Source organism: Trachypithecus francoisi, unplaced genomic scaffold (assembly GCF_009764315.1).
Source record: "Trachypithecus francoisi isolate TF-2019V2 unplaced genomic scaffold, Tfra_2.0 Lachesis_group9, whole genome shotgun sequence".
In the NCBI taxonomy this organism is placed as follows: Eukaryota; Metazoa; Chordata; class Mammalia; order Primates; family Cercopithecidae; genus Trachypithecus; species Trachypithecus francoisi.
The window spans coordinates 31,553,726-31,625,814 of record NW_022681474.1 but is presented as its reverse complement, the minus strand read 5'-3'; the positions used below and the strand labels follow the sequence as shown (position 1 = coordinate 31,625,814).

Below are 72,089 nucleotides of genomic sequence, written 5' to 3'. Positions count from 1 at the left end.
TGTTTTTACAAGCTTCTCTGCCATCATCTGTATTCTAGGGTTCTTTGAAATACATTTCTGTGATAAAAATCTAAAAAGCTAAGCTGTAATCAAAGCTAGATATCTGTAAATAATCTGTAATGTAAAACCAGACACCACCACATTGTTTATAATTTTTTTTTCCCCAAATAAGAGCTGAGCTGAGGGGTGGCTTTTTGCCAGATTTTAGGAGAAATTTCCATTTGTTGAGTATTTTTCCCACAATATATTGGTGCAAATTAGATAGTGTATATGGTGTTATATACGCATACATATGTCTTGTTCTGTATTTTGTCTTTCAAAATTATATTCTTAAATTTCCAAGTGATAGAAATTATTTCTAACTTAATATCTTATACTTTCCCTTAGTTTTTGCCATAATGTACCCTCAGAGTTACTTGTCTAGGTTTGTTTATTCTTCTTTCTTTCCCAGTAAGCAAGACAGAATCTCAACACCGATGCATTCTGAACAGTGAAAACCTGCCTGTCACACTTTAGCAGCTACTTATCTGTGCTAATCAGAGCAAAGTAGAGCTATTGAAGAATCAAGGCAGCCAGAAGGTGGGAAAACAGACATGCCCATGAAGTTTTGGGATGTGTTTCTGATTCTGAGGCTTTTCGATTAGATGGAGAGGTCGCTTGAGCAGAACTGCCTCGAAGCCGGCCCTGCCCAGCTTCTCCACCGGGACTCCGCCTCCCTACCCCGTTGCTCCCTGCCTGCTGGGGCAGCCTAAGCAGTGTTTCCAGTCTCTTCAGCCTTCCTAGAATTAGGCACTTGGTAAAGGGCCTGGTTACAAAGAGCCTTCTCAGCATGTTAAGAAGTAATGGAATTGTGTCCTTGGCAAAACTTGGGATGAAATGAAGCAGGAAGAATGGGTAGGGCGCATGTTAAAACAGAATACAGTAGCCACCACTTATCCATGGAGGATGTGTTCCAAGCCTCCCAGTGGATGCCTGGAGCCATGGGCAGTACTGAACCCTGTATATACTATGTTTTTTCCTACGCACACATAGTCACAATAAAGCATAATTTATAAATTAGGTGCAGTAAGAGATTATAGCAATAATTAATAAGATACAACAATTATAATACACTGTAATAAAAGTGATATGTATGTGATCTCTCTCTCAAAATATATTATTATTCTGTACTCACCTATTTTTTGGAGCACAGTTGATTGTGGGTAACGGAAACAGTGTAAAGGGAAATTGCAAGGGGTACTCCTACATGCATTTTAGCCAGCTCGGGCCTGCTATAACAGATACCACAGCCTGGGTGGCTTAAGCAACAGAAACTTCTTTCTCATCGTTTTGGAAGCTGAAAGTCTGGGATGAGGGTGCCAGTATGGTCAAGTGTTTTGTTTTTGTTTTTGTTTTTGCTGATTTTGAGACAGGGTCTTGGTCTATCACCCAGGCTGGAGTGCAGTGACGCAATCTTGATTCACTGCAGCCTCGACCTCTGGGGTTCACGCAATCCTCCCATCCTGACATTTGAGTGAGATCCCACCTCAGCCTCCCAAGTAGCTGGGACTACAGGCATGTGCCATCACACCCAGTGAATTTTTGTATTTTTTGTAGCGATGGGGTCTCACTATGTTGCTCAGGCTGGCCTCAAACTCCCCCAACTCAAGCGATCCACCTACCTCAGCCTCCCAAAGTGCTGAGATTACAGGTGTGAGTCATCACACCCAACCGCGATCAGGTGCTTGATGAGGACACTCTTCTGGGTTATGTCCTCAAAAAGCCTTACCTTGGTGTGTACACAAAAAGAGGGAGTGAGATCTTGTGTTTATTTCTCTTTTCATAAGGGCATTCATCTTAATCTTGGAGGCTTCACCCTTATGACCTAATTTAACCCTAATTACTTCCCAAAAGTCCACCCTCCAAATACCATGATGTGAAGAAGTAAGCCTCCAACATATGAATTTTGGAGGGGACATCAACATTAGTACATAATAATAATCATATTACTTATAGTAATACTTACAGTAGTACTTAGTACATAAGTAAGTATATAGTAACACTTACAGTAGTACTTAGTATATAAGTAAGTATATAGTAATACTGAGTATATAAGTAATAATATATACTTAGTAATAGTTAGTACTTAAGTACTAAGTAGAGTGCTTATAGCACTAAGGCAAGCAAGTTCTAAGGCAAGCAAGACATGCAACTGAGAAGCCACTCTGTGGGGAGTCCACACTCTCAAATCAGAGGCTGCGTACGTCTCCCATGGTGGTGGGTACTGAAGGATTCAGCAAAGTTGCTCCCATCACTTTTGTAGGCTGACCTTTGAGTGAGATCTCACCTACTTCTCATCCATAAGACAAAGTTCTGTACCATGCCTAATATTTCCCTCCCTTTCATGATTTGTGTATTGCACACATGATTTTTGCTTTCTTTACATATCATCTGTATTATTACATTTTCGCATTTTTCAAATTATGAAAAAAGTATAGAAACAAGTATGCCAACATTAAAGCAGTTAATTCTGGGGACTTAGGATTTGAGGCAACTATTTTCTTTTCTACTTCATACCTTGTTTCTTTTTCTAAATGAATTGCTTTTCATGTTTTAAAAAATAAATTGCTTCCTCATAAACAAACTTTTAATATTGAATTTATTGACCCAAACACACCAGTAGCTATTTAGCCCTTACTCTGTACGGCTTCATTAACTAAAATTTGTACGTGAATTGGGAAGTTTGTTTTGACCTGAGGCACCTTCTAAATCCAAACGCTTGGAGCTGTCACTGTGTGACTTTGGGAAACCTTCTCAAATGCAGAGGAAGTCTGCTTTTCTTAATTTGGATGGTTTGACCTTGAATTCCATGTTAATAGCAACCACTTCTTGTATTGCACTCTACAGTCTGCATGCTTGATTTTATCCTCACAACAACTTTGAGATGGAAGTACTGATTTGGTTATCCGCACTTCAGAAAAGTCTAGTGATTTTTCTGAAGTCACACAGTGCGGAGGTGAACTCTAAATCAAGTTCTCATCATGGCAATACCCTGACTTTCAGGATCATTGGGAAACTTCGCATCCACTCACATCCTGTCCAGCATCTAAAGTCTGAGGACACAACTGTCCTTGGTCAGCCTGGAATATGCCCACGGCTTCAGGAGGGCCACCGTACAGCTGTGCTATGATGATCAACAAAGAGATAAGGAAAATTCTATCTATGTTTACCTTCTGTTTTATAAAGAACTGACCCTAGGTGTCAATTTGTCATTTCAAAAGAAAGTAACATTATTTTTACATCGTTCATTTTGTTAATGTTTAATTAGCAATTATTTAACTACCAAGTATCAATGAAATGACAGTTCAGTTGTTATTCCAGCATTATGCTAAGCGCTACGGGAAATTTACAAAAATTATAACACAGTCCTTACCAAAACAGAGCCTCCTATTTACTTATGATTTCTGAGTTGTGAAGATCTAGATTGAGATTTTGTTTTAAAAGTACTCAACATCAATAAGAAGGGGGAAAGTATGGTAGATTATCTAAATATTTACAAGTATTTTAATAACACAGCTAGATGTTTTCCATGGCTTTGCTTTCTGCTAGGAACATAGTGTCTGGATCACAATTTATAATTTCTCACTCTGGGGTCATCCTCTCCCAGTGGCCAGAATCTGATAGTCTGGGGTGGGATTCAGTGAAGAGCAGCCTTGGTAGAGTGGGAAGGAGAGTAAAGACAGGAATGGACACATCCAGGCACTAACCAAACAGTTTCTTCCTTCTGGAAAGGAGGGTTGTGCTACATACCCGGGGTGCTAAAGACCCTGCGGACAGCTCTTGGAGAAAGTGGCTGAGAAGGGAATAACCTTTCAGCTTGGTGGTGTGAGGATTTGGAAAGAAGCCTCTTTGCTTGGGAGGTCCTGGTCCTGAGCTTTTCCACTATTTGGCCGTGCATGGTGTTGATTTGCCATCTCACCTCTCTGGATCTTAATCTACTCCCTAGTAAAATGAGACAGTTGGGCAAAATGATCTTTGAGTTTCTTTTGAGCATTACGGCCCTGTTTTTCTAAGAAATCAATTAGGCAAGCAGTTAACCAATCCGGACATGGGGTTTGCAGAGGGTCTGCACTTCCGTGACCTTGGCTTCCATCAACTCCACATGAGAAGTGCTGGATAAATATGCACACATGCACAGACACACGTGTGCATGCACACAGAACTTATTTTCATGCCTGTTCTTATTTTGTCCTGTCCAATAACTGCAATCTCACCTTCAGTTTTTAAAAGTACCAGAGATCTCTAGTGTATAGAGGATGTGAAGATGACTACCCCAGTGTTTTGAGAATGATTTCTCTATGGGGAGTTAGGAGACTATTTGGTGACTATATCTGATGCTGAGCATATTCAAAATGAGACGGTTCAGCTACAGAAAGACGCTTGTCTGAGAATGCTGCCGCCGGACACCACAGGGTGCCAGAACTCTCTCCCCAGTGCCTGCACTGAATGCTCCATGTTCAGGCTGGAACATGGGTAGTTGGAACTGACTTTTATTTCGCCCTCCCAGATCCAGTGAGAAACATCAGGAGCATTTATTAGTCATAGGTGCAAGAGTCCTGGTGGGTCAGCCAGAAGTCGAAACCTGAAGGAGAGGGTGCAGGTAAAGCCTGTGTGGAACACTGGACCCAGGCATTAATTAGAAACACTAGTGCCCTTGACAGAGCCAGCTTGTATAAATTGGTGGGGCCTGTGTTCACTTCATAAAGATGTTTTATATGGTATTCCTGGCAAAAGCTGGACACTGTAAAAGAAAAATAAAAGAAACATTATTGGTAGCTTGTGGGGGGTGTCTTAGTCCATTTTCTGCTGCTATAACAGAATACCACAGACTAGGTGATTTATAAAGAAAAGAGATTTACTTGGCTCATTGTTCTGGAGGCTGGGAACTCCAAGAGCATGGTGACAACATCTGGTGAGGGCTTTCTTGCTGTCATAACATGGCATATGGTGTCACATGGTGAGAAAGCAAGTACATGAGACAGAGAGAGAAAAAGAGAAACAAACTCCAGCAAATAACTAGCCCACCCCTGTGATAACTAACCCACTTTCTTGATAACAGCATTAATTCATTCATGGAGGTAAAGCCTTCATGATGTAACCACTTCTTAAAGGTCCTACCTCTTAATAACATCACAATAGTACTTGAATTTCAACGTGAGTTTTGGAGGGGACAGTCAAACCATAACAGGGAGTTTTAAAAAAAGTGTCTTCTCTGTCAGTCAGCTGTCAAACCACCCTCCTTTCCCCTCTAAATGTGGGAGAATGAGAATTGTCAGAATAGCATGGTTTCTGCCATGATATGAGTTCCTAGGGAAGTCGGTTAGCCTTTCTGAGTAATGGTTTGCAGTTTGTAAAGTGAAGACAATAGTATCTCTCTTGCCTTGCCTCTTTGGGCTGTCTAAATATGTTCAAATAAAGCAGAGAAAGGGCTCTGAAAACTGTAAACTACTACGCAAATGCATGGGTGTCCTTGTGCTTCTAATTCTCAGGCCAGAAATCCAGGGTGACAATGTAGACAGAGATTAGAGTAGTGATTCTCTACTGGCAGAAAGTTTGTTCCCCAGGAGATACTGGCAATGTCTGGAGACCTTTTTGGCTGCCATTTTTTATGGACTGTAGGTAGTGAGAGAGGAGGTGTGCCACTGCTAGTACCTGGTGGGTAGAGGCCAGGGATACTGCTCAGCATCCCACAACACTACAGTGCACTGCACAGCCCCTCAACAACAAGGAATTATCTAGCCCAAAATGTCATTAGTGGACTAGATAATTGAAGTTGATGTTGAGAAATCCTGGGTTATAAGCATGCTGATAACCTACAAATAAGGCTCCCTGAAATCTTCTTTTCATTTTTCAGAGAGACAGGGTCTATTGCCCAGGCTGGAGTGCAGTGGCATAATCATAGCTCAATGCAGCCTCAAAATCCTGGGCTCAAGCAATCCTCAGCCTCCAGAGTAGCTGGTACCATTGGCATAAGCCACTGTGCTTTGCTAATTTGTTTGTTTGTAGAGATGGGTCTTGCTATGTTGCCCAGGCTGGTCTTGAACCCCTGGCCTCAAGCAACCCTCCTACTTCAGGCTTCCAAAGTGCTGGAATGACAGGTGTGAGCCCCCAACTCCTCTTCAGGTCTAAATTTAGTCATTGCAAGGAAACAAAAAGGGGTAGTCCCACAGTTTATAATGATGGATCAGGAAAAAGCATAAACTAGATTTACAGCAGTGAAGCAATGGAGAACTTATCCAAGTGTACTTGTTATTAAGTGATTTGTCTCTGCTTTTGATGCCAGAGCTGAGACCTGCAAATCACATTTCTTCTATGCCAGTTGCTTCCTGCTAGGTGCTGCTAACAAAGGACACTGGGGAGAGCCTTGAGAAGAGTCTATACTCCTGCCGCATTTTTTTCACTCCTGCACTTCCTGTTCCCATCAGGATCCCCCTGGCAATGTTGCTTTGCCCTGGCCATGACTGGCTGTCCCAGTAGCAGCAGCTGAGTCCCCTTTGCAGTTCTTTCAACACCCACAGAAACTGCCTCTTTGCATCCCCCGAGAGGCAGCTTTCACAGCAGGACATGGTCCCCTTTGCAGAAGTCAGAGTTTCAGTCCAAGGACTCCTCCTCCAAACTTTAAGATGTAATAATGCCAACCTCTTCCTTTGTGTCCTCAGTCTGAGGGCAAAGTAGCTGCTTCCTTCACTTTTCATCTCCTTGATACCCTTGTGTTTCATGGTTGCCTTTTCAGTTCTTTAATATAGTTAATTCTATTTTTTGAGACAGGGTCTCACTTTGTCACACACGTTAGAGTGCAGTGACACATTCATGGCTCTCTGCAGCCTCGACCTCCTGGGCTCAAGCGATCCTTCCACCTCAGCCTCCCAAGTAGGTGGGACCACAAGCATACACATCACACCCTGCTAATTTTTGTATTTCTTGCAGAGACGGGGGGCGGGTCTCACTATGTTGCCCAGGTTGATTTTGAACTCCTGAACTCAAAGTATCTTCCTGCCTCAGCCCCGCAAAGTGCTGGGATTACAGGCTTGAGCCACCAAACCCAGCCAAGGATTCTTTACAGCAAATTCCCTCTTACACTAACTAGTGTGCTTCCTGGGTCCTGGATGACTGCTGGCTGATACAGGAATGAGACATACTCTCCTTGCCACAGTGAGGGGACTCAGAGAGGTACATGTCCCACCTCGCTCTAACTGCCTCACATGGCAGTTTTCTCGGTGGGAGGGGGGTACTTTGGTCTTTTCTTCTGAGTTTTGCAAACAGCATCATGGTGAGGTGCCATCATTAAAGGTGACAATATATTTCACCCCATCAAAACAGATTTGTGAGGCTGAGGTGCTGCAGACAAGGAAACAAGAAGCTTGTGAGTTCTTGGATCTCAACATGGTTTCCCTGGACTCTTCTGGCCAGTGATCTCATTTGGACTTCACCAAATCCACAAGACAAGGCAACCCAAAGCTGTCTCCCAGTGGAAATATCCATCTTCCACCATCTTATCAACAGCTGTTTGTATCTTCTCTGTCTGAGTCACATATACAGGATAGCAACTTTGTGTAGAACATGAAAGCTTCTCTCCATAAAAACAAAGTTAAAAGAAAAAAAAGAATATATGGTAGAAAATCATTCATTTGCCACATCTATAAAGAAATAAGAAATGTCCCAGCTTGGGAACACATATCACTTGGTTTATGGGAAGAAACGATGAGATACCTATCTTTATTTTCAATAAGTAAATATTTAAAAGAATATACTGCTTGTGTATATTGCTGTGTCCCAGCTGGAAAGTGTAATTGCAAAATAGTCCATGAGCAGCCACCAAGGAATGGAGAGGAAATGAAAACAAAGCCACAGGGCTCCGTTGTGGTGCGGCCAATGTCCTCAAGTTATTCCTTTCCAGGAGGACAAAAGGAGAAGAAAGAACACCCTTGAGGGATGCGAACATGCAAGTGTGTCATTCCTCAAAGCCTGGAGTCACCGGGGCTGGGAAGCTGTGTCTCCAGAGGCTGTCACCCGTCCGACATCTCCCCTCTGACTGCAACAAGTCGAGTCCGTCAGGGACCACATCACTGAGGGTCCTGGGCTAGAAAGACCAGAGACCACCTCGGGTTATAGAATGTGGGGACTGGTGTTTTTCTTCCCTGGACAACTCCCTCCCCATGATAATTTTCAGAGTTTCAAGGAGGAGGAAACCTTGTGCCAAGCAATCTGGCAGCTCCTAGAGAATCCACTTTCAGCTGGTAGAGACATCCATATGGCAAGACCTCATCTAAACACAAAATCACCCCTCAGTAGATGCATCCATATGGAACGACCACATCCAAACACGAAAGCACCCCTCAGTAGACACCTCCATATGGTGGGAGCTCTTCTAAATACAAAAGCGCTCCTCAGTAGCTCAAGGACTGAGCCTGTGGTCAGTCCTTCTGGGTTTCTCAGAAAAAGAAAGAGAATGTGTTTGTGTATGTGCCTGTGTATGTGTGTCTGCATGTATGTGTGTGCATCCACACGTGCATTTGAGTTACAGAGAGACAAACAGCTCTGTCAGAATGCCAGACTAGTTTCCTTCTTATTATTATTGTGATCGTAATGCTTCTCTAAGACTAGAAAAGGAAATAAAAGGCATATGGATTGGAAAGGAAACGGTAAAACGGCCCCTATTTGCAGATGTCATGAAGATCCACCTAGAAATCCCAAGAAATCTACAACAAAACTAAGCAACAAACATGGTCCCTCTTATTATTCCTGTTTCCCTGAGGTCTGTTCCTCAAGCTCTCTGAGAATTCCCAGAGTGACCCTGTCTGTACCTACATCTTCACTTTTAATTTGAGGCCCTTCTTACTGTTTTCTCTGGCACTTTTAAGGGGAGACACTCTCCTGGAGCACTGAGGGCTCCTCTCCCTTCTCTCTGAGCAGAAGCCTAGGGCCTCAGGCAGAAACTTCTACCTTTCTCTTCTCACCGCATTCGTGCTTCCATAGGGCTTTCCTAGAGGTCAGGGAAGGTAGGTTGGGGACAGAATGGGTTCGGGGAGTGACCAGGAGCACAGTCTCTATACGCTCATGTCTATCCTGGTTAATTTCTGCCCAAGACTTCTGGTGGAACAACTCTGTGCTCTCTTGGTGATGCAGCTAATCTGGGGACTCTCAGAGCCACCATACCTACCCTCCTACAGGGATGAGGGTGCCACCTCGTCAGACTAGAGAGTGCTGTGGAGAATGCTTGCATTCCCCAACACAAAATTCATATGTTATAACCTAACCTGCAGTGTGATGGTTTGAGAAGGTGGGAAATTTGGGAAATGATTAGGTCATGAGGGTGGGGCCCTTATGAATGGGACTAGTGCCCTTATAAAGAGCAAGATCCTGTCTCAAAAATAAGTAAATAAAATAAAATTAAATTAAAGGGACTGGTGCCCTTATAAAGGACATTTTGGGAGGCTGAAGCAGGAGGATCGCTTGAGGCCAGGAGTTCAAGACCAGCCTGGGCATCATAGCCAGACCCCATCTCTACAAAACAATTTCAAAATTAGCTGGACATGCTGGTGTGTGCCTGTAGTCCCAGCTACTCAGGAGACTGAGGTGGCAGGATCATGTGAACCTGGGAGGTTGAGGCTGCAGTGAGCTATGATCGCACTGCTGTATTCCAACCTGAGCTATACAGCAAGATCCTGTCTCAAAAATAACTAGATAAAATAAAATACATAAAATAAAATAAAATAAAAGGGACCCTAGAGAACTGTCTTATTCCTTTCCACCATCTGGGGGCCCAGCAAGAAGATGGCCACAGAAAGCAGACCCTCACCAACACCCAGTCTGCTGGTGCTTTGATCTAGGGCTTCCCAGCCTCCAAACTATGAGAAATAAACATTTGTTGTTCAGGCCACCCAGTCTATGGTACTTTGCTATAGCAGCCCCAACAGACTAAGATAGCACTCTAATGGCCTGAATGCCCAGTGAGTCTGGGAACCCAGGTTCCCGTTGGAGGCCTAGGCCTGGAGTCCAGGCTGTGCTCCTGCTCACTCCAAACCACTTGGCACTCACCAGTAGGATGGTTTCTGCCAAACTTGTGGTCAATCTGGCAGTTACTGTGAAGTCTGGGAGATTGCTTCTGAGACATCTGGTTCCAGTTTCAGCCTTTCCCCACCAAGGATCGGGACTGGTGCATGGTGAGTTCATGGGCTCTGCACTTGCCCCTCCCAAGGGCGAGTTCAAGTCACACTCCAAATTCAAGGACATTGCATGCTGTCTTTTTGCCCTAGGCTCATTCAGCCTCTCAGGCCTTTATGTACCTTCATTCCCAAAGCCTCTTGGTCAACACAGGCTCTGGGAAAAAGTTAACAAACAAAAACATACCTTGGTGCTGCAGTCCCAAAGACACAGTTTGGCCAGGGTGTATGTGGGGAATGTGCCAATTCTTTATGAGAATGGAAGGCAAAGAAGACACATGCACAAACAGTTTCACCTACTCTAGGGCCACACCAGGGCCTCCTGGTCTAGTTCTTCCACTTTCAATGACAATGTAATGCTTATAACTTGGTCAAAGCAATTTTACATTATTAATTTTACTTTATTTCCGAAATAGGTAAGATTGATAGAGCAGGTAGAAGTCATGTATCACTTAATGATGGAGACATGTTCTGAGCAATGCATCATTAGGCAATTTCATTGTGCGCAAACATCACAGAATGTACTTACCAAGGTGATAGAGCCTACGACACACCTAGGCTGTATGGTATAGCCTATTGCTCTTAGGCTATAGATCTGTACAGCAGGTTATTATACTGAATACTGTAGCAATGGTAACACAATGGTAAGTATTTGTGTGTCTTAACATATCTATATAGAAAAGGTACAATAAAAACACAGTATTATAATCTTACGGAGCCATCATCATATATGTGACCTGTGGTTGACCAAAACATTGTTATGTGGTGGTGTGATTGTATAATTCCTAATTGGACATGTGAGTAAACTCAGGCATCAAGTGATTCAGTGACTCCTAAATGTTGATTGATGAGTAGTGGAACTAGGATTAGTACACTCACTCTGGTCTATTTCTACTATGTTGCAATTTCTCCTTTCCTGGGTTATGTAAGTTGTGACTTTCATATTATAAGGAATAGAACTATCTTTGTATCAGGAGCTCAGGGATCCATGAAAATTGTATGCTCAATTTGATGTACATGTAAGATCCTCCTTATGAGATGACTTATAGCTTTCATGAAGTTTCTAAAGGGGTCTGTGTAACCAAAAAGATTAAGAACGTTGACTTGCTGCGTTATAATGGGACTGAGGTCAAGTCTAGGGTGACCTTTCTACGGACTGTAAATAGGAGAGTCCTTCCTCGTTGTTAATACCTGAAGCCCAGAGAAGATGAATGTTGGGAATGGGAATAATCATTTCGTTTCTCAGAGTCAGAGAGTGTTGGTGTAGCTAGCTTCCAGAGAAGGTGATACACATGCTCACAGCTCCACAGGTGCAGACTCATACAAGCTTAGAGCCCTACACAGATGAAGGAAGATCCTTGAAGATCATTAAACCTGAGGGTCCACACTCTGGCTACACATTAGAATCACCCAAGGAGCTTCGAAAGATACCATGGCTGGGACAAACCCCCAGGGATTTCTATTTTAATTATCCTAAGCTAAGACTCTGGCTTCTGTAATTTTTTAAAGCTCCTTAGATAGTTCTCATGTACCAGAGCTGAGAACTATCAATCTTCTAAACTAGCAGTTCTCAACCTTGGTTGAACATTGAAATCACTTGGGGAGCTGTAAGAAGTCCTCTTGCCTAAATCTCACCCTCGAATCTTCTGATTTAATTTGTCGGGGATGTGCCAGGCATCAGGAATATTAAAAGTGACCCCAGGAGATTTTCATGGGCACCCAAATTTGAGAACCACTATTGAGATCTAATCCAATATTTTCTACTGCAAAGAAAACCAAGCAGAAGGGAAGAGGCCGAAGGTCATAGGGCTAAGACAGAACCACGATTAAACGCAGGACCAAACTCTAGGCTTGGACTCTTTCTGTGGTTCACCGAGTCACCATGCATGGAGTTAACTTAGACAGTTCAGGGTGTACGTGAGAAAGGGAGCTCATAAAGGACAGGCCTTGCTTCTCTGTTTGATTAGAGAAGAAATCTATTTTTCTAGTTCTGACACCTCTGGGGTGCCTGGTCAGCCTGAGAGAGTGTATATACTTAATATAGCTAAGAGTGGTGTATAATTAATAATAATCACCTACATTAGTGAGCATCTACTATCTTCCAGGCATTCTCTTAAATACTTTATTACTCCTAGTTATCTTTGATTTTAGATGAGGAAAGAGAAGCATTCATCAATTAATATGCCCAAATTGCCAAAGCTAGTAAGTATCAAAATGAGAGTTTCAATTCAGAACCCACTTCCTTAAATACAATATGCGATTCAGGGATTTCTTCTGTACTGGAGGGGAGAGATGTCTAGAAAAAAAAAAATCATGTTGGGATAAGGTTTTGTTTTTAAGCAATGCTGGGAAAGGAAGTTGGTGAGTGACTAGATTTTATAAATGTGAAGTGATAGGGGGTAAGAGGCACACATATTGCAGAGTGAGAGTTATCACCCTTTGTGCTGGGTCAGAATGGGAAACTTGCAGAGAATTCCTTTGCCTTCTCTTCTTCCTGGAATTTCACCCTGTCCATGGGATAACAGGACTAGATCTCCTGCCTCAAAGCTCTGAGGACCAGATTAAAGTGTAAGTTTGTTTGTCTTTGGGGTCTCCCTTCTTCTTTTCTGTCCTTTCTCTGTGCCTCTGTGCCCTCTCCCCTGCATGTATAAATATGCTTATGTGGGGGCCTCTTCTTACAGAGAGAGAGAGAAAGTCAGGGGCTCCACGGCACTTCAGATGCCCGTTCAGTGTCAGGAGCCCAAGTGTGAAGCAGAAAGCTGGAAATAAATCGTCTTGATAGGGAGATCACCACTGGTCAAGTGTTGGAATGCAAAGCCCGGGGTGCTAACACCGCATTGTTCTACATTACAACTACAAGTACTGGGTCAGGGAGAAAATCTAGGGTAACTTGGGGGACTATAGGGGAATTCTTACCCCTTCATACCACTCCTCTGTGTAATTTTTCAATATCTATTGTGACTCATTCAGCAAACATCCACAGCAACAAAGATTTCTAGTGACACCTTTTGGCATTGGACTCTGCAGTTTACAAAGCCATTTTCAAGTTTTCATCTTTATTTAATCCTTGCAGATATCACAAGGCTAGCATAACATCTGCTTGCATGGGCAGACACTAGGAACCAGTGGACACCAAGGGACGCACACAGAGCAAGCGGGAGTGCTAGAACCCCAGAGCAGGTCTCCTGACTCCAGGTCCCAGGCAACTGTCGACCATTACCTTGATTTTGAAGTCAGTATCCCTCTTAGTCTGTTCAAGTTCAGGTGGATGGACCATCTCAGTCCAAGGACAGGGACAGGACAATCTTCACGAGGGAGAAGATTAGGAGATCTTACATCCAAATGGAGAAGCTAAGTGTTCTGGCAGTTGCATTTTTTTTCTTGCCTCTAAGAAAGACTGAAAAAGACAAATCTCATTTCAAGCCTCTTGTGTCTAATCTTTGACCCCTCAGTGAAACACTCTGAAACGCTTTTTTTTTTTTTTTCCTTAGGAGAGTACTTGTCATTGTGGAATCAATTTGAAAGACTGAAGCTGTATTTGTTGTTTTGCAGCTTATAGGCCAATGTCCAAACACATTTTCAGCAAAAGAAATGAAATAAAAATCTGTACTAGAATGTGGTCATAGAAACTTCTCAGAGCTTATATCAACTGTATAAGACTGATAATTGCTTCCAATAAACCCTTCCTTCCTTCCTTCCTTCCCTCCCTCCCTCCCTTCTTTCTTTCTTTTTTCCTTCTTTTCTTTTCTTTCTTTCTTTCTTTCTTTCTTTCTTTCTTTCTTTCTTTCTTTCTTTCTTTCTTTCCTTCCTTCCTTCCTTCCTTCCTTCCTTCTTTCTTTTTCTTTCTCTTTTTGGAATGGTGAAAACATTATGTAAGAAATGGATGGCATACTCACAAAGGAATAGCCTAGGTAGGCACCATTTTCTAAAGGATGTTGCTTTTCTGGTCATCCCACTTGGGGCATGTGTTAAAGCCAACTAAATATGGCCTGAGAAGAACTTCATACTTCTATATTTGAGTCCTTGTGAACTAATTGTAACTTAAGTTAATAGGTAAACAAGATTGAAAACCTAACTTAGTAGTGTGCACCTGTAACAGCAGCTGAGTCTTGGCCAATCCCAGCAACCATACATCAACCACTCATACACTGCTGAGTGTTCAAACTGTGTTCAAATAAGGCAACCGCTGAGCTGTAAGCAATCCAGCTGTTTCTGTGCCTCACATCCGATTTCTGTACATCACTTTCCTTTTTTTGTCTATAAATTTGTTCTGAGTACAAGGCACCCCTGGGGTCTCTCTGAGTCTGCTGTGATTCTGAGGGCTGCTTGATTCACAGATTGTTTTCTTTTTCTTGCTCAATTAAACTCCATTAAATTTAATTTGTCTGAAGTTTTCTTTTAACACACTAGAAGAGAGACAAATTTTGGGTGAATTTATCTGCTCCTTAGCAGCCCGCTCTCCTTCTTTTGACTTGAGGCCTTAGAAGAAACTTTAGAAGCTTCATTGAAAAGAATTGCACATACTCTATGAAATGAATTATATAGTATGCTAAATATATATGGTAAAAATGACAATAGCTAAATCAATTCTGGTGGAAACTACCAATCTACTTTGTCTGGTATTGCTTCTGAAAGTGCCTGTCTTGGGTGGGTCCAGACACTCTTCTTTCATCATCCGTGATCTGTGGCACTGATCACTTTCTGCTTCTTACTGTGGTGCATGTCTTGTTGATTTCCTAATTTCAGAGTTCTAAGTTGAACTGTCTACAGGTGCTGACAGTTACATCTGTGCAATATCCGGAAACATTCTGTCCAATGGCATAGACTTCATCAACTCTTTTATTGCCTCATCAACTGTATATTGGAAGCAATTATAATTTTTATGCAATTGATATAAGCTCTGAGAAGTTTCTATGACACAGACTTCATCAACTCTGTTATTGCTGAGGTTTTTCTGTTTCTAATTGTTTGGTACAAATCACTGCAAATTCTGGAACTTTTGAGTGTATAAATGTACCTACCCATGCCATCAGTCAGATGCCTGTAAAGCTTCTCTATAAGAGTTCGAGGACACTGAAATGTCACCAACATGTCTCTGATGGCTCCAAATCTAAGTAAGAAAAAAATGTGTCTTCCTGTTGACTGTTGTCTAGGACACAGACACGGAAAAACACATACACACACACACACACACACAATTCAGAAATCATTGCCTTCATCCATTATTGTTTGCAAAGTCCCACTATTGAAGTTGTCCCCTGATTGCAATAGACGGTGTCAGATCTGCCTGTGTCCAACAGAAAGCTACATTTGCTGGAATTTTTTGCTTCATTTTCATTCACTTGTGAGTAATGATGAATTACTCAAAAATAATTGACAATAATAAATCATTTAAATCTATTTTGTATATATTAATTTTAAAAATTATAGACAATAATTAAATCTTCAGATATGTGAACATTTACCCTGTATCTATTTCAAGTCCTAGATGTTTATCTGCTTGTATCTTTCTCTCTGCGAATTCAAGGGTGCAGTGGATGCTGTGGGTGCTGTCCTGATGCCCCCTCCAGGTCTGAGCTAATCCTTCTCTCCCCTGCTTTAGCTCACAGCTGAGTTCCCCAGGGGCAAAGGGAGTGAGGAAGATGGGGAGTGGTTTATCAGCCTGGCCCTGACACCCCAATTTGTGACAACACTAAAGGGCCCCCCCAGGTGCAGCACTTCCTGTTGACACAGCCGAGGCCTCTGTCACCACCATATCACAGCCCACTTTCTCTGCACCCAGTCCTGCTCCTCTCAATCTCTTACAGGCCTTGGTTTTGTTCCCTAGAGCACTCTCTCCAATAAACCACTTGCACCCAAATCTCCATCTCAGAACTGTTTCCCAGGCAACCCAGCCTATGACAGAGTGGAAGCCTATCCCTTACCTGTGTTCTACGTAGGTCAACCTGAGTATATGTCTCTGCTTTAATTTTATGTCATAACAAATCCATTTAAGTTATTTGGTTGTTTTCCAGTTTGAGGTGAGTGCTCTCAGTTTTAAAACCTATGCCCTTGGATTCCATGTCAAAAACTCTTCCTTTGGAAAGGCTTATACCTGCTGGTGGGAATGTAAATTAGTTCAGCTATTGTGGAAAGCATTTTGGAGATTTCTCAAAGAACTACAAACAGAACTACCATTTGATCCAGCAATCCCATTACTGGTTTTGTGTATGTATGTGTGTGTGTGTGTGTGTGTGTGTGTGTGTGTGTGTATGCAAAGGGAAATAATGCATTCTACCAAAAAGACACATCTACTTGTATGTTCATCACAGCACTACTCACAATAGCAAAAACATGGAATCAACCTAGGTGCCCATCAATGGGAAATTAGATAAAGAAAACATGGTACATATACACTATGAATACTATGCAGCCATAAAAAAGCAAAATTCTGGCCTTTGCAGCAACATGGATGCAGGTAGAGGCCATTATTCTAAGAGAAATAATTCAGGAATAGACCACCAAGTACTGCACGATCTCACTTGTAAGGGGGAGCTTAATCTTGGGTATACAGGGGCTTAAAGATGGGAACAGTAGATACTAGAAACTCCCAAAGGAGGGAAAGAGAGAGGGAGGCTGAAAAACTTCCTATTGGGTTCTAGGCTTATGATCTGGGTGACAGAATCAATAGAAGCCCAAACCTCAGCATCATGCAGTATACCTTTGTAACAAACCTGCCCATGTTCCCCCAAAATCAAACATAAAAATTATAATTAAAACATAAAAATAAAATAGGAAAAAAGAAAGTTTTTTTTTTTACTTTGAAAATGGATACTCCAGAAATAGAGTAAGATGCAGAAAAAGAAATCTTCTTGGGTTGCTCCTCTGCGCAGCTACATGAAAAATGACACAGCCCAGCTCTCCAGAGATGTCAGCTTCCTTCTCGGCTATTGCCTGGGAACTTCGGCCCCCAATAAGCAAGTGGTCTGAGGGATTGCGGATGAAATGCCTGTGCCCTGCTAGCCATGCTGGACCTAAGAAAAGTCCCCCTCCTAAAGGAACTTTCTCACTCTATGGCAGGATTTTGAATAGTTTTCTATTAAGGTGGTATCAACTAAGGTTCTGGTCCTTACAACCTTTGCTTAGAGAGCAGTTCCTCTGTAGACTTAGTCACTACAGAAAAAGAGTAGAGAGATGATTTTAAAAGATAGGAACTGGAGGGCGAGGAGGAGGATGCCTCCCTTCGTGCATTCTCTGAGCCTGCTCACATTCCATAGTTTATGTGTGGCAACTGGGACATGTTTGGGGAAGAAAGTCATACTTGACTAAATTGTCCTACTGACGTAAACCTATAATTTAAAAATTATATATATATATTTAGAGAACAAGTCAAAACAGGAAACACATTCCCAACGTGGATAAAGCTATTTATGCATTAAAATGCCTCCTGTTATCATAGTAGACTTGTGTCCCTATGTTTAAATAGAAAAACTCTGAAAAGTACAGAGAGAAAGAACAAAGGAGTCAGCCTACATTGGCGCTTCTGGACTGGGCTGTGGATGCTTTCCCTGACTGGGAGACATTCTATCTTCGCTGTCCTTCTTGGGGGAGGCTGTGGTGCCCATTGCTCCATGCACAGGGTTACTGCAGGCACAGAGCGTGAGTTCAGGCAGGCACCACAGAAAGGAATACGTGTTTTTATAGAGAAAAAAGGAAGGGGCAGGAAAAATTAATCTAAACTGAAGAAGAGCCAGAGGGGAAGGAAAGAATCAAAAAAGGGGCAAAAATAAGATTGTACCCCTATAAGCCCTTCAACTAATGATCTTATATTTGTTCTGCATGTAAATTAGGTCCCTCTGAGAGGGTCATCCAAGCAGAAATAATTTTTGCACATATTCATTGTTAATGAAACTTGTTTGAATGCAAAGAAGGATAAAAAGTAACTTCTGCTCTTAGAGAATTTATCTTTTAGGGAGACCAGAAGGCCACACAGAAGTCAAGTAGGTTGGGTACCATGACTCATGCTTGCAATCCCTGTGCTTTGGGAGACCGAAGCAGTAGGATCACTTGAGGAGAGGAATTTGAGAACAGCCTGGGCAACAAAGTAAGACCCTGCCTCTGCAAAAAAAGGAAAAAGTAAAAGTTTAGCCAGGCGTGTTGACATGAGCCTGTAGTCCCAGCTACTCAGGAGGCTGAGGTGGGAGGATGGCTTGAGCCCAGGAGATTGAGGCTGCAGTGAGCTATGATTGCGCCACTGCACTCCAGCCTGAGAAAAGAGTGAGATCCTCTTACAAAGAAAAACAAAAAGAAAAGAAAACTCAAGCAAAAGTCTAGATTGTAACAATAAATAATATTAGAAACGATGACGGATTGTGCCAGGAGAGATCATCTCTATGTTCCAGTGTCCAGGAACTGTAACCCTCAGTTGTTGTCTTGGAGAAAGAGAATCAATGAACAGAATTGGCACTGGGAACTTCATATAAAGCTTCTTAAAAAGTGGTGAAAGGTAGGCAGAGCATCTCTTTTCCATTCTAGAGCCTTTTCCAAGGTTTCAACTGATGAGAAAGTGGCTGGAAGCGTGAAGGTTGAATGCACACCTGCTCTACCCCGAGCAGATCTGGTTGTCATCAGATGGTGTGTTACATTTCAATGAAGGAGATTACTTGACTATCCAAGGGTGCTTTACACTACATGAATTGTCAACTCTTTTACCTTTGGCCTTGTCAGAGCACTCCTCACAGTGCCTTGTAAATAGCAGGTACATAGTAAATGTTTACAAATTAGTGAATGAAATTTTTAAAATGTGTTTTTGAATGGGCAGGAAGTGGTGGCTCATGCCTCTCATCCCAGCAGATTGGGAGTCCAGGGCAGGTGAATCACCTGAGCTCAGGAGCTGGGCATGAAATAATGTTAGTAGACCCCACAAGGTTGGAAGCCACCTGTTGCCTTCCTCACCTTCCCTTGATTTTCTTTTTTAATCTCTTTATAGAGTAACCATTCAGTACTGAACTTTTTCCCAGGCAATATTATTCCTTTAACAATACAACTCTGTCTTTTTTAAAAAACAGAGATTCCACGCATTCAGTCTGCATCATAACAAAGTGAGATGCTGAGGCATGGGAGGAAAGGGACTTTCAAATAAGCACATAATGATCAAGTAATCTCTCTGCCTTTCACGCTGAGAACAGTCACAAATTTTTCATTCCTGAGAATCTTGTTCCCAAATTGACATTGCTTCAAGAAGTACCTTCTTAATTACACTTTCTTCTTACTTAATCAAGTGGAAAGAAAAACCATCGTAAATACAAGAGGAGTATTTTCCCGTCTAGTGAAGTGTGGATCCAGGACCCCCAGCATTCTTTCCACAGAGAGAGGATACGGTTCTAAACCATCATTCATACAACTGAGCATAACACTTAGATAGAAGAATGCTTTATGTCAACCAGGCCTATTTTTTAAAACAGTTGAAGAAATCTAACAGGCAGTTAAAAAAGAAGAGGTATCTCATATTGTAACATTCTAAATTTCTAAACATATACATTAAGTGTGCCTTTCTGAAAATCTCTCAAGTATATAATTAAACCCTAGAGTCTTGATATCTTAGGGTCCTCATATATTCAGCGGCCATCATTGGCAAGTTGAACCTGGAGAGGTTTCAAAACAAAGACTTTCATATATGAGTGGTCAGTAAATAAGGAACAAGTAGGTCTGGCACTGGAAAAGAAGAACTTCCGCTTCCAGGAGAAAACGCTAACTCTAGTACAACATTGTCACTAAACCTATTGCTCAAGGCCAATATAGTCTTTGCAGTACCTCAATAGACTCAGTGCTCTGGGCTGGCATGTTGACAATAACCATATCAACAATGAAATGGATACCAGGAATGAAGCTTTTTAAAAAACTTAATAGGTTTCACTTCAATAACATTTGGGGGTACAAGTGGTTTTTGGTTAGATGGATGAGTTGTACAGTGGTGAAGCCTGAGATTTTAGTGCACCCATCACTCAAGCAGTATACATTGTACCCAATTGTAGTGTTTTATACCTCACCCCCACAACCCTTCTTGCTTCTGTGTCTCTGGTGTTCATTATACCAATCTGTATGCCTTTGCATACCCATAGCTTAGCTCCCATTTATAAGTGAGTACATGCAGTATGTGGTTTTGTATTCCTGATTACTTCACTTAGGATCATGGCCTCCAGGTTCATCCAAGTTGCTGCAAAGGACATTATTTTATTCTCTTTTTATGGCTGAGTAGTATTCCATGGTGTAGATATACCACATTTTCTTTATCTACTTATTGGTCAATTGGCACTTAGATTGGTTCTATATCTTTGCAACTGTGAACTGTGCTGCCATAAACATATGGGTGCAGGTGTTTTTTATATGACTTCTTTTCCTTTGGGTAGATATTCAGTAGTGGGATTACTGGATTGAATAGTAGATCTACCTTTAGTTCCTTAACAAATCAAGAGAGGTATTTTAGACCAATAATCTCATTTATCCATCACAATCATCTTAGTATATGTAAGCTTTACTTTTCCCATTGTACAGGGAGAAAACTGGAGATCAGAGAAGCTGAGTAACTCAGCTAAAGCTGTTTAGCTAGGAAGGATTGAGGCAGGATTCAAGTCCAGATCTCTTTGATTCAAACGTCTGGGTGTTCAGGGCTATGCTATATTGATTCCAGAACTTCTAACTTCAAAGGCAGTAGAGCTTCAGATCTTTGAGTGCACGACTTTAATCCATGCTGGGACACATAGCTGCTCTTGGTAAAAAGAGTATGCATGGAACTACAATGTTCAACCATCTTTAGAGGGACATGGTTTTCTGAGAAACATCACTACAAAAGTGAGATGGAGAGGTGGCAATCTCGAAACAGTATTTGAGGGAGGGCTTTGAGGGATGTAAGAAAGTTATTAATGGGGGTGATTTTCCCAGAGTGGTTCAGAGGGAGAAGTCCAACACTTTTTTCCATCTTTTCCAAAAGAGTTCGCATGAAGGTTTAGAATAACATAAGCACAGTTTATTAAAAGGCCTTGTTTTCACTCATTGTCTATTCATCCTTATTAAGAATGCTGAACATTTAATATTTCTAACCTCATTGGAGAATAATGTGGCTTTTTTCCCCATTAAGGACACTCACTATGATGTATTGCAATAGCAAACTGTTATTTTATGTGTCATTTTTCCAGCAAATAAAATAGTCTGACTTGCTCCTTAAGAAATTATTAAAATATTCTTTTTTAAGTGAATACTAATGCTTCTTGGACACTTTCTGTCAAAGAAGGAAAAAAAGGTGATAAGTGATTGAACTAGTTTTTAATTTTTGCAGCAATCCTAGTTCCTCTTAGCCGTGCCTCCTAGAATGTTCACTATTATTATCATTGAACAGGAAGTCACTCTACTTACAGGTATTTATTTATTGTCTACTAAAAATCAGTATAATGGATATTATACCCTGTCAGCCTGTCCTATTTATGGTGAATTTCTTATATTCCCTGTAATTCTTCAGGCAATTTTCTCCCCAGAGCATCTATTTCCTTCATTAACTCTTCAAAACCCCTGGGAGGCAAGAGTGTGCACATAATTTCTTCTTATTCTAAAATACTGTTTAGAGTTTCGCTTTGAAATGGCTTTTAGAGCTAAATGTTTAGCTCTCTTAAGTGAACCTGCAATAAACACTGTTGAATTCTCTCCAAATTATCTCGAAGAATTACCTGCTTATCTGGAAGAACCATCAGTGTAATTTTAAGGGATTTTGTTTTTATTCTGCAGCCCTATCTTTGAACTTCTCTGCTTTAATTTTTCAGTCTTTCCACAGGAAAGACTGCTGCGAATAAGCCCTTTGCAGGACTTTCCCTCATAAATGCTGAAGAGGGTGTTTTTGTTTCTACTTCGGTACATGTGATTCCAGCTCCAAAGGAAGCAAGATTTCCAAGATTAGGACAGTTTAGTCTGGAAAGGAGACTCGTTAACAGGAGTGTGCTTAAAAGCTACTTAGGGTTTTGAGAATGCTTGTGAAAACTAAATGATCCATTTTTGACCTTTCAAAAAACTCAACAAGGAAACACTCCACGAACTAAAGGAACGGTAGACTTAAATCCAAATATAAATTTCTTATTCCACTTTCGGAGGTGGGTACTATTATTAACCCTATTTTGCAGAGCAGGAGACTGAGATCAGAAAAGCTAAGCAGCCTGCTAAACCTCATAGAACTGCAGCAGTGGAGCAGGCATTAAAATGTGCTTGACTGGAGCTCAGAGGCCAAGCTTTTAAATATATGTATTATTAAAATATATGCATATTTATTTATTTAAACATAAATATTTGTATATTTAAAACATACACATATTTTGTTTATCTTTAAGTTCTGGGATACATGTGCAGAAGATGCAGGTTTGTTATATAGTTAAATGTGTGCCATGTTGGTTTGCTGCACCTATCAACCTAAGTATTAAGCCCCACATGCATTAGCTATTTATCCTAATAGTCTCCCATCCCCTCCCTCGCCAACAGGCCCCCGTGTGTGTTGTTACCCTCCCTGTATCCATGTGTTCTCATTGTTCAGCTCCCACTTATGAATGAGAACATGCAGTGTTTGGTTTTCTGTTCCCGTTAGTTTGCTTGGATGATGGCTTCCAGTTTCACCCATGTCCCTGCAAAGAACAAGATCTCGTTCCTTTTTATGGCTGCACAGCATTCCATGGTGTATATGTACCACATTTTCTTTATCCAGTCTATCATTGATGGGCATTTGGATTGATTCCATGTCTTTGCTATTGTGAATAGTGCTGCAATAAGCATAGATGTGCATGTGTCTTTATAATAGAATGATTTATATTCCTTTGGGTGTATACCCAGTAACGGCAAGATTTTAAATATTGTGCTCTGTTTCTGTGATATGATCATTACCTTTTAACATTAGCTAGCACCTATCATAAGGGTTTTTCAGTTAACAATTGCATACAAATTGCTCAGCAATCTTTCCTGCTGATCCTCTAGTTCACAAGGCTAAGCAGAGTCAAGGTGCTGCCTAGCATAGAGCCTGGCACTGCAGTGGGTCAGGGAATGCCATTTTTCCGCAGATATCTTAGTGCAGCAAGATATCATCTCTCTGAACCTGCTTCTTTATATGTTAAATAAAGATATGAATAGTAGTCAGGCATGGTGGCTCACGCCTGTAATCCCAGCATTTTGGGAGGCAGATGGGGCAGATCATCTGAGGTCAGGAGTTTGGGACCAGCCTGGCCAACACGGTGAAGCCTCATCTCTACTAAAAACACAAAAATTAGCCGGGGATGGTGGCGTGCACCTGTAATCCCAGCTACTTGGGAGGCTGAGGCATGAGAACTGCTTGAATCTGCAGCCTGGGCAACAGAGTGAGACACTGTCTCCAAAAAAAAAATAAAAGAGAGAGATGAATAGTAATTATCTCAGAGGATTCAGTGGGAGATGGAGTGATGAATGGTAATTATCTCAGAGGATTCAGTGGGAGATGCAGTGAAGGGTGATTATTTTCTCAGAGAGGGGAAGGAAAGAATGATGATGCTGGCAGGTGAGCAGTGGAGACAGTAGAGTGGGGGACATTTTATTCACTGTTGTCAATATGGAATTGGTGTGGAGAGGGCTATGACTTTTTCCCCAATTTTCCTACATGATGGATTTGCGAAGACTAGTGAGAACAGTCCTCATGCCATCTTACAAATGTTTTCTTCGGGTGCTGGCTGATGATTTAGAACAATATGCCGAACCTTCAGGTGAAGGGATGAGTCTGAAGTTAAAGTTAAGTGGTGAGACTGGAATCACCCACACGGGGTTCAGGTTCGAGCAGCAGCAGTTGTAGCAAAGGAGACGCGAGGTCAAGAACTGAGTTAGACTTACGTCTAACCTAATGGGTGTGGGAAAGCTCAATGAGGCCTCCTAGGTCAAAGTCCAGAACAGCAGTGACCAGAGCCAGGAGACATACAGGCGTCACAATAGTAGACAGTTCCTGTGTGAATTGGGGCACCCTTGCCATTCCTAGGCCCATGTTCCTTTGTCTATACAATAAGGATGAGATACTGTTGCCTGCAGAAGGTCAGTGAACATGATTCATAATGCCTTGCTTGCAGAAAGCACTCAAAAGATACAAGGGGACCAGGCGTGGTGGCTCACACCTGTAATTCCAGCACTTTGGGAGGCCAAGGTGGGTGGATCACCTGAGGTCAGGAGTTCAAGATCAGCCTGGCCAACATGGAGAAACCCCATCTGTACTAAAAATACAACATTAGCTGAGCATGGTGGGACAAGCCTGTAATCCCAGCTACTCGGGAAGCTGAGGCAGGAGAATCACTTGAACCAGGAAGTGGAGGTTGCAGTGAGCAGAGATCACACTACTGAACTCCAGCCTGGGCGACAGAGCAAGACTCTGTCTCAAAAACAAAACAAAAAAACAAGGTCTATATTAAGGAAAATATAAAGTACGAGATAAGGAAGATGACAGTGGGGTGAAAGTAAGGACTGACTTGTTAACCACTGAATCACAATGCCAGGCACAATACAGATGCTCAATGATTATGTTTTGAATGAAGGATTATTCTTAAAAGAGGCAGAAGAACCTGGTTAAAATGAATGTCAAGGGTAGGTATGAGGGGAAGAGGTATCACAAGAAGGACCCATGCAACTATGGAGGGCAGCAGGTAGGAGAGAAAGTGAGGCAGGAAAATAGGGTCTGGAGACAGGCTGATTCACGCTGACTGGATAGCAGAGGCTACTCCCTCTTCAACTCCGCCTTTTTCTGTATGTCAGTTGGAAAATGAAAGTACCTGATTGGTCCCCTCCCACAACCAATCAGACTGGTTGTGGGCCACTACTTCATTTGCATAGAGTGAACCAATGGAAACCTCTAGAGGGTATTTAAATCCCAGCAAAAGCTGTAACTGAGGTTCTTGAGCCCATTACTTGATCCTGCTCCCACCCCGTGGGCTGTGCTTTCGTTTAAAATAAACCCCTGCTTTAGCTGCCTTGCTTTGTGTGTGCGTTTTGTCCAATTGTTTGTTCAAAATGCCAAGAACCTGGACAACTACCCTCAACTGGTAACATTTCCAGTGAGGATAGGCTTTACAGGGAGAAAAATTTTTCGCAGGAAAGAGTTTTGCATTGTTTTTTAAAATCAAGTGGAAGTTAAAAATATAAGTCATGTTTTCCATGCTTACTTATGTTTTAGGAAATAAATCAAGAGATTTTAAAAACTTTTTATTTGGAGATAATTATAGATTCACACACAGTTGTAAAAAATAATATAAAGAGATCCAGAGTATCCCTTCCTCAGTTTCCCTTACCACCAATCAGTTCTTCATTTTTATAATTTTGTCATTTCAAGAATGTTATATAAATGAAATCATACTGAATAGAATCTTTGGAGGACTGCCTTTTTCACTCAAAATAATTATCTGTAAATTCAACCAAGTTACCATACATATCAACAGTTCACTCCTTTTTATTACTGCATGGCAAGACATGGTATGGATGTACCACAGTTTGTTTAACTACTTATCATGGAAAGTTATTTTAGTTGTTTCCAGTTTAGGGCCATTATAAATAAAGCTGCTGTAAACATTCATGCACAGGGTTTTTGTGCATACACAAGTCTTCATTTATCTGGATGGTTACATGAATGAAAAGCAAACTTCTTCAAGCCATTGCATATTTGGGTCTATCTGCTACAACATATCTGTATGCGTTACATACGTATCCTAAATAACACAAGAGTTTCTTTTATATTGGGCACTGCAACGATGTAATAATCACTATCCATTTTCCAATGCTTATTATGATGCAGGTATTGTGTATAATCACATGCTAATAGCTAATAACAGAGCACTTACAATGTACCAGGCACTATTCTAAGTGCTAGATAGACTAATCCACAAAATCATTCTATAAAGTAGGTGTTATCCTTCATTTTACAGATGAAGACACTGAGGAACAGAGATAACTTGCCTAAGGACACAGTCAGAAAAGGCTGAAATTAGGGTTAAAACTGAAATGGACTGATACCAGGATTAAAGCTGAAATGGGGGTGGGTTTTTCCCATGCTGCTCTGGTGATAGTGAGTAAGTCTCACAAGACCCGATGGTTTTATAAAAGACAGTTCCCCTGCACACACTCTCTTGCCTGCTGCCATGTAAGTCATGCCTTTGCTCCTCTTTTGCCTTCTGCCATGATTTTGAGGCCTCCCCAGCCATATGGAAAAGTGAGTTCATTAAAGCTCTTTTTCTTTGTGAATTATACAGTCTTCGGTACTTCTTCATAGGAGTATGAAAATGGACTAATATAATGTCTTTTATCAGTTTTCAAACATTTCTGCTGTATCTCTTCAAATAGTTCTTATGCACCATTCTCTCTCTTTTCCTTTAAGAATTCCAATTTGTATAGTCATGTGCCACATAACTTTTTAGTCAATGATCAACCAATTATATGATAGTGATCATAAGATTATAATAAAGCTGAAAATTTCCTGTCACCTGGTGACACTGTAGTCATTGTAACATCATAGCACAATGCATTACTCATGTGTTTGTGAGGATGCTGGTGTAAACAGACCTACCACAGTGCCAGTCTTAGTACATGCAACTACGTACAGTGCATACTACTTGATAAAATGATAATAAATGATGTTACTGGCTTGTGTATTTACTACACTATAATTTTTATTGTTATTTTAAAGTGTACTCCTTCTACTTAAATAAAAAAAAATACATTTTAAAAACTTAACTGTAAAACAGCCTCAGGCAGCTTCTTCAGGGGATATTCTAGAAGAAAACATTGTCATCATAGGAGATGACAGCTCCATGCATGATATTGCCCCTGAAGACTTTCCAGTGGGACAAGATGTAAAGGTAGAAGGCAGTGATATTGATGATCCTGACCCTGTATAGGCTTAGGCTAATGTATGTGTATGTGTGTTTCTAACAAAACAGACAAACAAAAAATTAAGTTAAAAAGAGAAAAGTGTATAGAATAAGGTTATAAAGAAAGAATATCTTTGTACAGCTGTACAATGTGTTTGTACTTTAAGCTAAGTGTTGTGGCAAAGAACCAATATGTTTAAAAAAATAATTATAAAGTGAAATATTTACAGAAGGTAATGTGGTAGGAGTTATTAACAAATTATTTTAGGTAGATAGAGAGGAAAGGGGTCCTTGGAAACTTTTCATTTTTAAAGCAGCTCCAGAAACGTTTCTTGCCTAGTTGGAAAGCCCTGACTCTTAGAGCCAGGCTGGCAACCTTTGATATGCAAATGCAAGCCATTAGAAACTGGGTCCACCCAAACATGGTGATTCCCATGGCCTTCTTGCCCTTGCCCCACACGTGCCTGGCAACATGGCCGCCCCCACATAACCCCATGTGTGTAGAACATCATGGTGCCCTGCATTTGCAAATTAAAAGGCTAGGGTGGGAGAGCCAGTGTTTTTGCAGGCTACATGAATGACATGCCTGGTCAAACCAATCCTGTGAGCCCTATGCAAATCAAACACCACCTCCTCCAGCCTCTTCATATACCTGGCTGGTATCAGTGGCCTATGGGGTCTCCTCTTTCGGCTTTGGAACCCCTCTCCCTCTGTCTCTGTACAAGGGAGCTTCTTCCTTCTTTCTTGCCTATTAAACACACAGCTCCTTAAAACCACTCCATGTGTGTCTGTGTCGTTTTACATAATTCAACTCGAAACAAGAACCATGGTGTTCCTCCATTCATCAGAGCTGAATCAGTAAGCGTAATTTTAAAAAATATATATTTTTATGAATTTGTATAGCTTAAGTGTACAGTGTGTATAAAGTCTACAGTAACATGCTGTACTTAGGTGTGTAGGAGGGGATACCATCCAGGTTTATGTTAGTACACTCTATTACGTTTACACAATAACAAAATCACTTAACGACACATTTCTCAGAACATATTCCTGTTGTTAAACAATGCATAACTGTATATAAGATTGTTGATATTATGTCACGGATCTCAGAGGCACTGTTCTGTCTTTCTGTTTCCTGCTGTCTCCCTCTTTCTTTCTCACTCACACTCTCTCTCCCCCTCTGCTAAAACTTAGAAAAAAATCGTTCTTTCACCATTAAGCATAATGTTAGCTGGAGGCTTTTCACAGATGTCTTTTATCAGATTAAAGAAATGCATTTCTATTCCCAGATGACTGTTTCTACTAGGAAGGAGAGTGAGGTTTCACTTTTTAAAATCTGTATTTATGAAGATGAACTTATGGTTTTTCTTGTACATTTAATAGTTTTTTAATGAGTCACATTGATTGATTTTTGAATGTCAAACCATCCTTGAATTCTGGAGGTAAATCCCACTCGGTCATTGAGGTAGACATACCTTAAGGTGGCCTCCAGGATTCCTGCCTCTTGGTAGTCACATGTGTATTATCCCTTCCTCTTGATTGTAGGCATGAACTGTGACTTACTTCTAACCAATAAAATACAGCAAAAGTGATGGCATATATCATTATGTGATTATACTAGATAAAATTGTAGTACTTGTCCAGGAATTTCTCACTTCCTTGTTACCTTTCAAGAAACAAATGGCCATGTTGCTTCCCCACATGACAAGGAATGACAATTGGCCTCTAGGAGCTGAGGCTGACCTCCAGCCAGCAGCCGTAAAGAAACAGAATTTCTCAGTTCTGTAGCCACAAAGGACTGAATTCTGCCAATGAATGTATGACTTTGGAAGTGTATTCTTCCCCAGATGAAAACTTTGCCTCCACTGACCCTTTAATTGCAGAGGGACCAAATAACCACACCCAAACTCCTGACCCACAGAAATTGTAATATGATAAATGTGTGTTGTGTTTTAAGCTGCTAAGTTTGTGGCAACATTGTTATGCTGCAGAAGGTAAATAATACAGGTTTTGTACTATAAGTGGAGTGCTGATACAATAAATACCTAAAATGGAAGTGGCTTTGGAACTGGGCAGTGGGCAGAGGTCAGAAATATGTGAAGAACATTGGAGTGAAACCTGACTTGCCTTGGACAAGCCATTAACAGAAATGTGGGCATTGAGGATGCTGCCAGTGAGGTATTGGAAGGGAGCAGCATGTGATTGGAAACTTGAGGAAGAGGGGTCCTTCTTAGATAGTGACAGAAAGCATAGCACAATTGTCTCTTGAAATGTATGAAAAGTAGAACTTGAAAATGATTAACTTAGTTATCTAAAGATAATTCCAAGCAAAGTGCTTGAAGTTACCATTTTGTGTATCCTTGTTCTCATAATGCATTGTGTAAAGAGAGAGACAGATTGAGGGGAAAAAACTATCGAACTAATAGGAAGCAAGACTTGATTTTGAAAATTCTCAGCCTTTCCAAATGGCAAAATGTGCTAAAATGGAGAGACAGCTTCCAAGCACTCTCAGAAAACCACACACACGAGAAAAAGCCATGGCTATGACTATACGATCTTTTACTAAAATCTCAGAAAAAGCAAAAGGCCAGAGGGTTCTGGCACACAAACGGCCCTTTCAAAAGATTAAGGGTGTGTCTCACAGATCTTCTCAATAAAACCACAGGGCCGCTAGGAGAATGAAATGCATTGTCCCTCAGCAACATCGGCAGAAGCCTCTAGGAGGTCATAAAAGCCTCTATTCAATAGTCATCAAGAAATAAAAGCCTTCAATTTTACAGCCACAAAGAACAGAATTCAACTAAAAATTTGTGTTCATAAGCAGATTTTTCTCCAAATGAGGGAACCTTGCTGTTACGGGCTGAATGGTGGCCCCAAAGATATGTCCACATCATCATGACTGGGACCTGGGAATATTACTTTATTTGGAAAAAAGATCTTTGCAGATGCAATTAGGTTGAGAAACTTGAAATAAGGAGATTATCCTGAATTATCTTGGTGCACCCTAAATGCCATCACAAATGTCTTGTTATTTTAAAGATTGCCTTAGGGTGTTGGTATACATCTCTAACTTATCATAGTATACATTCAAGCAATATTATGTCACTTCATGTATAGTATACCTTACAGTAGTGTGTTTTAGTTCCTTCCCTACGGGCCTTGGTGCTATTGTCATGTATTTTACATCCATATGTCAAAAACCTCACCTTATTATTTTCATTAAACAGTAAAGTATCTGTTAATGAGATTTAAATAAAAAGAAAAACATTTTATATTTCCTAGGTATTTACCATTTCCAGTATTTTTCATTCCCTTATGTAGAACATATTTCCCTCTGGCATAATTTTTGTTTGGTCTGTATTATATATACAGTAATCTTTAATATCTTGTAATGTCAGTCTGGAAGTGATAACTAAAAGAACTAAATTCTTTTAGTTTTTGTAAGTATGAAAAAGTCTTTATCGTTACATTGGAATGATGCTTCTCACTGGATATAGAATTTTAGATTGTTTTATTTTTCTTTTCTATAAATTAAAGGTGTCACTCCAGTTTCATCCCACTTGCATTATTTCTGACAAGAAGTCTGCTGTCATCCTTACCATTGTTCTCTGTATCTAACTTCTGTCTTTTTTTTCCTGCCCGCGTTTCAGATTTCCTTGGTTTTATGCAATTTAATTAGGATGTTATTTGTAGTTTCCCTTAAGTTTTTTTTGTTAGAGTTTCTTGGATCTGTGAGTTTATAGCTTTCATGCAACTTGGAAATTTTTTGACATTATTTTTCAAAATATTTTTTCTGTTCTTTATTTTCTCTTCCTCTTCATAGACTACAATTACAACTATCTTAGTTTTCTTGCTAGTTTCCTACCACTCACTGGTGCACTGTTAATTTTAAATTATTTTATCTCTTTGTATTCCATTTTGGATGATTTCTAGTGGCATGTCCTCAAACCTGCTAACTTTTCTTCTGACATATCTAATCCGTTGTTAATATCACCCTACATATTTTCATCACAGACATTGTAGTTTTCATCTCTAAAAGCTGATTTCAGAGGCTGGGCGCAGTGGCTCAAGCCTGTAATCCCAGCACTTTGCGAGGCCGAGACGGGTGGATCACAAGGTCAGGAGATCGAGACCATCCTGGCTAATACGGTGAAACCCCGTCTCTACTTAAAAATACAAAAAACTAGCTGGGCGACGAGGCGGGCGCCTGTAGTCCCAGCTACTCGGGAGGCTGAGGCAGGAGAATGGCGTAAACCCGGGAGGCGGAGCTTGCAGTGAGCTGAGATCTGGCCACTGCACTCCAGCCTGGGTGGCAGAGCAAGACTCTGTCTCAAAAAAAAAAAAAGCTGATTTCAGGTCTTTTTAATACTTTCTATGCCTCTACTTTATTTTTTGATCTATGAAATACGGATGAAATGACTGTTTTAATGTCATTTCCTGCTAGTTCTAACCCTTGTATCTGTTCTGGTCAGTTTTGATTGATTGATTTATCTCTTCACTATGTGTTATACTTTTCTGCTTTTGTACATGCCTGGTAATTTTTCATTGCGAGAACTATGAATTTTACCCCATTGGGTTCTGTACATTTTTGTACATCTGTAATATTCCTGATCTTACTTCTAGTATACAACTATGTTACTCAGAAACAGTTTGAACTTTTCAGGTCTCACTTCTAAATTTTGTTATTCAGAACCAGACCTGCTTATTACCCACTTCTGAGACAAGACTCTTACAGTTTGCTATGGACTGACTTGTGTCTCCCCCAAATTCATATGGCAAAGTGCTAACACCCATGTGACTGTACTGAAGATAGGGCATTTAAGGAAGTGATTAAGATTAAATAAGGTCATAAAAGTAGAGCCCTGATCCAATAGAACTTGTGGCTTATAAAAAAGGAAGAGACACCAGAGGTTGGTGTCATATGAGGACACAGCAAGAAGGTGCCTGTCTAGAAGCCAAGAAATGAGCCCTCATTAGAAACTCAGCCCTGCCAGAACCTGAATCTTGGACTTTCCAGCTTCCAGAACTGTAAGAATATACATTTCTGTTGTTTAAACGAATCAGTCTGTGGTATTTTGTTATCATAGCCCAAGCTCACTAATATATAAGTACACTACCAAGTGTGATGTCTAAGGTTTTCTTCTCTAGGCTGGCTGTTGGGGGAAAACATCATTTTAATCCCTATATGAGCAGCAGCTACTATTCCTTCTAATACTTTGAGGTGATTTTTTTTCCCTCCAAGCCTCAGGAGAATGCACAGACATGCACTGACCAATATTCTCCTCAATACTTAATGGAGACTCTCTGTAGCTCTCCAGAGTTATTTCTTTATTCAATTTCTCTCTCTGGTATTCTATCCTACACACTCTAGCCACATTGGTATCCCGGAACTTTCCACTCCATCTCTTCAACTCAGGAGTCTTCTGGGCTGCAGCTGGGTCTCTTTCTGTGTGTCGCAGCCTGGAATCTGTTACAAGGCAATAAACTGGAACATCTGTAGGATTCATCAATTTTATTATCTGTGTCTGACAGAGCATCATTGCTCTTTGTTGTTTAATGTCCATTGTCTTAAAAATCATTGTTTGCTATGGTTTGATTTTTTTCAATTTTTTTCACACAGAAGAGTCAATCTAGTCATGATTACTCCATCTTGATCAGAAGCAAAATCTCACTAGCATTTCTTTTACTTCTTTTTCATAGTTTCTATTTCTATATAAAAACTCTCTGTTTTCCTACAATGTTTACCTTTTCCACTACATCCTTTAAGCATATTTATTATTATTTTAAAATTCCTGTCTACACTATCTCTAAGTGTGTTTCTATTGACTCTTTCTTCTCTTTACTATGGGTAATATTTATTTTCATTTCAAAGTTCCCACAAATTGTATTGCCTAACAGATATTTTATATAAAAGGATGCTATAAAGCTATAAAAGGAAATAAACAATACTCCTAAGAAATGTCATGCCCTTTCTTTTGTCAGGTGTCAAGACTGGAGGACTAACTCTATCTGATAGGTGTCAGTCTGGGTCTGAGCTTTGTTTCAGTTTTAGTTTGATTTAGTTTCCCATTGGTTTCAAATGTTTTGAGAGAGAAGTAAGTTTTTCCCCTTCAGCAGGTTCTAGAATCTGAGAATTTGAGAGTCCACAGATTACTTTATGTTATACACAAAGCTGCCAGTTTTTCCAACAAACCATAGGAGATCTCCCTCTGCCTTACAGCCTGGCTGCAAAGATCAGTGATGATCTCTCTTTGCTCTCTGTACCTGTCCTCAAATTTCTGTTCCTCTGAAATCTGAAAGCAAGATGTGCCTGCCCCTCCCCTAATATTTGGTCATTAAAATCCCATAGTGCCTGAGATGCTTTTCTCTCTTCTCTCCTGGTCTCTCCTCCACCTTTAGACATCAGCTGCCTTGCACTTTGGAAAGACCCCTCATACTTCGTGAGGATCTCTCTAAGCTATCTAGTCCCAACGTTTAACATAAGCACCCATGAACTTGGTGAAAATCTACATTAAAAAGTTGATAAGTGGATACAGATTTGCTCTGTGGATAGAACTCCTTGACATTCTAATTTTTCACATTATCTCACACATAGCCATTACAATTTTCTTACAAGTTTGAAGGGTTTCTCCCTGCCATCTAAAGTAGATTTCTCCTGTCCCACTGATTCTTCTTGGTTTGGTTTTTTGGGCAAGAGTGGCAGATAGCTTCTTTTAACTTTCTATATCATAACCAGAAACAAAGGTCCCCTAACCTTCCTCATAACCCTCTGCCTCATCAAAAATGAAAAGTGCCTCTTTCTTACAGATGTTTCTGTCATAGATGACATTGCATCTCTCACTGTGTTTGCCTGACTCCCCTGAGGGCTGGGAGGGCTGGGACAGAGAACTGGGGTTTCCAGATTTGGAAGGAAACTCTGGGGTCATCCTGTCCAGGATGCTTCTTACTTGGGAACTTCTTCCTTGGGCTCTCTCACACCGAGCTACTTTTCTGTCTGTGTGCTTCAGTGTCCGTGTGTCATCTTCACTGTGTCTAGTGACATGTAACCTGGTGATTCCCACTCTACAGTGGGCTCAACTTTTTTTCTCCCTCTGAATTTTGAACATAAAATCAAAACAACATCTAGAAAACGTTCTGGGTGTTCAAGCAGCTGTGTCTGGTTTGGCCCGCACTTTGGGCTGGGACTTGGTCAGTGCCATCTTTTTATCCAAAGTGGCTCAATCCATCTGAATTCACTATCCCTGGTCTTATTTGATGATGAAGTGACTAAGTGCTTAACTTGGGTTTGGAGTTTTATTTATTGTTTTTTGTTGTTGTTGCTGTGATTTGAACTATGTCCATTTATTTTGGTTTTGTTTTTTTTTTTTCACTTGGTAGCTTGTAGTGGCAATAAAATTTAAAGGAAACCTAGCTCCTAGTTATCGCAAAACACTCTTTAATAATGACTTTTTGCATAACTAAAAACAAGACCTGTAAATTTCTGAATAATTCATCATTATATTGGCCAAATGGAACTGTACTATGGTTAATGCAGGAGAATCACTTGAACCCAGGAGGCAGAGATTGCAGTGAGCCAAGATCTTGCCACCCCACTCCAGCCTGAGCAATAGAGTGAGACGCTGTCTCAATTGAAAAAAAAAAAAAAAAGAAGAAAGAAAGAAAGAAAAGAAAACCATTTACTAAGAACTGGGATTACTTGGCAGCAGTAAAACAACTACTACTATTGTGTATGAAATACCTGTTATATGTCAGGCCCTACAATAGGTGTTTTATTTGCATTATCCCATTTAAACTTCATAACACCCCTAATTATCAGGTTCCAAATGATTACCTCAATTCACCAACACAAAAGCTGGAAGCATCCCAAGATGACAAAGCTAGTGAGTATGTCTGCAATGCCAGGGCTGTCAATCCCAGAGCCTTTCTCTGAGGCCAGGCTGCCTCCTGTCTTAGGGGCAAATTTTTATCCTCCTTCTTCTCTCCTCCTCTGCACAAATCACTACATAGTCCAGCAAGATTCCTCTCCCATCCTTGTTACTCGGAATCCAGCTTAATGCCTGCCCGAGGCAGATCAATGGTCCTTTAGCTACCATCCTCATCTCTGAGCTTCTTCTCCTCCTCCTTTCTCACCTTGGCTATACACTCTGCCCCCACAATAGGTGTATTCAAGGAAATGCTGTTGTAGGAGTTATTAAGAAATTATTTTAGGCAGATAGACAGGAAAGGGGATCCTTGGGAAGTTTTCGTTCTTAAAGCAGCTCTTAAAGTCAGGTCAGTAACCTTTGCTATTCAAATGCCGGCATTAGAAATTGGGTCCACCCAAACATGGCGATTCCCTGCCTTCTTGACTTTGACCCATGTGTTCCTGGCAACATGGCCACCCCCACATATCCCCACGTGGGTAGAACATCATGGCTCCTGTATTTGCATATTAAATGGCTATGGTGGGAGGGCCAACTTTTTCAAGGGTTACATGAATGACCTGCCTGGTCAAACCAATCCCCTAAGCCCTATGCAAATCAGACTCTGCCTCCTTCAGCCTCTGCATATACCTGGCTGGTATCTACCACATTTGGGGTTCCCTCTCTCAGCTTTGGAAAACCCCTCCCTCTGTCTCTGTACAGGGAAGTTTCTTCTTTCTTTCTTTCCCTTTCTTTCTTGCTTATTAAATTCTCCACTTCTTAAAACCACTCCAGTGTGTCCATGTAGTTTTATCTAATTTGACTCCAGACAAAGAATCCTCCACTCATCGGAGCTGTATCAATGTGGGCCTGGCAGAGAAGGGGGAGAGTGGAGGGCTAGTTCCATGATGTGAGGGCATGGGATGCAAGCTTTCCACCATCTGAGTCTACCTGGGTAGACAAAGGGTGTGGAGAACAGAAATCAGAACAATGATCGTCTCTGGGACGGCATGGGGGAGCTGGGAAGGACAGGTGGAGACTCCCGGGGTGGAAGTGTCCTAGCTCTTCTTTGGAGTATTGGTAATTTGGATACATTTATCAAAACTATAGAACTCTACCCTTAAAATCTATCTATTTTATGCATAAAACTATACATCAATAAAAATTTTATTATTTATTTGTGTGTTTATTTATATATTTTTAGAGATGAGGTCTTGCTCTGTTGCCCAAGCTGGAGCACAGTGGTGTGATCCTAGGTCACTGTGGCCTCAAATATCTGGGCTCAAGTGATCCTCTTGCCTCAGCCTCGCAAGTATCTAGAATGACAGGCACATGCTACTACGTCCAGCTAATTTTTTAAAAAATTATTTTAGAAATGTGGATCTGGCTATGTTGCCCAGACTGGTCTTGAACTCCTGGCCTCAAGTGATTCTCCCACTTTAGCCTCCAAAGCATTGAGATTAGAGGCATGAGCCACTGATCCCAGCCCAAAATATTTTATACACACACACACACACACACACACATATATATTTTTTGAGATGGAGTCTCGCTCTGTCACCCGGCTGGAGTGCAGTGGCATGATCTTGGCTCATTGCAGCCTCCGCCTCCCAGGTTCAAGCAATTCTCCTGCCTCAGCCTCCCGAGTAGCTGGGACTACAGGTGTGCACCACCACGCCCAGCTAATTTTTGTATTTTTAGTAGAGACGGGGTTTCACCTTGTTGGCCAGGATGGTCTTGATCTCTTGACCTTGTGATCTACCCACCTTGCCCTCCCAAAGTGCTGGGACAGGCGTGAGCCACTGCGCCCAGCCTAAAATATATATTTTAAAAGAATGCAGGTGCTATGGCATCCAGATGGCTACCTTTCAAATGGCATGGCTTTTGCCTTTGATAGCCTGCTCCCATCCTCATGCAGCCCCCTTGCTCCAGTTATACTCTTGAGCTAGCTTGCTGACCCTTGATTCTCATCAAAAGAACTTTACAAACTTTTGGGGAAGTGGGGTTCAAGGACATCAGGCCAAGAAAGATCCATGTCCAAGAGCACCCGAGATCCTGAAAGGAGAAGTGGACACAGTACCAAGGCATGAATGGGACACCTACAGTGGACAACCTTAGCAAAAGGTTCTCTGGTCCCTGTTGTGACTCAAGAGGGACAGGCCAGCTCTACCTGTGCTATTCTAGAAACCAGAAGGGGTGAGGGTGAGGAAAGAGAGAGACCCTCTCATATTATTTTATATTGTTTTATACTCAGTACCTGCTTTAAGAAAAAGCAGTGAAGTAAAACCAAAGACAAGCAGCCCGGTCCCAGGCCCAGAACCAGGCCTGGGTCTGCCTGGCCTAAACGCAGTAGTTAAAAATCAACTCATGACTTAGAAACCGATGTTCCTGACATTGTATAGAAGAAATTGTGAAACTCCCTGCCCTGTTGTGTTTCACTCTGACCACCAGTGCGTGTAGCCCCTGTCACATACCCCCTGCTTGCTCAAATCAATCACGAGCCTTTCATGTATAATCTTTAGTGTTGTGAGCCCTTAAAAGGGACAGAAAGTATGCACTTGGGGAGCTCAGATTTTAAGGCAGTAGCTAGCCGATGCTCCCGGCTGAATGAAGCCCTTCTTTCTACAACTCGGTGTCTGAGAGGTTTTGTCTGCGGCTCATCCTGCTACATTTCTTGGTTCCCTGACCAGGAAGCGAGGTAACTGACCGATGGCCCAGGCAGCCCCTTAGGCGGCTTAGGCCTGCCCTGTGGAGCAACGCTGCGGGGAACTCCGGCCAGCCTGAGTGATGTGATCCAAAGATCACTCCCGCGTAGGCAATTGTCCCGGTGGAACGCCTCACCACAGCAGCACGTAGCAGGCCCCCACGGAGGATGAACACAGCGGCTGAACACTGGGAAGGAGCTGGCACTTGGAGTCTGGACATCTGAAACTTGGTAAGACTAGTCTATGGAACTTGCCCCACTCCATCTGAGTGGAAGCATGGCCTGATCACCCACGGTGTGCCTGGATTGGCACTTTTGTTCTGGTTTTGAGTTGACTTGAATTGCTGGATACTTTGGTTTTGGTTTTGACTTGGCTTAAATTTCTTGGTACTCGGATTTTTAATTTCGTGGTATTCTGATTTTGGTTTGGTATAAATGATAAAAGTGTGTGTGCCCTCTTTACCCATTCTTTGTTTTGTGGTGAGTGTGTGTGGTGTTAGTGTGGTATTTTGTTTTGAGAAAACATGGGTCAGGCGCAAATAAGCCCATCCCGTTAGGAACTATGTTGAAAACTTTTTTAAAAAAAGAAAAAAAAAAGGAGGGGGAGGCAGAATTTATAGAAAAAGAATGTTACATGGTAAATTCTGGTCCTGAAATAAATTAACTGGTTATTTAAAAAAAAAAAGTTTGCAATGAGTCAAAAAGTTGAGACATGTCAAAAAAAATTGTCTGTAAAAGTTGTAAAAGAAAAAAGTGATAAAAAATTTTTATGCAAAAATGTTATATAATTTAAAAGTAATAAGGCCTCCTGAGTACTATTAAAAAAAACAGTTTATGTGCAAGGTGTATTAAAAAAAAAAGGTAAAATATACCTTTAGTAAAAAGATTAAAATGAGGCATAAGAATGTGGATTTTTACCTACATTAAAAGGTTAAAAAAATTATTGTTTTAAAAGTTTAAGCAAGTTTTAAAACGTTAATTGTAAAAAAAAAAAATCTGTGTGTAAACATATTAGCTAAAGTTAAAAAGGTATCATCCAGTTTTTCCGTGAACTGGACATTCAAGTAAAACTGCAACCGGTTTTTCTTAAAACATCAACCTGCTCTTTAACAAAAATTATAAAAGGTTTAAAAAAAGTCTATAAAGTCTTACCTGATGGCCAAACATAAAAAATTAGATAAATATGTCTATAAGATTTTATTAAAATTAAGATTAACATTAATAACACACTAATATAAAGATAAAATTTAACTTATCTGGGATAAAAATCATATAAAAAGCATTATTAAATATAAAATGGTGTTTGGCTTTTTTTGGTCTAAAACTAATAAAAAAAGGTGCTAAAGGAAACATTCATTTTACTAGAGGATCATAGAAGTTAAAGACTTAAAACAAACTTTGGCAATTAAGACAGCATACCAAGATGCAAATGCCTGGTTGAAATGGATCAAATATTCCATCTGCATGCTAAACAAAAGCAATTGTTATGCTTGTGCATATGGCAGGCCAGAGGCCCTGATTGTCCCCTTTCCACTAAAGTAGTCCTCCAGTCGACCAGGCGTGGGCTGCATGCTAGCTCTTTTCCAGGATTCTACAGCCTTGAGTAATAAGTTATGCCAAGCTCTCTCTGCTATATCCCAAAGTCCCTGCAGGTCAAGCCCCGAGGGCCATCCAGCTTCCGTCTCCCAACACTACGTTCACTTCCTGTCTCTCATGGCAAGGAGGAGACTTAGTATTCCTTGGACACCTGAAGGGATGCAGTGAGCTTAAGAATTTTCAAGAGCTTATCAACCAGTCAGCCCTTGTTCATCCCCAAGCAGATGTGTGGTGGTATTGTGGTGGACCTTACTGGGTACTCTGCCAAATAACTAGAGTGGCACTTGTGCTTTAGTCCATTGGCTATCCCTTTCACCCTGGCATTTCATCAATCAGAAATAATAATAATAATACATCATAAAGCAAGAGAAGCCCCTTATAGGTGTTTCAACTCTCACATCTATTTAGATGCAGTTGGAGCCCTGCAAGAAATACCAGATCAATTTAAAGCTTGAAATCAAATAGTTACAGGATTTAAGTCAATATTTTGGTAGATGACAGTCAATAAAAATGTAGATTAAATAAACTACATCTATTACCACCAACAGCAACGAGCTTTTCATGAGTTAAAAAGAAAAACTCATGTTGGCCCTAGCCCTGAGGCTACCTGACCTGACAAAACTCTTTACACGATATGTGTCAAAAAAAAAAAAAAAAAATGGCAGTTGAAGTTTTAACCCAGACTGTAGGGCCCTGGCCAAGGCCAGTGGCCTATCTTTCAAAACAACTAGACCGGGTTTCCAAGGGTTGGCCCTTGTGTCCGAGAGCCCTAGCAGCAACGGCCCTGTTAGCACAAGAAGCAGATAAACTAACTCTCAGGCAAAACCTAAGCATAAAGTCCCCTCATGCTGTGGTAATTTTAATAAATACCAAAGTACACCATTAGCTAATAAATGATAGACTAACTAGATACCAAAGCTTGTTCTGTAAAAATCCCCGCATAACCACTGAAGTTTGCAACACCCTAAACCTGCCACCCTGCTCCTGGTATCAAAGAGCCCAGTTAAACATAACTGTGTAAAAGTATTGGACTCCGTTTATTCTAGTGGGCCTAACCTCTGAGACCATCCTTAAACATCTGTAGACTGGGAGCTGTACGTGGATGGGAGCAGCTTCTCTAACCCCTGCAAAGTGATTCTGAAAAAGATGACAAGCCCTGCTCCAGTCACACCTGGAAGCGGACTGGTCCACGCTTGGCCAAAGCATGAGGAAACTCATTGTGGGACTCATTTTCCTTCAAGTTTGGACTTGTACAGTAAGGACTTCAACTGACCTTCCTCAGACTGAGGGCTGTTACCAGTGTATACATCAAGTCACTGAGGCAGGACAAAAGGTTGCTACAGTCCTATTATTTTACAGATATTATAAGTGTACCAGGACTCTAAAATAAACTTGTCTGTATAATGCTATTCTATCCAAGGTATGCAGCCCAGGAAATAACCAACCTGATGCATGTTATGACCCATTTTAAGCCTCCCATGATCACAGTTTTTAAAGTAAAATTAAGGACTGGTCCTTTTCTAAGTGACACAAGTAAAGTAATAGCTAGAACAGAAGAAAGAGGGGTCCCCAAAAATATTACCTTAAGATTTGATACCTGTGCCACTATTAATAGTAAGCAGCATGGGATGAGATCCAGTTCTCTAGATTGAGAAAAAAGTTACACAGCAGAAAATCAGTATATCTGTCAAGAATCATATTTATGTGAAATGTGTCCATACTGGTCTTTTGTCATTTGGGCTACTTGAAAAAACAAAAAAAAGATCCTGTCTGGCTCCGAAAAGGAAAAGTCAGCCCCTCCTGCATGAGTGGGAGCTGCAATCCTTTAGAACTGGTAATCACAAACCCCTCAGACCCAAAATGAAATAAAAAAATACGTAACATTAGACATTGATGGAAAAGGACTAGATCCTAGCATAAGCATCCCAATAAAATGCGAGGTTCAAAGACACTCTCCAGAAACAGTAGTTCAGACTTTCTATGATAAACTAAATGTGCCAGTATCTGAGATTCCAGGAAAAACCAAAAACTTGTTTTTGCAGTTAGCCAAACATGTAACCCAGTCTCTAAAAGTCACTTCATGTTATGTTTGTGGAGGAACCGTAGCAGGAGATCAATGACCATGGGAAGCCCAAGAATTAGTTACTGCAGACCCAGTTCCTGACCAATTCTTGCCCCAAAAGAACCACCCTGACAATTTTTGGGTTCTAAAAGTCTCAATTATTAGACAGTATTGCATAGCTAGAGAAGGAAAAAGATTCACTCATCCTGTAGGGTGGCTTAGCTGTCTTGGGCAAAAGCTGTATAATAGTGCTGCAAAAACAGTTATATGGTGGACTTCTGGTTATACAGAAAGAAATCCATTCAATAAATTGCCAAGGTTGCAGACTGTCTGGGCCCACCCAGAATTCCACCAGGACTGGGCTGCCTCCACCGCGTTATACTGGATATGTAGACATAGAGCCTACACTAAACTGCCTGACCAGTGGACAGGCAGTTGTGTTATTGGCACCGTTAAACCATCTTTCTTCTTAATGCCCATAAAAACATGTGAACTTCTGGGCTTCCCAGTCTATGCTTCCCACAAAAAAAACAAAGTATAGCCATAAGTAATTAAAAAGATGATGAATAGCCCCCTGAAAGAATCATACAATACTATGGACCCACCACTTGGGCACAAGATGGCTCATGGGGATACTGGACCCCCATTTACATGCTCAACTGAATCATACGGTTGCAAGCTGTTTTAAAAATCATCACTAATAAAACCAGTCAAGCCTTGACTATTCTGGCCCAGCAAGAAACTCAGATAAGAAATGCTATCTATCAAAATAGATCGGCTCTTGACTACTTGCTAGCAGCTGAAAGAGAGGTCTATAAGAAATTTAACCTTATTAATCACTGTCTACACATAGATAATCAAAGGCAAGTAGTTAAAGACATCGTCACATGTGCCCGTACAAGTGTAGCATGAATTCGACCCTGAAGCCATGTTTAAAAATTAGTTCCCAGCACTATGAAGATTTAAAACTCTTATAATAAAAGCTATAATAGTAATAAAAATCTGCTTACTGCTGTCTTGTTTGCTCCCTGTACTTCTTCAAATGATAAAAAAGCTTCATCGCTACCTTAGTTCACCAAAATGCTTCAGCACAAGTGTACTATATGAATCACTATCAGTCTATTACACAAAAAGACATAAGTAGCAAAAATAAGAGTGAGAACTCCCACTGATAAAAAGTGAGAGTCTCAAAAGGGGGGAAATGAGGAAAGAGAGAGACCCTCTCATATTGTTTTATACTCAGTAACTGTTTTAAGAAAAAACAATGAAGTAAAACCAAAGACAAGCAGCCCAGCACCAGGCCCGGAACCAGGCCTGGGTCTGCCTGGCCTAAACCCAGTAACTAACAATCAACTCATGACTTAGAAACCGATGTTCCTGACATTGTATAGAAGAACATTGTGAAACTCCCTGCCCTGTTGTGTTTCACTCTGACCACCAGTGCGTGTAGCCCCTGTCACATACCCCCTGCTTGCTCAAATCAATCAATCAATTTCAACCCTTTCGTGTGAAATCTTTAGTGCTGTGAGCCCTTAAAAGGGACAGATATTGTGCACTTGGGGAGCTCGGATTTTCAGGCAGTAGCATGCCGATGCTCCCAGCTGAATAAAGCCCTTCCTTCTACAACTCAGTGTCTGAGAGGTTTTGTGTGCAGCTCGTCATGCTACAAGGGCAAGGGCTGTGGATCAGAGGACTTCCCACTCATCTGGCCACTGGACTCTGCCCTGAGGAAGTGAAGTCTCCATCATTCCCCTCTCCTTCCCTTCTGTGAAATGCTGGTTCTCTAACCTCGAGGCCTCATGCCCTTGGAAGGAGTAAGCAGCCCGCATTGTGAGGCTCCAGAAAAAGCCACCCTCTGACTCTTGGCAAGAGTGACTCTGAGGAAGCTGATGCCTCAGCTGCTGAACAACCCATCGGTGTCTCTGTGCCACAGCGGGGTCAACCCTGCCCTGCAGTGGAAATCCCAGACACACCCTTTACTCGGCTCTCCTCTCTCCTACCCATCTGCCCACCATCTCCAAACTGGTTTGCCTTTGATCTCAGCATTAAAAACTCAGGCTCATTATAAACCTGTTGGTACTCTAATGACAAGAATGCAGACAACAGTAATTAATGATGAACATTAAATGGCCCAGTCTAGCTGCTCAGCAGAAACTGGAAGGATAGTCATAGTGAGTCACCATCTCCAGCAACAGGAGTGTGCTGCAGGCTATCTGGGATGTGGCTTTGTTATGCCCAAGGTCTTTTCTTTGTAGCACAACACCTTAGTGAGGGCCACTTTAACAGAACTGTGAAGCCTTCTACTTGCCTCAAGTTTCCCCTTTAAACAATTTCCAAGGATTCCACCAAGCTCTTGCTCCTATTTCAGGGGCCTGGTGAGACACAGACGTCTTCCCCCTTTTCCTCTCCAATTTCAAAAACAAACTCTGATATCAGACATTTACACCTTAGTGAGAATTAAAAAAAGAAAAACAACAACTTACTTAAAGTCTAATGTGTGATAACTGAGGCACGAGAATAGGGCCTGGAGGTAGGGAACATAAAGCCCATCCACACCTTTAGTTCCTAGAACTAAATCAAATGAAAGCACTTCAGCAATGACAGGAATGTGAACAGCTTTGTAACTTCACTTCCTCCTCTCCATTCACACCATTTACCGTTTGTAACTTCACATTCATCCTCTCTATCTACATAGATCACACACTCCAAGTAATAGCCTCTCCATTTACAATAGGGCACATTCTGAGTAAATGACTCTGTGACTTCACTTCATTCTCTTCATTTACATAGAATATTCACCAAGTAGCCGGGTTGGTGGCTCAAGCCAGTAATCCCAGCACTTCGGGAGGCCGAGGCAGGCAGATCACCTGAGGTCAGGAGTTCAAGACCAGCCTGGCCAACCTGGTGAAACCCTGGTCTCTACTAAAAATACAAAACTTAGCCAAGCATGTTGACACCTGCCTGTAGTCCCAGTTACTCTGGAGGCTGAGACACAAGAATTGCTTGAACATGGGAGGTAGAGGTTGCAGTGAGCTAAGATCATGCCACTGCACTCCAACTGGGGAGACAGAAAAAGACCTTGTCTCAAGAAAAAAAAAAATTTGCCGAGTAACCAACCAGAAACCTCTAGAGTATTGAAACTCAGAAAATTCTGTAACTGGGCTCTTGAGCCTCTCCGCTTGAGCCCGCTCCCACACTGTGGAGTGTACTTTCGTTCTCAATAAATCCCTAATTTTGCTTTCCTTGCTTTGTTTGTGCATTTTGTCCAAATCAATTCTTTGAGATGTCAAGAACCTGGACACCTTCTACTGGGAACAGTAACCACACAACCAATTTCTAGGTACCCAGGAGTGAATTAAAGCAATCACTCCCCATGTCAGCATTGAGGAGAAAGGCAGGACATTGCAAAGCCACTTTTAAACGTCATGCTGGGTAAGAGTCGCACAATTCATGTTCTGAAAAATACAAAGCATCAGTTTCACTGACACACTAGGCTGGGTATGGTTGGTTTCTGTCTTTAGCTGTACTACTGAACCAATGTGCTTTTAACAGGAAGGCTGCACCCTTGTCTAATTTTTTTTTTTTTTTTTGCACAATAACTTGCTTTTCTGTGCTCTGTGTACTACTCTCCTAGGGGCCCTGTGAGCTTTTATGTTTACACTGGCAAGAAATATTGAAAGCAAAGAGTTTCTTTCTGTCTTTTTTAAAATAACCAAGTACAGCACTATTCCCAGTGGTCCCAATCTAAGTTGCTTTCAGTCACCAGGAAAGAGATTACGCAGCCCTAGCAACTTTGCAGCGCTTTACTCTGAAGCATGAACCAAGCCAAGGTCAAGCTCACAGGCGGCATCTTTCATTACTCTGGGGGCAAAGCTCCAGTCAGACCCATCAGAGTGGAGGCTTCTGGTCTCCAGCAAGTCATTATGTACTTAGGATTATCATTAATTTTCTCTCCCTGAAGTGCTTCTGATGAATGTGAGAGCTAAAGCCGACTATGCATTCGCTGATAAAAGGTTCTATGTTCAATTTTCTAAAAGTGCCCTTAGAGAATCCCCAATTTCCTCCCTCTTCCTAAGAAGAAGCTGAGTTTGTGCTGCCTTCACAAAGGGAGAACTGAATCATCTTGGTGTAAAAGCTTCCTGAAGGTTGGAAGGAGAGGCGCCTGGGACATTCAGAAGACTTGGAACCTTCTGGGAACTGGCAGTGTAGATAGAGCTGTTATTATTTATTGCAGACTTAAGAACTGTACACCAATGTCTACATGGCTCCTGTTTCTCCATCCCATTTTCCATTTGCAAGGCTTCAGTCTCCTTCCTGGGAATCTTAAACAAGCTCCTACAAGTCCTGTTGAGCCCAGTGCATAAAGCCCATTTAGCTCTCTATGATGGGGTCCACACTGCCCAGGGGGGTCACCTGACTCAATGCATTCTTTTGGCTACACCCTCAGTTGTCACATTTGATTGAGGACATCAGCTGTCTCAGATATGCTAGGGATGGATCTGTGCATTAAAGCAAGCAGCTGGGATGCCTTTTGCTCACTGGGAGGGAAGGACATGGAGGCTCTGAGTAGAAGCGGCTTTGAGTAGACAGTGCATGTGTTCACACCCAGAGCCCTGTAGCATGGTCTTTTATTGAGACATAAAGACTCTGAAGCATTTTTTTGCCAAACTTTAAAGTTTTAATTAGCTATTGTCATGAGCTGGAATGAGCTGTAGACGTGTTCAGGGCATTGAAACAATGTCTTCTGTGTGGGGCCCTTTTGGAAGAGAACGCTGGGGCTTAAAGCATAATGGCTTCCTGTGTCCCAGGGCCCCAGTATGTCTTGTTCTTTCACCACTGCCTGGGCCACTCCCAGGTAGCATCCAGGGTGTCTGTTGTGGGGTTTCAGCCACTGCTATGAACATTAGTGCCACGCATTTCCTCCTCATGGCACGAATGAAGGCCGAGCTACATAGGCTAGCATTGTCCAACATCTGCCTAGACGCCTAGCTTATAGCTGCAAAGAGCGCCACAGACAACCAACAGATGCAAGCTCTGCAAAGAGCTCTGTACCTAGACAATGAAGTTCCTGAATCTCCACACATGCTGATAGAGTCCAAATTAATCTGTCACACTGTGGATCTAGCAGATTCTTGTCTTTGATTTTGTTTCATCATCCAAGTGAATACAGTAATTGCACTTGGGTGCCAGAGTGTAACAGCTAGTTCTCAGCCCAATAGTCTTGGCATGAAGGACCAAAGTAAGCTCTTTAGGTAAATTGCATGGTAAAGGGAAGGCCTCTGCTCCAGACAGGAGACTTCCATACATTCCTGGGTGCTGTGCTGAGTGAGAGTTGCTAAGTAGCTCACATGGGCAGTTTGACTTCAGGAAGAAGTGAGGAGTTTCTTTAGGAGGGCTGGAAGTTCAATAGCTACACACTCTGGACTAGATGAAGCAAAGACAGGCCCTATTCAGCCTCTGACACAAAGGTACTCCCAGATCTTGGTAAGGCACTCTCTGATCTTGAAGCTGAGGTTTTCAACTCTAAGTCTGCAAACAGTTTTCTAGTGAGTTGTTGGATTTTTGAAAGAATCGCAAGGATATAGGAATCAAGACAGAGGACTAGCAAGACTTGACCCAGCTACCCCCTAATTTTAACCAGGCCATCTCCAACCTGACCTCTCTTATAGATTGTGACTGAGTGGGATTTATTTTGAATAAAGGATTTCACTGCTTAGAAAGCACTACCATATTATAGCTTGAAACCTGGATTAGACAATCTCAAAGCCATGCCCCATTCTAACAGTCTAAGATTTCAGAGAGTTCTGCAGTTCTAATATTCACAGGTGCCTGCTGGGTGTGGTGGCTCATGCCTGTAATACCAGCACTTTGGGAGGACGAGGTGGGTGCATCAGCTCAGGTCAGGAGTTCAAGACAAGCCTGGCCAACATGGTGAAACTCCATCTCTACTAAAAATACAAAAAAAGTTAGCCGGGCAAGGTGGCTGGCGCCTGTAATCCCAGCTACTTGGGAGGGTGAGGCAGGAATATCACTTGAACCCAGGAGATGGAGGTTGCAGTAAGCCAAGATTGTGCACCACTGCACTCCAGCCTGGGCAACTACTGTGAAACTCTGTCTCCTCAAAAAAAAAAAAAGTTAGGCCAGACCATTGTGGGAGCAGATCGTAGCAGATCTAAAACACTATAGTCTTAGGGAAGTGAGAAATTTAAGTAGACCCCCTCACCTTGCAGAAACTTTAGTTCCAAGACGGAGAAAAAAGGAGAGATTTTGATACTATAGTTAAGGAGGTTTTTTTTGGATTCTCATTCAGCGTCCCTCTACCCTTTGCTAGCCTCTAAGACCTGCTAAAGTGACTGTCATGATATTCCAGTAGGTTTGGAATACTCAGAAAGAGGTATGCTGTTGTACAATGTTGGTCAACAGTTTTTTGTTCTGGAAGATCTGACAAGTCCATGTAATCTCTTACTAATTCTTTTCCCTAATAGCCTTTACCTCCAGTCCATTCAATTCTTGTCCGTTTACTAACCTGAACAAATCAATAGCTAGTCAAACACCCACAACTTTAAAATTTTACCTCCTAAGGAACAATTTGACACTGTAGTAATATTTATGACTCAAAAAGCCAGTCTATTTTATTAAAGGATTTGTTCGTTTCAGGAAGCTCTGTCATATGTAACATCAAACAACTGTTTGCTTGGCTTGAAAACAATTTTCAATTAATTCCTTGGACGTTAGGTAGACACAACCTACTTCTGGGAATAGCTGTCAAAAATACTGTGTTATTAAGGGATTGTGTATTCAGTATTGGGTACCAAATATACAGATTTCAGGAACAATAGGAAATCTGATACACCCTTTGGAAAAAGAACAGGTAGAACTAAATATTTTATCTCTGCTCTTATGTGATTTAGATAGCACTTCTATACTACCGCATATTCAGTTATAAATGCCTCGTGAGATAATGAATCTTTTTCATTATTGTAGTTGTGCTTGAATTCAATACTCAGGGCTAGAAACACGTGACACTTAACACTTGCTTTGAGATAAACCCATTGGGCCGGGCGCGGTGGCTCACACCAGACAATCCAGAACAAAAAATTGTTAACCAACATTGTACAACAGCACATCTCTTTCTGAGTATCTCAAACCTACTGGAATATCATGACACTCACTTTAGCAGGGCTTAGAGGCTGGCAGGGGGTAGACGGATGGTGAATGGGAATAAAAAACAAAACAAAACAAACAAACAAACAAACAAAAATCCTTAACTGTACTATCAAAATCTCCTTTTTTTTCTCCTTCTTGGAATGAAAGTTTCTGCAAGGTGATGGTTCTGCTGTAATCCCAGCACTCTGAGAGGCTGAGGTGGGTGGATCACCTCAGGTCAGGAGTTTGAGAACAGCCTGGCCAACAAGGTGAAGCCCCGCGTCTACAAAGAAATGCAAAAATTAGCCTGGCGTGGTGGCATGTGCCTGTAATCCCAGCTACTCGGGAGGCTGAGGCTGGAGAAGTGCTTGAACCCAGAAGGCAGAGGTTGCAGTGAGCCAAGCTTGAGCCATTGCATTCCAGCCTAGGCAACAAGAGCGAAACACGGCTTCAAAAAAAAAAAAAAAAAGTTAAATCCATCTTACTGTAGAGGGGAAAGAACTATGAGTCCAGTGACACAGATCCCAATCCCGGATATTACAGCATATCTTCAGAGGGAATTGCTCCATTTCTCTTGGTTAAAAGCCTTGTTCAATTGTAGTTAGGAGCACGAGGGTGGAATCAAACAAAGCTGGGTTTGCACCACTTGTACAATGAGTGATCCCAAGCAAGATATTTAACCACTCCAAGTCTCAGTTTTATCACCTGTAAAGTGGGCACAATAATTAGATCTATCTCATGACGCTGTTGTGAAGATTAAAGAACATAGAGTGAGTGCTGAGTAAGTGTTCATTATTCTTATTGTTGTACCTGATTTCCTATAAAATGATTTTGTATAACACTACTTCTAAGATTACTCTCCATTTTAAAATTCTATGATCCGCAGGTTTGTGGAGATCAGGCTTCCTCCTCTAGAGTTCAAAACATCCAGCTGGTCCTGGGAGCTGTGCTGAGGATAGCCTGTTTCTGTGTCTTCTTGCTGGGGCGACTACAGTGAAGTCGTTAGGAACCTGCCTTCAAACACTCAGAACAGGCTGGCCCAAGGCACCGAGAGGAAGTGGAAATCAAAGTTGATGACTGCGCAACAAGTTTCCGGCTGGTTGGAGATGCACATGCACAGAGGTGGTCTTGAGCGATGCCTTAGAGTGTTTGCAATTAAATTGGGCGCGAGAGAGTGCTGGTGTGCTGCTACTCACAGCGTGGACTGTGCACCAGAGCATCAGCATCACCTAGGAGTTGGTTGCAAATTTAGTATCTCAGGCCTTGCCCCAGATCAAATGAATCAGAATGTGCATTTTAAAAGGATGCGTGCTTTTTAAAAGGGCGGAACGTTGTGTCCTTCCAAAATTTCTGCGTAGAAACCCTACCACCCAATATGATGGTATTAGGAGGTGGGGACCTTTGGAGGTAATTAGGATTCAATGGGGTCATAAGGATTGAATAGAATTAGTGCTTTTATAAAGGTCATGAGAGAGCTGGTCTCCCCTCTCTGTTCCCCACCACGTGAGGGTACGAGAAGTCAGCAGTCTGTAACCCAGAAGGAGATCCTCACCAGATCCCAGTCGTGCTGCCATCCTGATTGAGACTCCAGCCTCTAGAACTATGAGAAAGACATTTCTGGTGTTTACAAGGCACCCAGTTGATGGCATTTTGTTATATCAGCCCAAAAAAACTAAGACAGGACTTCGCAGTGGTTTTTTTTTCTTTTTTTTTCTTTTCTTTTTCTTTTGAGGTGGAGTCTCGCTCTGCCACCCTGGCTGGAGGTGTAGTGGCACCATCTTGGCTCACTGCAAGCTCCGCCTCCCAGGTTCACACCATTCTCCTGCCTCAGCCTCCCCAGTAGCTGAGACTACAGGCACCCGCCACCACGCCTGGCTAATTTTTTGTTTTTTTTTTTTTTTTTTAGTAGAGACGGGGTTTCTTTTTTTTTTTTTTTTTTTTTGAGGCGGAGTCTCGCTCTGTCGCCGGGACTGGAGTGCAGTGGCCAGATCTCAGCTCACTGCAAGCTCCGCCTCCCGGGTTTACGCCATTCTCCTGCCTCAGCCTCCCGAGTAGCTGGGACTACAGGCGCCCGCCATCTCGCCCGGCTAGTTTTTGTATTTTTAGTAGAGACGGGGTTTCACCTTGTTAGCCAGGATGGTCTCGATCTCCTGACCTCGTGATCCACCCGCTTCACCCGCTTCAGCCTCCCAAAGTGCTGGGATTACAGGCGTGAGCCACTGCGCCCGGCCTGGTTTGTTGATATACTATTTCATTCCACTGAAAGTAATGGCAAAAACTGCAATTACTTTTGCACCAACCTAATATTGAGGAAGCACTTATTCAGTGGATTCTAGCAGGAAGTGTCTGTTTCACGTTTCCACCCCCTAAAATCAAGATGCTTCAAGAATAAGGTGCAACAGTGAGACATGAGCTGAGAATTGCCTTTGAAGTAAGAGGATCTGGTAGCCTTGGTTTGGAGACTTTTCTGCTCAACGTCCTCTGGAGTGTACTTTGGGGCAGAAAAGCTCTTAAGGCACAACATTTTTTACTCCCATTATGGGATGTGATGGGTGGCATTGGAAGATGAGTGAAAATTCCACCAGCATCCTATTTCATGGCTGGATGAGAGGCATTATAGTACGGAGTGGACACAGGAAGCTTGCCCTACCATTTAAATCAATCTTCTTGAGGCAGAGACACTTATATTGAAAGAGGAAAAAAAAAAAAGTCAAGTAGAAAACATATTTCAAGTAATAAGCATTAAGCCAAAAAACTTAAACAGAGAAAACTATGTTGGGTTTTGTTTTCCCAAAAAACAAAATTTGAAAGGTATCTTCTAAATGTTTTTCCTATGCAGTGCAATAAACCACCCCTACTAGTGGATGTTGCAGAATGCAACCAGTATCAGATTGTCTGTGATTCTATAAAGGGATGGAGATGCCCGGCAGGGAAAACCTAAATGCAATTCTGTTCAGTGAGCCCACAACTGAGTCTCTGCTTTCTTTCTATAAAGGTGCCTTCTGGAGGACATCAGCAGTCAGATTCTCGTCATCAGCAGTTAACAACCTTTAGTGCCAGGATGATTTGATGGAACCCATCCAGAGCTTGTCAAGAGGAAACATGAGTTTTGCCTTCTCTGTCTTGCCACGTATCTCACTAGTGCTCTTTTGCTCATGACAGCCTCACCTATCTTACGGGTAAGGAAACTAAGTTTAGGAAACTCTCCCCATGTGACAACTCCTGTGGTTCCAGAACTTGGACTTGAATGAGGGTCTCTGTTTCTGCAAAGCCTGAAGTCTTGCTTCTCTTCTGTATTGCCTCTCACATCGTTTGTTCATTTGGGGTTAGACAAGGTGGCCGTCCTCAAAAAGCTTAAAATTCTTGTTCCAATCGTTGTTCCAAATTCAATAGAGTAGACATTTGTTTCACCTCCCCACTTTCAGCATAATCCTGTAACCCACATGTAAAGACGTGAAATAACCAAACCACAGGGCCTTGAAAAAAGTTTTATTGAGCTTCGGCTCAGAGACACGGAGTTCCTTTGAGGTAGAGATGCTTATACTAAGACAGAAAAACAGTCCCATAGGAAATATTTTCTGAGCAAAGGGAAAGCACAGAGTCAAAAACTTAAAACCATTGAGATCTGAAAAGATCGTCCCATCCAAAGAGCCCAGGACAAGTTCACTTTCTTTTACGTGTGTCCGTAATAAGGAGCACGCCCTTCAGAGGTTTCTGGGTTGCATCAATTTGTACATCAGTCAGGAGCACAGAGTCTCAAGATAAATGAACCTTTGAAGGCCTTGCTCCTTAAAGTATAGTTTCCCCATGTAGCATCACCCAGGGACTTGTAAGAAATGCAGATTCTCAACCGCACCCCAGAACCACTGAATCTGAACCTGAATTCTAACAAGGCCCTTAGTTACCGTGAGCTATGATCGTGCCACTGTATTGCAGCCTGGGCAACAGAGTGAGATACTGTCTCAAATAATAATTACATACAAAGAACTCTCAGCAAAACACAGCAATAAGATAACAAGGTCCTCAGGTTACTCATATACACCTTCAAGTTTCAGAAATTCTGTGTTAAGGCACTGTTATCTATTGGTACCTAATGCTGGTTGATCCTGGTGATACTTGGAATCATTGTCCTAGCATCTGATAAGCAGTATCCTTCAAGCTTTAATTCCTGAGTGGGGGTTATTCCTACTTGAGTGAGCCATTTAGTGGGTGAGTGGCTAAAAAAATAATCTGGCTACTGCATTTAGTTTATGTCATATATGATGCCAATTTTGGAAGATCTAAAATATAACAATTGACCTCATAAACTGCAAATTACATTGAAAATGAAATCTGTGATGGACATTGGGGATTCACTGGGTGTTGTAGGGCATGGAAGTCATCATAGGAACATCAGCTCTGTTTGTACAGAAGATGTGAGAAGCGCCAACCAGGAGAACATCCCAGCTGCTGGAATGCCCAGGCAGAGACAGCTTAGTGCCTTGCTGTGAAAGAGCCTGTGGGTGGGTGGTGGGTGCCTGGGTTGGAGGCCACTATTCATAGCCTGCCAGTAGGAAAGGATGAGGGCATTCTTCACACTGAAAGGGCTGGTTTCTCTGGTTAGATTGGCTGGGATTGCTGATCACTAGGAATTTAACCTATTTAAGGCTAAGCCTCTGAATGGGAATTCCTTTACAATCAAATTCTGCCTGCAGACTGGGGGTGGCGGTAGGATGGGGAAGAAGGGGGAGATCCTCCCCTCCTAAACTCTCTTAGCCTTCATTCTGCTGAGACCCCCATCCATCCTGTAGTGCCTTTTGCTATTTTCTCCGCATTTCTGTGGACTTCAAGATTTGGAGATGCCTAGACTTGGCACATCTGACTCAGGATCCTGACACCAGTTTCCTTCTGCTCCATCACCCGGGCTTGCAAAAAATGAATACGAAGGTGTAAATTCTGTGTTCAAAAATCTGGATCAGTTCTTGCCTCCAGTGCTTGTTAGCTGAGAAAGCTACTCACCCTTTCTGTGCCCGAATTCTCCCAACTGAATTCTCCCAACTGGGAATAGAGCTGACCGTAATATAGCCTTGAGAAGTATTCCTACAAGGTTGTTCTGAGGATTGAATGAGTTGGTGTGTGCTACTTTGTTATTATATGCAATGCATGGGCTAGTACCTGGCATGTGGTAAGGGTGACTATCATTTTTATATCAAATCTCGAACTTTAACTCAGGCACTTTGCTACCCATAGGAAAAAATAGAGTTAGAGTCCTCCTAGCCACTAGAAAATTGAGGCTATTGTCCTTTCTGCCCTGGGTCTCAGGATTCTAGGAAGTCCGAGAAGAGAATGGTCCATTTTTGATGAGTACAGGCCTGGAGTTTGGGGGGTACCTGAGAAACTCTGAGGGTTCAACACAAGTTGACTTCCTGCCCCCATGAGTGAACTCTAGGAGATACACAGTTAGGCTATTTATAAACAAACACAACATTTTCTGGGGAAAGGTTACAGGTTTATTTTAGGTGGGCTCCTGCTTGGCTGGGAAGGCCTGTACTTGTTACAGCTGCTTGGCTTAGCTCTCTGCAGCCTGGCAATGCGGAGTTCAGCTTGAGGTCAACCTCTGTTGAAATTGGCAATGTGACATAACTCAGGCGGCTGGAGCTTGCGATAACCCCAGGGCTTCCCTTGGAATTTGCTGTTGTCCTGCTCTCCAAACTGGCATTGCAACCTCAGAAGTTTATCCTGGGATTGGACTGGAACAGCAGCATGAATGCCACAAAGTTAAAACAAGCAAGATCTTTCAGGAAGAGAGAGCGACTTTAGCTACAGGATAAATCAGCTACCTTAACAGTGGAACATCAGGTACATGCGATGACATTTTCCAAGTCTATACAGATGGGGATGTCTTTGGTATTTTCTGCTTCTTGCTCATTGGACCCTGCTGCTTTGGGTACCATCAGGAGCCAAGACACATTAACCCTTAGCAGATTTAGCAGACTGATTTTTTGGGGGTTTGTTGTTTTGTGATTCTCCTGTTGAGATTTATGTTGCAAACTCAAAAAAACAAAGAAACCCACAATTTTCCACCTTCGTCAGTCCTTATAATAACTTCACATAATAATAGACAATATTTACAAAAATCTGGCAGAAGTGTCATCTCTCAGAACCCAATCAAAATCTCACATCTACTTTCATAAGGGACAAAGTAATAGTAAAGCCCTTTGCAATAGGAACAAAAATTCAGCAGTTACTATCCTTTGATTCCTAGAAAAGAAAAGAAAATGCTGGTTGGCCAGGTGCAGTGGCTCACGCCTGTAATCCTAGCACTTTGGGAGATCGAGGAGGGCAGATCACCTGAGGTCAGGAGTTCGAGACCAGCCTGGGCAACATGGTGAAACCTGTCTCTACTAAAAATACAAAAGCTAGCCTAGCATGGTGGCACATGCCTGTAGTCCCAGCTACTTGGGAGGCTGAGGCACGAGAATCGCTTGAACCCAGAATGCAGAGGTTGCAGTGAGCTGAGATTGTACCACTGCACTCCAGCCTGGGTGACAGAACAAGACCCTGTCTCAAAAAACAAGAAAAAAAAAGAGCTGGTTTATGCTTTTGGCCCATAAATACTAGCAGATAAGAAGTCTTGATTGAGACATTCATGCTGAATAATTATGCATGCATAGAAAACGCCTCAGTTAGGTCAACATAATGATTTCAATGAAGGCTTGAAATAGATGTCAAAACCCGGGTATTCGAGAGCTGCCAGAGAAAGTTGGGAAATCCAAGGAAAGGTCTTGCAGAAGAGTAAGGGAGAAGATATGGGAATATATAGGGCAAAATTTATTTGACTTACCCAAGGGTATGTGTATATATTCATGACTTTGTCACAACCTATTTGGGAAAACCACAAATGTCCTTGAATGACAAACTTGTAGTTATTTTTATATTAGATATGCACAAATTTGCATAATAATTTTTTTGAATCAGTTTATAGAGTTTGAAATCACTCTGATTAAAACTGTCAAGGGTCAAATAGAAAGCCAATAAAAACTAATGTGTTAACAACCTGCACTTTCTTTTTTTTTTTTTTTTTAATTATACTTTAAGTTCTAGGGTACATGTGCATAATGTGCAGGTTTGTTACATATGTATACTTGTGCCATGTTGGTGTGCTGCACCCATCAACTCGTCAGCACCCATCAATTCATCATTTATATCAGGTATAACTCCCAATGCAATCTCTCCCCCCTCCCCCCTCCCCAACAACCTGCACTTTCTAATTCCACATAAAAATATAAGTAGACTCTAGATTTAAGGTAAGATTGTCTTTAACCCAGACACTGAGGGCGGGATTAAAAATGGATTACTAAAGAAAAGGGTGGAGCTTATAAAATGAAGAAAAATCAGTTAGCATTCACGAAGGATGGATAAGTCCAACCACTTTAATTTCCAATTTGGACAGGCTGACTAGACAGGTGGTCAGGAAACAGGTAAGTCTGACCTTTAGCAAGGCATGTGACAATATATTTTGGGTTATTCTGCAGACAAGATAAATACAGATTGAAAGCTAAAATAATTAAGTGCATTAGTAGCTGATGGAGGACAAAGGACACGAATGATGCTGACTGCTGTCTTCTTGCAGAATAGTTACTTTATTTTTATTTTGAGATGGAGTTTCATTCTTGTTGCCCAGGCTGGAGTACAATGGCATGATCTCGGCTCACCGCAGCTTCCGCCTCCCAGGTTCAAGCAATTCTCCTGCCTCAGCCTTCCGAATATCTGGGATTGCAGGCAGCCACCACCATGCCTGGCTAATTTTTTGTATTTTTAGTAGAGACATGGTTTTACCATGTTGGCCAGGCTGGTCTCGAACTTCTGGCCTCAGGTGATCTGCCCACCTTGGCCTCCCCAAGTGCTAGGATTACAGGTGTGAGCCATCATGCCCAGTTGCAGGATAGTTACTTTAGTCATATATTCTTAGTTTTAGGTTTTACCCTGTTTAGCTGTTATCAGTGACTGAGGTGAATACGTACAAGGCATTCTCACTACATTTGCAGGTAATGTGAAGTTGGGAAGGATGGGATATATGTTGAATGAGCGATGTGCTGGCTATTTGTCCCATTTCCAAAAGTCAGTAGTTTTTTTGACATTCCTGAAAAGTTAACAAGATACTCACGTGAAGAGTCAGAAGGTTTCATGAACTACCTCTGTATCTTACACTTTCATAGATACATCTGCCTTCAAACTGAGATCACCTGTATCTGTCATTCACCTTTAGTTAGCCCTGTCTTCTCTGGGGATTCTAGGGTCTATGACCTCGCTATATGAATTGAATATGAAAGCTCTTGCAAAACCTATATTTTAATTCTACCCCAAGAAACAAGATAAACTGGATTAAACTCAAGAGAGGCAAAATATCTCCAAGTATTGTAAAACATTTGAGTTTTGATTTCTTATTTTTCTTACTCTAATGATTTGAAACGCTTCCAGATTAATTGCATGCACGATCACTTACTAGAGAAAAAAAGATGCCTTTCCGTATGCTAGTGACACATTTTGTAAGCATGAACCTGGAGTTATCTTTAAAGTGACTCAATTATTGCCTGAAATACTGACTAATGTTAATGACGACAAAGTTAAAAATCATTATCCTTTACATGTAATCTCCAAATGCCATCAAGCCAGCACTTTCAATTGCCAGAGATACATTTTGCAGTGGAAGCACACAGACAGGTGCAGTGGCTCATGCCTGTAATCCCAATGCTTTGGGAAGCCAAGGTGGGGGGATCACTTAAGGCTAGGAAATCAAGGTTTCAGTAGGCTATGATAGCACGACAGCACTCCGGCCTGAGCAACAAAGCCAAACTCTGTCAGAAAAAAAAGAAAGAGGCCGGGCGCGGTGGCTCAAGCCTGTAATCCCAGCACTTTGGGAGGCCGAGACGGGCGGATCACGAGGTCAGGAGATCGAGACCATCCTGGCTAACATGGTGAAACCCCGTCTCTACTAAAAAAATACAAAAAACTAGCCGGGCGAGGTGGCGGGCGCCTGTAGTCCCAGCTACTCGGGAGGCTGAGGCGGGAGAATGGCGTAAACCCGGGAGGCGGAGCTTGCAGTGAGCTGAGATCCGGCCACTGCACTCCAGCCTGGGCAACAGAGCGAGACTCCGTCTCAAAAAAAAAAAAAAAAAAGAAAGAGGCCGGGCGCGGTGGCTCAAGCCTGTAATCCCAGCACTTTGGGAGGCCGAGACGGGCGGATCACGAGGTCAGGAGATCGAGACCATCCTGGCTAACATGGTGAAACCCCGTCTCTACTAAAAAAATACAAAAAACTAGCCGGGCGAGGTGGCGGGCGCCTGTAGTCCCAGCTACTCGGGAGGCTGAGGCGGGAGAATGGCGTAAACCCGGGAGGCGGAGCTTGCAGTGAGCTGAGACCCGGCCACTGCACTCCAGCCTGGGCGACAGAGCGAGACTCCGTCTCAAAAAAAAAAAAAAGAAAAAAGAAAGAAAGAAAAGAAAGAAAGAGAGAGAGAGAGAAAGAAAGAAAATAAACAAACAAAAACACTCAGGCAGTCATAGCAGAAGGCCCTGATGCTCAGAAGCAGACATTCCAAAGGAACGATCTGAGTCATTTGCCTTCTGTAACTTTCTCCAACATATCAAACCCCTCTTACCTCTGAGCCTTTGCACATGTTATTCCCTCTGCCTTGATGCTCTTCCCCATACTTCACATATCCTTTAAAATTGAGCTGAAAGTGAAAGTCTTTGGGAAGAATTTCCTAGAATTTCACTGTGGGGCAGATTCCCTGCTGAGTACTCTCCATGCTGCCTGTATCTTCCTTTATGACATTTACACCCTTTGTAATTGTATATTCATGCATGAGTGTCAGTGCATTTACTTACTGTTGTGTTTCCAGCATGCATATGCTTCACATGGGGAAGTCATTCAATGCATAAACAGAAAGGGAAGATTATTCAGACAGGTGGCTTGTCCATTCCTGGAGGGACTTTTCTTAGGTCAAGTCAGAGCACCCCAAGACTGTCCTGGAGTATGATATTCTTGGCTTTTATTGGAGATTTCCAAAAGAAACTTTTCAGGGCCAGGCACAGGGGCTCATGTCTATAATCCTAGCACTTTGGGAGGCAAAGATGGGAAGATCATTGAGGTCAAGACCTCAAGAGCAGATGGGGCAACATAATGAGACTCCATCTCCACAAAAAATAAAAAAATAAAAATTAGTCAGATATAGTGGTGTGAGCCTGTATTCCCAGCTACTTAGGAGGCCGAGATGGGAGGATCAGTTTAGCCCAGGAGTTCAAGGCTGCAGTTAGCTATGATCGAGCCATTGCACCCCAGCTTGGGTGACAAAGCCAGACCCTGTCTCTAGATTTAAATTAAAAAAATTTTTCAGGGAAAATGTTTCCACCTAGTGTGCTGTTTTCTGTCTCTCCAGGGAAGGCAGTCCTACTGTGTTATGAAGTGCCTCATTTACTTTAGTACCTTGGGGATCCAACATTTTTGTGTCTTTTCAACAGTGCCTGACCTCAAGAACGGGAGGCATGGCCAAACACCCGTTGAAATGAAAATACTTATGCCAAGGTTTAAAAACGATTCTTCTGGACAGCTGCAAAGAGAAATGGTGAGAGCCCTGAATGAGAAGTCCAGTGATGAGAAGTCTTAGCTTGTGTTTCTCTGGAACTCACTACCTGATGTAGAGCAAATCAGTGCTGGGTCCCAATTTCTAAGGTGGTAAGAAGAGTGGTATCGGACTAGACAAACTCCCAGGCCCTTTGAGACTCAACGCCTGTGATTCCGTAATACTGCTACCCATTAGGTGTAGGTAAGCTGTCTGGGGGCCTGTCTGGCTCTGCTGAGCAGAGAGAATGACAGGCAAGAGTCCAGCATGCCAGGGGAGAATCAGGGCTTACCATCTCATGATGTGGAACTTTTCCTGTTTTGCTTTTTGTATTACTCTGTTCTCATGCTGCTAATAAAGATATACCCAAGACTGGGTAATTTATAAAGGAAAGAGATTTAATGGACTCACAGTTCCACATGGCTGGGGAGGCCTCACAATTGTGGCAGAAGGCAAAGGATGAGCAAAGTCACGTCTTACATGACGGCATGCAGGAGCGTGTGTAGGGGAACTCGCCTTTATAAAACCATAGATCTTAAGTCTCATGAGATCTGATGAATCTTAAAAAACCATCAGATCTTATGAGACTTATTCACTACCATGAGAACAGCATGGGAAAGACCTGCCACTATGATTCGATTACCTCCCACGGGGTCCCTCCCATGATGCATGAGAATTATGGGAACTACAATTTGAGATTTGGGTGGGAACACAGCCAAACCGTATCACTTTGGGGTTTTTGTTTTTGTTACATTTATGCCTAAAAAGTAAAACATGCCCAGTGTGAAAAAATCTGAAAACTAGAGAAAAGTTGAACCATTCAAATAAGCACCTGAAAAGCCATTATCTTAACACAACTACAGATACTAGGTAAGCACATTTGTACCCTGGCTTCACTTTACACATGTGATTTCTTCTTGAGATTGCATTGTGCATGGAACTGTGTGCCCTGCTTTCTGAGCTTAGTATTGCATTCTTTCAAAAATTGTGTATTAAATATCAGCTGAGTACCTGCATTGTACTGCTGGAAAGCTCAATGAACAAGACAGTGCTGCTTTAGGGAGTTCACAATCCCACCTTTTCCATACCATTAAGAACTTTCCATAAGCTTAATTTGTAACGGCTACAACTCACTCTTAAAACAATTTGTAGCTCGTGATGTTTTGCTCTGTGTTGCACTGGAGGGGAAAATCCAGCTCATCAGACAGTAGAAGGCTGAGCAAAGGACAAAGGGTGAAGAATGATGAGGTGAAATCAGAGTTGAAAACAAGAAACTGAGAAAGAAGAGAGAAGGCAATCGGGAAAGGGAGAAACAACCAGTAGAAGCAGGGAAGGTGACCCACTTTAAGACCAACTGCTCTGACCCCAGGAATTCACTGTTTGATTTTGCACTGACAATGAAGAATGCAGGCTCCAGTACCACACAGGCTGCAGGCTGTGGGTTCTTAGGCAAGTTCCTTCATACATCTGTCCTTCAGTTTTCCTGTGTGGAAAACTGAGATAATAACACTTACCTTCCAGGTGGGTAATAATAAAGATTAAATGAGACAATGCATGCCAAACATCTAGCACCTAAGTACTCAATACATGAGATTATTAGCCCTCATGAATTACCACCATATTTCAATATTGCATAATACATTGGACCAAAGGGATAAGGAAGAGACCAGATGAAGTAATGAAAAGTCTGATTTATTGTTTTTTTTTTTAAAGTACAGTTGCCCCCTTTAATCTGCACAGCTGCATGTGTCAGAAAAAGATGACATTCAAATGTGATAATTAGTGATTTTTTTAATAAAAGGAGGTTATATGAAAGTAAGGGCAAGGAAACCAACAAGTCTCTGTAAAGCCCCTCTGGGGCTAGCAAAAGGGAAGTGATTGCCACCCTTAAACCTACAAGCAAGGATGCAGGTAGTTACAGGACCCACCAAGCTCTAAGACCACCGGATAGGAGCTGTGGCTTTCAGCAGAATGAGTCCCCCTCTGCTCTGCTACAGTGGCTGTCATTGGCTGAAACCACAAGGAAGCCGAAGGACAAGGTGTCTCAGACCCAGTGGATGCAATCTGCAGAGGTCAGCTTCCTGAGCCCAGAAAACAAGACAGAAATGCCGACAGGGGATCTGAAAGGAGAATGGAGAAAGTTCAGCGCACCACCAGTTTCTGGGACATAAAATTCTGGTTATCCCTTGGCATTTATGAATTTACCTGTCAAATACCATTTGTAAATGTCCTCATTTACCTAGTGCCCGAGTGTCACTGCAGACCACACGCCTTCGTCCCTGTACACATCTGTGCTGGCTGCAGAAAACAGTGATCCAGATCACAATTTTAAGAGCTACCACCACTCTTCTGAAATGGAAAGGGTTCCCTTGTCCCCCTCCCAGTGTGTGCGATGAGGGTGTGCCCCGCTGCTCAAACCTCTAGGGGAGCATACAGATGGACAGGCTGTGGGGCTCCGACCCCACGACGGTGTCTAGCGTGAAAGTTTATAGCTGAAGCCCCAGTGGGCACGTGTTACAGGGTGCTCTTTTAGTTTGCGGTCCTGTAGACCGGCGTGTGCTAACCAGCTCAATGAGACTCCCTTCCTTATCAGAAGGACAGAGGGATTTCCGTATCCTGCGGTTTCTTGCCTTGGTGTACCAGAAGAATCCGATCACAAGTGGGCTGGGAGAATGAGTGCAAGGCTTTGCTGAGTAGAAGTAACTCTCAGCAAGGATATGCAGATGGGGGAGCCAGAAAGGAGATGGTTTTGTACTGGAGACGGGCTGCTGGGCGGCGTGGGCTCTCCTCCGACTGCCCCGGTCAAGCTCCGCGTTGTTCTGCCAGTTAATGGTCTCCCAGCCTGCCAGTGCCTGTCCTGCTCTTCTGCCTGCGCTCTCCTCTCGAGGCCCTCTCCACAATCAGCCGCTTGCGCCTTCTTCTACCAATGTGCTCCTCTCCACGTCCAGCGGCTTGTGTCTCTGTCGTGCTAGGGTCTCCAGTTTTTATAGGCCCAGACGGGGGCATGGTGGGCCACAGTAGTCTTGGAAAATGCAACATTTAGGAGGCGGGCGAAAGCAGGAGTGCCTGTCCTCACCTACGTCCATGGGGGTGGAGCCCTAGGCAGGGACCACGCTCTCCCCTACCCAGCACTTCCCTTCCTCTGTTCCCTATCATTTAAAGGGACCACGCTCTTCCCTTCCCAGCACTTCCATATCACTTCTAATGGCAAGGAGAAATCATGGATGTAGATTTCAATAAAAACATGGTCAAGTGCTGCAACAACTCTTGTTGGTGTGAAGTTGATTTAATATTTTAAAAACATGCAGTTGCGTGTGAAAACTGTTTATATTTAAATATTCCTTACACTAGACAAAATGTGTTTATTTTTAAAAAATATTAATACAGAAGTGGGGGGATATATTAATCTATATTTAAGTTTTTTTAAAAGAAACTCAAACCTCTCGCAAGTTACCTTTCAACTATTAAGTCTGTTATTAATTTAGAGAGGGTAGAAGGGAGCTGTGCATTTCAGGAGCTTGTTTAATTTGTTGGTTTTTTTGGTTATTTCTGTTTTTATTTCATTTATATATTTACTGCCAACATCAGTAGCCTCTGCCATCTGAGAAGGTCTGCTCCTTCATTTCCAGTTTGGATAGAAGTAAAAGATGACAGATTTAGTAGAAAGCACAGATGGTAAAAGAGAAGGCTCTTAAGAGAGTTCTTGCTTCTCACATTGCTAGGCTGCCCTCCACGGCTGGCAGATAGGCATCAGAACTTTGTATATTTTGGTTTGTGTTCAGAGATAAGGGTATTTCTGCCATGATGCAGGAATGAGTGGAACTTAACCATTGTATTCATCACTGGAGTTTCAAATAACTTTGTTCTAGGCTTATTAAATTTCCAAAATAGTCTCTAAATTATACCAAATGCAAACTGTTTTTTTCCTGAAACCTTCTGATTGGTTAGCAATATCCCAAATTCTCTTGTGACCGTTCTTAATTTTTTTCCCAAGTTCTTTGTAATAAAGAATGATTCATTGACTATATTTTTTTCAAAAGAGATGTTAAGCTTCAGCATCAGATTCTAATCATAATTCATGAGATATTTGAACATGCTATTATTTACCACACAATTACAAAAAGCTTAAGAACCCCACCAATATGTACCACTGGTCTAAGAATGTGATAGGAGGTGGGCAAACTGATTTAATTTAAATACTTCCACAGATTATTCCCTCTTTCCCAGGCCTTTATCCATGATTGAAATGCAAATGTTTGTTTTTAAAGCTTTAGAGCAATTTGGTTGGCTTTCTTTGACTGTATTTTTTTAGCCCTTTGGAATATGCAATATCAGATATAACAGTGCTAATACCAGAACTGAAAAGCCCAACTTGATGACCTTTTATACCTCACTAGAAGCCAGATAGAACAAGCATCCCTTGGTAAGGAGGACTTAAATAAGTTTTTTGCCCAGTTATTCATACCCAGAATCATATATGGCAAGGCGGGGACCCATACAGGGTGCTAGTCAGAGGCAAAAAATTCTCCTGGACTTAACTCATCATTGGGAATCTCTTAGAAAAAAAAAACAAACAACAAAAAATACTGAGAACAAAGTAGAGGTTTTTTGCTCTCCAAGCCCAAGGGTCAACTTCATTGGAGAATCAAATCAGAAAGTAGATTTTCATCAAGAAATCAAATTCAGGCCGGACACGGTGGCTCATAACTGTAATCCCACCAAGTCAGGGGGATCACTTAACGTCAGGATTTCCAGACCAGACTGGCGAACATAGCGAAACCTCATCTCTACTGAAAAATACAAAAATGAACAGGGCGCGGTGGCACATGCCTGTAATCCCAGCTACTTGGGAGGCTGAGGCACGAGACTTGCTTGAACCTAGGAGGTGGAGGTTGCAGTGAGCCAAGATCGTGCCACTGCACTCCAGCTTGGGTGTCAGAACGAGACTCTGATTTTTGTTTTTCTTTTTTTTAAAGTCAAATTCAAAATAGCCTTTCTACTTTTCTCAATTTGGAGTTTTTATGCACAAGGACAGAGTGAATATGTAGAGGCAATTCTCCCAAGTAACCTAATGGATGATTGTTCTGTGGGCTTACATCTAAAATAACCTGTACATTTCAGCGTAATTGGAGTTGGGTCTTGTTTTTGTTTTTGTTTTTAAAGAATAACTTATATTCTTCCTTCTGCCAGAAAATATTTTAAGCAGGTTTCAATAAAATGTTACGTGCACAGTAAGTTTGTTAAAATAGACAGAAAATCAAAAAGCACATAAAAAGGGAAGTTTAAGATAGTTACTGCAACTGAACATTAAATTTAATTCTGAGCTTCCTGGCAGTTTAGGGAAAGAGTAAAAACAATGGGTTACATTGTTTTCTGCTGCCAGTGAAAGGAAGCAATTCACTGCTTCAGAAGATACTTGCTTTTTTCCTACCACTGATTTTTAAGAGGGTTGTAGCCAATGAGCCCTTATATGCTTTACAGAAAATACAAAAAAAGGCCTTCATATGACTTTTTTCATCCCCAAACAAAATTTGGAAGCACAATACTAAAAATAAACCCAAGGAAAGTAAAACATTGCCACCCATGGGGGTGGGACTAATGAGATTAACGTGTTCTTTAAAAATCATCTCAAGGCACTTGGGAGTATATATTCTAGATTTCCTATAAGATAAAATGTCCCTGATAGCAATTTTTAAGTATATACAAATACTGTTTTTCATTTGCTTCGAATAAAAATAATGGCAAAAATAATGGCACTCACTTTCTGAATCGGTATTTTTAAAAATTCTGAGAAAGCTAAAAATTCTATAATAAAGGTACTCAAAAGTAGTCACGATAGCATATAACAAAACATGAGGCCCCATGTGTGCTCAATATAACATGGAAATGAGTTTTCTCTTATATTATTATAGCTTGTCACAGGACTATTTTTTGTTGGGGCTCCTTTATTTTTGAGAATGCAGTGAAATAATGAACACCATTATCCAGGGTTTGTTGACATAGAAAAGGGGAATGCTAAATTTATGAGTGGTTAGAGGAGTTTAGTGATCTCAACAGTACTCCATGTCATAGCAGAACCAATTTGGATTTCTATTCTGAAGGTACTATATCGAAGGATCAAGATGGTTTCCCGTGGGCTCAAGCTTAGCTGTAGGGGAAAAAGTGACTCGGCCCTCCAAATTTAACTTAATTGGCATTGTGGGAAAACTTCTTTTCCACAAAGCAGCCCACACTGTGTACCCTTCGTAAACCAAGGACTGTTGTTGAGGGAGCTGAAGATGGGGCGTGGCTTTCTACCACAGTTTCCATGATCTGCCATCCTGGGCAACAAATTCACTCAACAAAAGCCAACACAGCCACATCACGCCAGGACGGAATGCTGAGGAAAATAAGATTCATTAAAAGAGGGGTGTGTTAGCTTTGAATTTATATATATTTAAAGGATTCCATTGTTTCTCTTTTGGGGCTGTTCTGTCTTCATTCAAAACTGCCTTATTTTAATATTTCTTTGAATTCCCAGAACATTCTTTTTAGTTCTTTAGATAATCTCTTAGGTCATGATAACTTTCCAACAGTCACAGTACTTTGCAAGTTATTGAAGGATTTATTAAAGCATGTCTCATGGCCAGGCACAGCGGTTCACACCTGTGATCCCAGCACTTTGGGAGGCTGAGGCGGGAGGATTACTTGAGGCCAGGAGGTTGAGACCAGCCTGGGAAACACAGCAAGACTTGCTTGAGCCCAAGAGTTGGAGGCTGGAGTAAGCTATGATCACAGCACTGCACTCCAGCCTAGGTGACAGAGTGAGACTCTGTCTCTATAAATAAATAAATAAAGCATTTCTTCTTTCAAGTATTTATTAAATAAACTTAAAAACATCCAACTAATACTAATTTTGGGGACCTTGTCATCTTTTTTTGTATCTCATTCTATGGCCATTGACTATTCTTCAATGGGTTCCCTGAACCGTTCCTTGTGTATTCTAATGCAATTTCATATTTTTCCTCATTGAATTTCATACATTGTTTTGCTAGTTTAGTGGTCAAACCATGAAACTAAGTACTGAGGCTTTCTTTACTATGCAACATAATGGCTCCTGATTAGCACTTCACCATCACCTATTTACACTTCACACTTCACCTATTTACTAAATATCTACTATGTGCAGGGCATATTTTATTTGCTAAGTCAATTTTAGATTTAAAAAGTATTCGCTGTAATTGAAACTAAACTCAAAAGCATTATTATGTGAACTGGTGCAGTATCACCTTCTCCTTAGCAGACAAGAGTAGAAAGGAAGAGAAGTGTCATTGTGCATAAAATATTTTGTTAACCTCTTTGGATGGTGAAGTCTGTTTCTGCAATGGCCCAGGGCAAGACAAAGAACGTCCCTAATGGCTGTGCACAAAAGTGTTGTTAGAATATTAGTTTATAGCAGCAGCCAGGAGAGGAGTGAGGTGAAGCTATAAGTAGTTCCAGAGACCAACAGGCTGGAGGCAATATCAGGGGCCTATAACACGTGGTGGGAGTGAACAGCCAGTAAGAAATTCCCAGCAACAGAAATGGCCTAGGTGTTTTTAAAAACAGCGTTGTCTAATATTCATTTGAAAGTCATTTCTCTGTCAAGTGGAATGTGATCTCCCTGTTACCCTCAAACCTTCAGAACTTAGATCTGTATATTCAAGACAGTCCTGTATTAAAAGGAGTTTTATGGAATTAATGAATAAGGGGGCTGGGACATTTAGGGTGGGGTGAGGTGGAAAGCAGTGACCTGTAACTAGAGACAAGATCTGATGGATCAAGAATTAAATAGAAACGGGAAACTCGAACAATGGACAACTTAGAAACATACCTTCAAGAATCTGGAGGTGTTGGATCTATGGAGTTTTAGGTGGACTAGAGTAACCTGCATTTAAATTACCTGTAACCACCAAATATGCAAAACATTATGTATCGACCAAAAATATATATGTATTTTTTTTTAATTTTTAAAAACTTTAAAAGAAGATTCACCCTGAAAGTTAAAACTATTTGAGGCATCAAGGATGCTGATATTTAGAAACCACTTTGGATCTCTTTAAGCCTTGATGCCCTCATCTATAAAATGGATATAACACACTAAGGTAATTATGAAAATTAAATGAAATATTATAAACACTTTTTAGACAATAGGTTAACTATTAATAAAGACTACTTTATTCCTTCCTTAAGATCTTCACATTTAGGTAAAAAAAAAAAAAAGCCCAAATGATGGTTTATATCTATAATAAGACTAATATTAATAGTTATTGACAAGTTTGGTTAATGCCTGGGTAAAAAAACAGTTCAACGTGTAGCCTATCATACTGATGTTAGTGAGTCAGCTGACATTGTATATTTAGGTAATTTTGAAGTTTAGCAGTGGTGGATTAAAAATGGCTCCATATTCTTCAATACTTCTCCCATGAAGAGGTGGGGTCTCTGTTCCCTTCCTTTGAATTGAGGTAGGCCCTTGGTTAATTTGAACAACAGACTATGGCAAATATGATGCTGTATCCGTTTCTTGGTCCAGGCCTTAGAGACTGGTAGATGTCACTTCCTTTTCTTGAAATACTTGGAACACTCCAAAGCTCTGCTGTCATTTAAGACGTCCAACTAACCTGAGACTGCCATATTGTGAGGAAGCTCAAGCTTGCTATTTTGGAGAGAGAGAAAGAAAGAGAGAGAGAGAGAGAGAAAGAGAGAGTAAGAGAGAGATAACCATCCAGCCTTCAGCTGTTTCAGCCCCCAACCATTCAAGTCTTCCCATCTGAGACTCCAGGCATTGCTGAGCAGAAGCAAGTCATTCTGAGGCATGCAGAGATGTTGGTCAATGGGTACAGAGTTACAGTTAGACAGGAGGAATAAGTTCTGGTATTCTATTGCACAGTAGGGAGACTATGGTTGATAATATTGTATTGTGTATTTCAAAATAGCTGGAAAAGAGGATTTTGAAATGTTCTCATCACAAAGAAAAGATAAATGCATGCGGTGATGACTATGTTAAATACCGCGATTTGATCATTACACAATGCATGCATGTATTGAAACATCACACTTTACCACATAAATATGTATAGTTACTACATGCCAGTTGAAACTTAAATAAATAAATAAATAAATAATAGCGAAGGAGAAGCAGCATGCTGTTGTACTGTGTTCCACCTAAATTTTTCATCCACAGAATTGTGATTATAACAACAATAATAAATTATTGTAGTAAAGCCACCACACTTTGGGGTAACTTGCTATGCAGCAATAGATAATCAGGATATCAATGTCTTAAGTTTAATTCCCAATATTGTTTTTGATTAGTTTCAGGATTAGGTGGTCCCTAAATTTAACTTTAAGAACTATTTTAATTTTTTTAAACTCACATAAAGTAGTCAGGCAGAAAGTCCACTTGAGGGAACATGAGTGAACTATGAAAGCAGATCCATTTGGTGTTAAATCTCAGTTCACCTACTTACTAATTATGTGAAGTTGGGCATGTGAAAACGTGTAATGTACCTGATACAGACCAAGTACTGGGCAGATGCCAATTCCCACCCCCTTTCATCTCCTGGTCCCTTTTGATATATTATTGCTGTTTTAGGGCTAGGAGGTGTGGACTAGCATGGATTCTGCAGTCAAAGACACATGGAATTCAAACCTATGCATTATGTACATGGCCTTAGAAATATCACTTAAAATCAGAGTCTCAATTTTCTCAACTAAATTACTGAGATGATTAAGTGAAATAATTCATGTCAAGTGGCCAGCACCATTCCTAGCACAGAATAAGTGTTCTTTGGAAATTCCCATTGTCATTATTATGATGAATCATGTCAAGCATATATGCTGATCAGATTATATTAGGCGGTTAAACATACATTTAATGATGCTTTGGGGGAACAGAAAAGAACATTTCAGTCATTTCATGACTTTTCTGTGATATGATTCTCTTTCTCCTAAAATAAAAAAGAGATTAATATGTGCTCCCATCGATTCAGTTCTATGGAAACTGCAATCTCTTTGGAAGCAATGTCTTACATCATCAGAATATAAACATAGTTAGGGTGTTTATCGCCTCCACAAGGCAACCATAAAGAGAGAAAAAGAAAGAAAGCATTCCCATTTTCATCAGCTCCTGTCTTTCTCCTATTTATCTGTTGTGACCACTGTGTTCATTCTTATCTCAACATCTTAGCTTAGTCCCGCAAACATGTTTCTTTTTTCTTTTTTTTCTTTCTTTCTTTTTTTTTAGACTCCCACATCTCTTTTATTGGGGGGGAATGGGCCTCTTGGGGGTCCTCACTGCACGGCTTGTTCATTGGCACTGCTTCCCGAGTCCTGGGGCTTCATCACATCGGGCAGCTCAGGTGACTGGAGAATGGCTCGATGCACAGGGCCTCAAAGGTGTCATCTGCCCGGAAGGCCAGCCCCACTGTGGCTGGGGCCTGTGGCCGTGCTGTTTGACTGGTGAAGCCACACTCGCCCAGGGTCTTGCCATCATCCAAGAGTTGGTCATCCTTGTACAGCCGCTGCTCGTCAGGAGGCTGCTTGAGGATGCCCTCAACGATGCGCTTCAGCTCGAACACGGTGCTGGACTCCTTGGCGTCCGTGAAGATGGTGGTCTTGTGGCGCCGGATCAGGAGGAACACGTCCTGGGGGCGGCGGGCCGGCGTGAGCAAGAAGCCCGGGCCCCCCGCGCAGCCCAGCCGCCCCCCGCCGCCCCCGGCCCAGCCCGGCCGCCCCTCCCCCCATGTTTCTTTTTTCAATCGGAGTAGCCAAGGGACTTTTAGGACACATATTTCTACAGAGAGCGACATTCCTTCTCTATCAGAAAAATAGGGAATTAAATCAGGATGGCCAAATATAGACCATGTAGGCTTCTAGAAACCTTTAGAGGACAAAGTACCTGCTTACTATCGGCTGATTTTGAATAGAGCCAACGGCTGTGTTGTTGAAAAGCTTTAGAAATCCCGTCATTTGCACAAATAAAGCACTGGACAGAAAATTCTTCCTCCTTTTGTATTTTCTAGACTTATGTTCATGCTGAAATGGGGCATACTTAAATCCCTTTAGGAAGAGTATGGGGTCTGTCTGAGACATCTTTTTCTCCATTCATTTAAATGTTTTTGTTTGTTTGTTTGTTTTTGTTTTTGAGAGAGAGGGTCTCAGTCTGTCACCCAGACTGGAGTTTAGTAGTGCCATCATAGCTCACTGCAGCCTTGAACACCTAGGCTCAAGTGATCCTCCTGCCTCAGCCTTCTGAGTAGCTAGGACACAGGCACGCACCATCATGCCCAGCTAATTTTTTTAAGTTATTGTTTTATAGAGACAGAGTCTCCCTATGTTGCCAGGCTGATCTCAAACTCCTGGCCTCAAGCAATCCTCTTTCCTTGGCCTCCTAAATGCTGGGATTACAGGTGTGAGCCACTGTGCCTGGCCTCATTTTAAGGAGTGATTTGGAAACTATTTCTCTAAATGAGTGGTTGTCTCCTTCCTCACTTACCATTCTACTTATATTCTCTGAAAGCTGTGTTCTTGGTGGAGGAGGACAAGCTTAGCTGGAGGTGCGCATGTCCCTATGATCCTCTACTAGAACTGTCACATCCACAAAAGTCTTGCGTGCACAAGCAAAATGACAGCCTCGGAAAGGAAAACACATCTACGGTGTGGCACACAGTAGACAGGTTCTTAGTCAGTGTTGGTTCTTTTCCTTAGCTATTATGAGCCCTACCCTATACATATCTTATGTCATTTCATACTCACAGCAGCAGGATGATAATTCTGGAGTCATAAGGAGCGATGTTTGTGTTCCAGATTTGACACTCAGCAAATACTGTGAATTTGTGGGTGAGCAAATGTGAATATTGTGTCAGTTCTCATGCCTATAGAATAAGGAAATCATAAGGATAAAATAAAATGATGCATGGAAAGCTCTTAGCACAATATCTGGCACATAATAATTGCTCAATAAATATTAGTTAAAAGTGAAGAGTTAAATATTATCGCCTCCACTTGAAACATGAGGCAACAGGGGTTAAGAGAGTTCCAGTAGCTCATCCAAGTCCTACATACATAGTTGAGGAATGGGAGGAGGGGGACAGAACTTTGATTCAAGTCTCTGTGACTTCAAAACCCCGTGATGAATCTGCACTGTGTTTTGGGATCTATTGTCTGCTGATATAACAGCAAGGATAAGCTATCTCTGTATCTACCAACCGGAATAGAAAGTGCTTCCTATGGCCAGGCATGGTAGCTCATGCCTGTAATCCCAATAACTTGGGAGGCTGAGACCAGAGGATGACTTGAGCTCAGGAGTTCGAGACCAGCCTGGCCAACACGGTGAATCCCCGTCTACTAAAAATACAAAAAATTAGCTGGGTGTAGTGGTGGGCACCTGTAATCCCAGCTACTCAGGAGGCTGAGGCATGAGAATCACTGGAACCTGGGAGGTGTTAGTTGCAGTGAGCCGAGATTGTGCCTCTGCACTCCAGTCTGGGTGACAGAGTGAGACTCCATCTCAAAACAAAAAACAAACAAACAAACAGAAAGTGCTTCCTACAATGTGGTAAGAGCCTAGGAATGGATATTGATTTCTACTTTATTCTCTTCTACTCCCTTTCCTAAGCTGACTTGCTGGAAACTCCATATTTTGACACTGCTTATTGATGGGATCCCAGTTTGCCAGCTCAGAGAAAGGAAGGTTTAGCTTGAAGGTACTAAGGTCCAGGATGCTCTATGTTATGCTACACTCTTTCTCCTGTTTTCTTAGACTATTTAACAAGGCCAGAAAAAAAAAAAAAAAGGAAAGGGAAAGAAAAGTTAGCAAATGTAAGACAGAATTAGATTTCACAGCAGTCCCTGTTGGCTTTTGTGAGTCTTATTAATGGGAATTCCTTTATTGGATAAAGACAAAACACTCCCCCCGGAACATCCATCAAATGTCTTTTGGAAACAACAGTGGGATGGGTTTAAATATACATGAGTCAGG

The 72,089-nt window shown here is 41.7% G+C and overlaps 2 long non-coding RNA genes and 1 pseudogene across 3 annotated transcripts; 1 reads left to right on the top strand and 2 right to left on the bottom strand.

The window, feature by feature from the left end:
* Nucleotides 1-13,428: 13,428 nt before the first annotated feature.
* Nucleotides 13,429-16,055, bottom strand: LOC117082834. The gene is made up of 3 exons (XR_004436791.1): nucleotides 15,668-16,055; nucleotides 15,224-15,312; nucleotides 13,429-13,599 (listed from the first exon to the last, which is right to left on the bottom strand). It is a non-coding gene; the product is annotated as an uncharacterized LOC117082834 (long non-coding RNA).
* Nucleotides 16,056-31,986: 15,931 nt separating this feature from the next.
* On the top strand, nucleotides 31,987-59,437 carry LOC117082343. Its single transcript, XR_004436559.1, has 5 exons — nucleotides 31,987-32,104; nucleotides 37,668-37,912; nucleotides 49,372-49,607; nucleotides 51,481-51,664; nucleotides 58,989-59,437. It is a non-coding gene; the product is annotated as an uncharacterized LOC117082343 (long non-coding RNA).
* A 9,877-nt stretch (nucleotides 59,438-69,314) lies between these two features.
* On the bottom strand, nucleotides 69,315-70,078 carry LOC117082232 (annotated as a pseudogene). Its single transcript, XR_004436528.1, has 2 exons — nucleotides 70,008-70,078; nucleotides 69,315-69,925 (listed from the first exon to the last, which is right to left on the bottom strand). The product of XR_004436528.1 is annotated as an elongin-B-like (transcript).
* Nucleotides 70,079-72,089: the final 2,011 nt, after the last annotated feature.